A 71,587-nucleotide genomic window follows, 5' to 3' on the forward strand; every position below is an offset into this window, starting at 1 on the left:
GCGAAATATCTTTCATTTTTCGGAACAAAGAGGAAATCGACGAGACAGCGGATTGATCCGTACTCGCGCGAAGCGTGACGTATGTCATGCGAATGTCTGATCGAGATTAGGGATGGGATTAATTAAGTTCAATATGTATTTAAAATTCGAATCAAATCCAATAATCAAGTTTCATTTCCTTGGATTCAAATGATATTCGTAAGAAATAATATTTCATACATTGTACTTTGTACTTGCTATAAGTAATCGAATCCCGATTAGTTAGTTTCGAAATTTAGAATGAGTGTCTGCAGGATTCGAAACGTATTTATAAGTGTTTCCATCGTAAAGAGAATCGAATCTTTTACAATACACAGATAAAAAAGAATATTCTTGATTTGAAAATGTCTTTAGTTTCAACGTGAAAATCTTGAAATGAGATTGTATTGTGTTAAAGTCATTTTATATTATATAGTACGACCAAGAAAATAAATTGAATTAAAAAGTTGAAATTCTTATTAAGAAGATTATAGATTGTTGCGAATATATGAGTATGTAAGTTTTGACCACACCTCTTTTTTTCTGCGTAGTGTTCGAATATGTCATGTTATTATAATGCATAAGTTATATATCATGTACAATTGTAATAAAGAGATATTTATGTGCGTACAAACACACATTATGTTTCACATATTAAATTTCTAGTAAAGTACTCGTAAAAGATTCAAACATATTTGATCCAAGTTCGAGTCTACTTGGAAGTAACTTTTACTTGAAAGTAACTTGTTTTTTGAGGTACTTATAGATAGTTCGTACTCATTTCGTTCAGATTCGAGTATACTTGAAGTAACTTTGAACGAGCTTTTATTTTTCAAAGTAATTATAGAGAGTTCGAAACTACGCCAACAGACTCGAACCTAATTATGCAAGGGCCGGTTGTTCCAACCTGTTGGTAAACTAACTAATAGTTAAATCATATTATATGTCTTTGTTTTTGTTTCCTTTAAATTAGATAAAGATAAACATATGATTTAACTATTAGTTAGTTTACCAACAACCGGCCTTTACATAAGTAGGGTTCGAGTCTGTTGGCGTAGTTTCGAACTCTTTATAATTATTTCGAAAAATAAAAGCTTGTTCAAGTATACCTAAAGTATACTTCAAGTATACTTGCTTGAATCTGAACGAAATGAGTTCGGATCAGCCCTGAGATACTTAATCCCATCGCTAACTGACGTCGAGACTCGACATTGAAACAACAACAACGAGATGAGAGGATCGCGGAATCTCGTCCCGTGATTACGTCGTCGAAAGAACTCGTGCCCCGCGTATACGGTGCATGCTATTTGGAGCGTGCTCGCCGTCTCGGCGCGCTGCGCATTGTGCATGCATGCGGTCTCCGGGGTGGCGTCCTCCCCTCGCTCGCGCGCCGGGACAGTGTAGAGTCGGGGGGCAGGGGAGGGTGGAGGGGTTGAGCGCCAGGGCTGTATCCGCACCTTGCCGTCAATCAATAATCCGCGCACTTCCGCCTTCGCTTGAAGCGGAATCGGGAGGTTTTTTTCCCCTCCGACGACAACGAACGCCGTCGAGGCTCCTCGACGGTCGTGGATACATTGACACCGCGTGCGATATTACTTCCGAGTCAAAAAACGAATTGATCTCGATATCGAATTAACGACTTTCTCTTGAAATACGTAATACTTGTTTGGTTTCGTTAATCTTCTGCGAAATGTATAAAAGATACGCAATTGTAAATATCTGAGCTTTCGCCTCGCGGTTATCTCGAGCAAGTGAAATGATGAGCGTCGAGTTTCACCCATTTTTGTTCTTATTCTATTCTTTATTGAATTTTTTAGATGCGGAACACACCCATAAGACGCAAAACGCAAACAGCTCGATTATTAACTAAATTATTAGCAAAATTTCCCTTTTTGACGTAAACGAATGACATTCTGGTATTTTATTTTCACGAGAAGGGGAGGTTCTATTGCAATTTACCCAAAATTTCCCCGATTAAGGCGAAAAACGTTGTCAAACGTTTTTTGTCACCAAGACCAGTTCGAAGCCGCGATATACCTTTTATCGCGGCGCGGCAACGGAACGGGAGGCGAGGGGCGCCGTGCGCTCGCGCCCGGCCCTGGGTGGGTGCCCCCGCTCCCGTCGCGTGCAACAACGCGAGCTGAACGTTCGCCATATCGTCGGGACTTGTCGAGAGTGCTGGCTGGTGAATTACGGCGCGATACGTTGCTGCGCTCGGCGAGATCGAGCTCGCGTAGGCGCCGTTCCGTCGAGCTGACGTTCGTCGAACCTCCGGACGACCCGTTCGAGCCGTGGGGCTCGCGACACCCCGTCGCACCACGGTGAGTAGAACCGTCGACGTAGCGGGCCGTAGGGACGAAAGTTGGTGACCGAGGGGCGCGATCAGCGATTCTCGACCTTAGGGTCGCCGTCCCTCGCGGCTGCACTTTCTGCACTCCCGCGCGGACACCTCGGCCCGCCGAACTCGGCGACTCGCGGCCGACGGAAGCGCATCCGTGGAGTTTTCCTAATTCCATCTCATACTCTACTCCGATTTCTCTTCCTTGCTCCGGAATCAAGTGCACGCACTTGTCACGTCCCGGGTGCGGAAGGTGCAGCTGAACATGTGGGCGTCCGTTTCCTTTTAACGCGGCTGCACTCTCGCACACTTTCTGCATTCGGAGTGAAATAGGTGTAAATTTATTATTTAAACGTTTAAAAAGAGAAAGGAACAAAGCGCAGAGAGTGCAACTGAAATTAAAAGGAGATTAACGCTTAAAAATTATCAAAATTAAAAACTTGCAAAATATGTATTATCAATCAATTGTTTCGGAATTTATTGTCACAGAAACTTACGTGATAATTTATATTGAATAATTGTATTTATTTCATCCGTGTTATAAAATATATATTATCTTGTCATGACAGGAAACTATTGTACGAATCGAGATATAACATGGAGCTGGCTAAGGAAAAAGCGAAAGCTAGTACGCAGGCCGCTGTTGCTGATAAAAGTAAAGCAACAAAGGAGCCAGAAGTAACGGACGCGGAGAAGAAGGTAAAACTCTAAATCATTATGTTGCACCTATTTTTATATACAATTTGCATTTTTCTTTAAAAAAAAAAGTCATATAAAATTTGTTTATACACGTTGAAATTTTAATATAATAACTTACCGATGTGTACTTTAGATTTAGTAAATATTGTGTCGAACAGTTTTCTGCAATCTAAAATTGGCAATTTGCTTGACACGCGTCGATTTATTCTCATTGTAGAAACACGAGGAACGCAAGAGCGTCTCCACCGGCAAGCCAAAGAAGACAGTCGCGAAGATCAAGATGAAGAAAGCTCGGAACGTGGGCGAGACGAGTTACGATCCCACAAAACTGGAGGACAGTCCGGCCCAGGTGCTGGAACGTTTCAAGAGAGGCTGCGAATGCGTCGACGATCAGTGCTTCAAGGACCTAAATCCCGAGGTGGTTTATCGGCACAGGCTAAATATCGCGGAGCTAACTAAGGCCGAGCACGACATGTATTTGATGGGCGTGACAATGGCCTGTCTGACGGATCCCTATCAAACTGCCCGTCACACGGAGCGACGTAGATTACGCGCGCAGTACGTTTATCAGGGGCGCAGGGTCTGCCTGGACGCTTTTCTGTACTTGGAGAACTGCACGCATTATCAGATCAAGCGGATCCGGAAGCATCTGATGACGCACGGCGTGACGCCGCGCGTGCACGGCAATCACGGCAAGGTGCCGCACAACACGTTCTCGCTGGACATATACAAGATCGCGACGGAGTTCCTGAAGAGCTTCATCGAGGTGCAGGAGACGAAGCAGAAGACCAAGCTCGCCAAGAACGCGCCGTTGCACCTGCCGCCGGACGTCACGCGGAAAACGGTTCACGATCTGTACACGCAGTACTGCAAGAAAGTGTCGCCCAACGTCAAGAACATGGGCTACTCGACGTTTCGGCGCTTCATGAAGGTGCAGTTCCCGCAGGTGAAGTTCGCCAAGCTCGAGTTCGTCGTGAGAAATCAGAGCGCGCAGAATCACTGCACGGCCGAGCCTGACGCGAGAGACGATACGGGCCAACGGAAATCGCCCAAGTCGGACCTGGAGGCGAAGGGTGGCGCGATACTGCCGTTGGTGATAACCGGCGATCTAGGACAGAGCGAGACCTACGTGCTGACGCCTATCAGAAAATTGCAGGACTGCACCGTGAGTTATCAGGTCACTACGCGCGGGCTGGTAGTTAACAGTCCTGCTATCACCCTGTCGAAAACGAAAGCGGTGTAACGTGGAAGACTTGTGAAAACAAAATGTGAAAATAGTTTTGTACAGAATATATGCATGTGATATATATGTCTGCTCTGTGAGGCTCCAATCCCTTCCGGGTCTTAAACTGAGAATCCAGTAATATATATAATATGAGAAATATGTATGATAATCCCTTAATATATACGAAATTATATATACACAAGTATATAAAGAACGTAACTTATGCCTGTATTAAATACAGTTTTGTTAAAATATATCTCTTGTTATATAGCATTTTATTGAAGACAAGTAAATAACGTTTTATCAAAAACCTGCATGTAACGATAACTGCACGAAATATTCCTACGACCAATAAAAAGCATTTAGCCAAATGTTTATAGATAATATATCCACAGATAAGACTTATATCGTAATAGAAGCGACGCGAACGTTAATTACATTATATTTGTTAAAAATATATAGTCTATCTCATTTCATGTAATAAAAATTTTTTCTTTGAAACTATGAAGTATAATTTATTTTTTTATATGACCCTCCATTACTACCCTTTTGTACGAACAGTTCAATAATCTGACGCCCAAAAGTAAAGGAATTTCGATGTTTCTTCTTCCTTCCGCGAATTCCAGACATGGAAATCAAGTATATAACTATAGTAACAGCTGCAGTGCTTCTCAATTCATGCACAAACGCAAACTCCTTACAGTCACTCATTACTAACTACAAATATTATGTATGTATAATTTATACATTTTATTTGCAGCGTGTACGTGTAAAAGAATACATTTGATGTTCATTCCCATATGAAACAAAATAAATTGAGTTTAAATTAAGATCAATCACAACTGTCAGATAAAATCTAAAATTTGATTATTGCGTAGCACGTTAAATTCTAGTTGCAATTATTATAGAAATCTGTAATAAAAATAGTTTCAGAAATGTCAAAAATTACAGGCGCGTCAATATTATAATTTATAATTAATCTCGTTCCCTTCCAATGGCCTTCGCATATCTGAAGTTCAGTTTTCTATACGAGCAAGCATGGGCGTTAAACCGTTGCGGGACTAGGTGCTTTCTAGAATGTATCGGCAGTTAGAAATTAACTACCTCGTCTTTCGAGATTCTTGGCATAATTAAGGATATAGTCTCCCGTTTGAGAGCCTCTTGGTTTACAGTTATATCAGCAATATTGTGGGTACTGCAGGGAACTGTTTCAGCTCAGTGGCATCAGCAAGGTCATGTGAGTGCAACCTCTGATCGGGTACTCGCATTCAGTACACCAGCGAGACCTGAGCCGTGCGTTCACAGTAAACATTGCATAAGAGAGTGCCAACTGGAATTGTTAGGTCACTTTAGTTTTTCACTATAATTTAGCGACAACTGTGATACTCACTGAAGTGCAGTGTTCTCTCAAATAATTCGGCATGCGTTTTTTTTATTCTAATTTAAGAAGAAAATACATGGTAAAAATTTTTACCGCTGTAATTACGTTAAACATATTCAGGGGATTTATATTATAAGCGTATACCTATGTGTAATAATATCTATATGTTGCAAATATCCAAATACATGAAATAACAGAGGAAGTAATTTCTAATTAATTTCTGTGTCAAGCAATTTTGAAATTTGCCACATTTTTTATCAATCTTGATATTTATAGGAAATTAATTACGAATTATTAATTTTTTTAAGCACACACACAACACTGTAAACCTAAAATATATTCTCAAAAATATTAGTGTAATAACGGAAAGGGTAATATTTGATTCCAGAAGATGTAGAGAGTATGACAGGCGAGATAGAAAATGGAGACTTGGCAGTTCGAGACGTTGCAGACCTTCTCCAAGCACAATATGCTATTATTGCTGGTAAATATTTAATTCTCTAAGCTGCTCTGAGATTTTACTTCTGTCAAGGGATAAGTTTTTAAACAGCCTCTTTCTCGCCCGTTTTTTTTTAGGAGGAAAAACGCGAGAGGGATGTCCTATAATCACATTTCCGGACAATGGCAATTTTCATAATTTGACTGATTTGGACTATCAGCGTCTCATGTTGTATCTTACTTCTGTGCCAACGTAAGGATATAGCTGATTGATTTAACGTGATTAATTTAGGCATAAAACGTTTCATTTTTTTTACTGTACGATTAAATCACTTGAATCAAATTAAATTACATTTGTATTTTAAATTTTATCACTCAGGTTGCAGGAGGCTGATCTTGGGTTTCATTTGATAATTGACCGGAGAAACGACAAGTGGAATTCAGTGAAAACGGTGCTTCTAAAAATTTCTGTAAGTGCATTCAACGCGTTGCGTAATAATTCATACGCGTTTATCTGTCTTAAAAAAAATATAGAAAGTATATAAATTGAGATATAATTGTTCTCATCACACACATAAATTCTTGGCTTTTCTTTCCAGGCATTTTTCCCCGGCTTGGTACACGTCGCGTATGTGCTACGACCAGTCGGATTTTTACAAAAGGCCATTTCGGAAGTGTCGAATAAATTATTTCGGGAGGATTTCAAATTCAGGGTCATATTCTTAGCCAACATCACCGAGCTGCACGAATTCATAGACACGGAACAGCTCACCGAGCAACTCGGCGGTGATTTGCCGTATTGCCATCACACGTGGATACAGAACAGAATTGTAAATATGTCAAAATGAATTTATACAATACTGGAATTAACTTGTGTAATCTGTATCAATGAATGTGTTATTCTCTCTGTGCGCAGAGTTTGGAAAAGTTTTCATCGATGACGCAGGACGTGTCCCTCGCGTTAGACTCTTTCACGCGACGTTTGGCCGAGGTGGAATTTCCTAACAATACTATCGCCACGACAACGCTATTGTCGCAGCAACAAGCTGAATATAACGAGTTAAAGGAAGAGATACTTAGCGCTGCCAGACACGGAGAAGCTCTTTTGGATAGCGTACGGCAGCTAACTGGAAAAGGAACGGCCGACAGATTAGGAAATGTTGCTGCAGTAGAGAGGTAACGTGAAACATTCAATAAATTGAATAATAAAATAACTATTTTTATATAATATTCGTGAATTTCGCAAATCATTCGCGTTTCGCTCGATTTAATTAACTTAGCAAGTAAGAAACTAAAATAACAAATCTATAAATCTATTAATTAGATATATTCTTGGACTGTTGTAACATGTCGGATATACTGTAGTTTTTTTAACGTTCTAATTCAATTTTAGATTACTCGTTCAGTTGGAGGAAACCGAGCGAACCTTCGACTTGTTTTGGTCGCATCATAGCTCACGTTTGAGGCACTGTCTGGCTTTGCGGCAATTTGAACAAGATTTCCGAGAGTTGCAAGCGACGTTAGATCAGCATCTAAAGACGGCGGAAGAAATGACGGAAGTCGGCGAGACGCAAGCGAGAGTGGAGCAATTGTTGCACGACACATCGGCATTTCAGCGAATATGCAGAGTACGTGGCATTTTTTTTGTAATTAGTAATTTCTCGACGAGATACTGCAATATAATCGAATTAACGTACTTGATCGTTTTACTGGTAAAATACTTAACGAGAATCTTCGGGAGTTTTGCATCAAATAGCGTATAAAGATAAAAGTTGTCCCTACAGTATAAAATAGTTGTTTGTTGAAATATAATGTTAAAGACCCATTATATGAAGATAATGTGATTGTATGAAGTCTTAATGAAAGCAATTCAACAACATTGCTAACTTTGGACTTCAGAATGTACACATTGCACTCAAAGCACCAAAATGCACTTTTCAAACCAGTATTTTTTTATTAATTATGAAAAACCATTTCTCTTCTTACGATTTAAAAATTCCGTAACAATAAGATAGAAGTGCAATAATTATATTTGCGAATCGTGATTATGCTAGGAACGAATTTATCACTTAAATATCTGTCATCGTGTTTATATGTACCACGTAAATTCTGGTTTGAACGTGATTATCAGCAGTAAAACATATATATATATAAACGCACATCATGCACAAATGTTACTTTGCACCGCTTTCCTCATTTTGTCGATAGTCCTATTTGTTGCATACCATGTGGATTTGGGTCTTGGTAAGCAATCCACTTAACAAAATACATGTATTCTATAATAGAGTTTATACATTTTGAGACACAGTGATTTTGATATATATATTTTAGCATCTACGTATCACGTATATATCTCAATCTTATACTTATCATGTCTTGGAGTCAAATAGAAAGCGTTACGTTTCGACAAGTATTTCCGTAGGCGCTACATGAATTTAAATTTTGATTACACGTTATTTACCGTTTTAAGCTAATATATCTTACTTTCGTTTCTCTTACTTCTTTTAGTTGAAATGCACGCATAAGTGTCATCGGAAAACCGGTGGAGATTTGATTCATGTCCGATCACCGGCACGATGAACTTTTGAGAATGTGACTATCATTATGATTTCTCGATCTCTGCATTGCACGCAATATAATAGTATTCTTTTTCCTTTTACGAGAAGCTTTCTTTCTTTTTAGACGATTTAATGAGACTAAGAAACATGCCATGGTTGTGTTCGTAGCACCTTCATTTCATATATCAACATAATCGCGTTGTCGTGCATAAATATAATTATATGTGTTTATAGGGAGACATAGATCGCGCGGAGGAGGTGATATCCGCTGGTCAACAGCTATTGTCCGGCAGGCATCAGTGCCCGGCGGACGTAGTGGAGCCCAAATGCGTGGAGTTGCAGAGAGTCTGCACCATTCTCAGTCAGAGACTGGAGAGGCGACTGCACATGCTGACCAAGTGCAGGGAACTTATGGAGCGTATAGATAAGGTACGCCCAGCTCGCTTTTCAGATCTACTTGCTCTCCTTTCGATTAAAGAGTAAATCCTTTGTTTAACCGACTAGGCTAACGCATGGTGTACGCGAGGGATAGAATTGTTAGCGTCGCAGAACAGCACCACGCTACCGGATCAGGCGCTCCAAGAGCTGCAGCAGTTGATCGAAGCCGCGGAGGAATTCCACCATCCCCGATGTATCTTCCAGGATTCCGTGATGCCGGAAACTAAAGCGCTCATCACGCAGGTGCGTATATTTCCGAAATATTTCTGATTATCTGAGATGCGTGTCTCGATCCGAAATCTGTCTCGTAGGTTCTGCAAAGGATAGAAGATGTGTCCTTGATGTGCGACAAGAGGATAATGGCACTAAAACAGCAGTTGATCAAACCAGCCAGACCAGTACAAACCGTTACTCCAGAACCAGTCAAACCCTTACAATCACTGCCTCAAATCGTAAAGTCTGGCAGAATTCTCAAGAAAGCTAATACCATGCCAAAGGTAAATTTTCTTTTCTGCTTATAGGTGGTTATATGTTAGTTTTATATCATTTTATAAATTTCTGACATCATATATAACTTTTCTACTTATCTTTGTTTAAGATGGAGATGAGTCCTATAGAGGGAGAGTCTTCGTCGCCGGAGAGCGAACCACGGGACGTCGAAGCTTTGCGCTTAAAGCGCGGTCACGTCTTGGCGGAACTCGTGGAAACCGAGCGAATCTACGTCGCCGAACTTGGCTCGATCGTTAAAGGCTACAAGATGGAAATGACGAACGAGGCGATGGCTCATCTGATACCCGCGGCACTAGTTGGCAAAGCGGACGTGTTGTTTGGAAATTTAGAGGATATTTGTATTTTTCATGGGGAGACATTTCTAAGGGACTTGGAGAATTGCATTTCGAACACTGAGCTCGTCGCTTTGTGCTTTGTTCAAAGGGTGAGCGCACAGCACTTGTGTATACATGCTGTTATCTGCTTAAAATCTAATTTTACTTAATATTTTTAGCGCGAGATGTTCTTTAGATTGTACAGTTATTATTGTCAAAACATTCCGCGGTCTGAGAGATTGCGCGAACAGATACAGAGCGAGCCGCAGTTTCTCGCAGCCTGCCAGCAGAAGCTTGGCCACAAACTGCCGCTCGCCGCATACCTTCTCAAGCCCGTTCAGCGAATTACCAAGTATCAGTTGTTGTTAAAGGATTTGTTAAAGTATAGCGACGAACCTTCGTGCTGCACCGAGTTGCAGGAGGCACTGGATTGCATGCTGGTTGTGTTAAAATGCGTTAATGACAGCATGCATCAAACTGCGATAACGGGTTTTGGAGTAAGCACCTTTATTGGCTGTATTTCTTGATAGAAGATTATGGTTTATTATCTCTTATTATACTTCGTATCTCTGTATTTACAGGGCGATCTGAGTGCACAAGGTGAATTATTGTTACAAGGCTCGTTTAGTGTTTGGAGCAGCAGCAAGCGGGAGCGATTATTGCGACTAAAACCATCTCAACGACATATTTTCTTATACGAGAAGGCACTGATATTTTGTAAGCACAGCAAGCCTCAGGCCCACGACAAAGCCACGTATCATTTTAAGAGATATTTGAAGGTATCTTTCAATCTTAAAATTATCTCTCATTCTATTTAAGTGTAATTATCTAAGCGTTCTATTCATAATTCTATTTAATTGCAGATGTCGCAGATTGGTTTGACGGAATCGGTGAAAGGTGATGCTAAGCGATTCGAGATATGGTTGCAGGGTAGAGCTGAGGTGCACACGATACAAGCGCCGAGCATCGACGTGAAGCAATCCTGGGTACGTCAGATTAAAGGTGTTCTGATGTCCCAGCTAGCCGAACTTAAAGGCAAACAGAATTCGGCTCTTGGAAAATCCAATCACAAGTATGTAATTGTGTTGTTGAAAATTAATAATACTTCTATCCTTGGAATATTTCGTTATTTCTGCTTCTTCCAAAGGCCGTTGCGGCAAACTATTTCGTGGGAAGCTCAAGGCAGTATATCGGGCTCTCTGCGAACGTTATCCATCGACAGCAACAGCGTTATCTCTCACATGACCGATGTGTCGCAGTCCACGGAGGAGGATGTGGCGTGGAGTTCGGAAAACAGCAATACGGACGAGGAAGACGCCTTTGGTGACAATCCGGGACCGGCACCCGTGAGTCTTTCCTTCGTTGCAGAATTCAAGCGCCGAGACTAGATTTTACACTAGTGTAGAAACTTGAGAAATTTTTACGAACTAGGCTTCAACTTCTGTCGACTTTTCTTTTATTTTTTAAATTAATCTACGAGAATTGGAGACATCCGATCTCTTTTTGGCAATGATTTTTATAGTAATTTTATTGTGTTCTTAGCGTTTGAATCCTTTGCAGTATATCTTTTGACAGATAAATACATTTATCTTACGATCATAGGGCGGACGATACGTGGCGTTGGCCGATTACTGCGCGGTGGGACAGTCGGAAGTCACGATGCGCGAGGGTGATACCTTGGAGCTTCTCAAAGTCGGCTGTGCCGGCTGGTGGTTCGTCAAACTGATCGGCAGCGGCGTGGAGGGCTGGGCGCCCGCGGCATACCTTGAACCGATCAGTCGAAAAACGTCACGCAGCTCGCAGTCGGTGAACAGCCAAGAGACCATATGAAACAGGCGACTAACACACTAGAGAACGCGCTAGTGTGTTAGATCTTTGCTCGTCTCCGCAGATCGCCGCAGTCGCGTTGAGGGCCATTCCACCGTTCGGAACGGTAATCTCAAGGATTTTTCTAAGTGGCGGACAATTTTTTGGAAATCTTTTATAGCATTTTAAACGAGACGATGAGTTGCGTCATTTTGCGTACCTTTCTTATGCAACACACGGCGTATACAAGGTTTGTTGAGTGACGCCTTTGCGTTTGCGATACGAGGAACGTTAAGTTGAACAGGATTTTTACGTTCACGGGGATTTTATACTATAAATAATGCTTAACTGATCGCACTGCGGTCGATCGAACAAGAGTTGTCACAGTTGCATCCAGATTGGGCGAACTTGTTCGCGAGCACGAAACGGCGTTTACTGAATTGTACAAAATGTAGCGTTGAATTAAGCCGGGGTATATACGTGCACGCGCACAATGGATTACGAGACAGTCTCGTATATCGATCACTACAATTTCTATAATAACGTTGCACATGCTATGAAGAAGGAGACACGATACCGATGTTAAATCGCGCGCGTCCTCGCGTTCGGTTACTTGTAACTCGTTATAAGGAGAATCTGCATGAAGAAGTATGTAAGTATGTATTCTGTAAATGGTAGTTTCTACTTGCGACCCGAGTAATCAAATATCGGCTGTACGCGATTATTCCAAAGTTTAATATTGTTGTAAGAGAGACAGAGAGAAATGAACGCGTGACACTTTTGTCCATAGCGTTTTGTCGACGACGTCGCGTAAACTTCCTTTTGCCGATAAATGATCTTACCTTTGCTCGGTGTATTTTGCGATGTCGCGAGTAATTTAGACGTCGATCGTCGAACAAACGTTGCCGTTGTCGATCGCGTCAGTTGTGTATCATCATGTGTTGGCTTAGAGTTCTTAGAACCCTAGTTGCATCGTTCACAACCGAATAGTACAATTTAGCGCGGTCTTGCGAGCTTCGAGAGTATCCTAAGTGTTTCGTTTTTCCGAGGTCGCTTCCGGAGATTGAAATAATAGAATATTCGCAAAGATAGATCCTCCAAGCCTTCGAAGAAGGGGAGAAAAAAATGTGTGATAAAAGAAATCGAATTAGAACGATGCTTCTGCATGCTAATTACTGTAAACACATGCAGAGAACTGGAGAATGTTTAATTAATATTACGCCATTCTTAGGACGTTAGATATATTGTTGACGAGTCGTTGCGACCAAATAGGCTTGAGACGTTACTATGACTATATGTGAACCATCCGTTTCGGGGGGAGTAACGCGGTAATAGGTGGTGGGACGGAGGGGGTCCGAAAGAATCATATACACAACGTGTACACAAATTTTCTAGGAGGCTAAACGGTTAACACCAAGTAACACGCAATATCTGATACCGATAAAATCTTAACGCATAATATACTTTTAGGACTTATACAATAAGCAATCTAAGTTCTAGCGGATTTCATAACCCACCAATTTCATAAGTCTCTATTACGATATGACGATGTATAATAGTATCATTTGTACTGAAACGTTTGTACGGATACGGATAACATAATTTAAGGGCGATCACCCCGATCGCTATGATTTTCTCTCCGACGTCGCATGCGTTTGAATTGTGTCCGCTCCTATGATACGCAAAAAAAAAAGGACACGATTTTGTCGCAGCTTTTATTCATATAGCCTACATGAGTCTCTGCTTTTAGTATTTATAACCAGAGTATTATTAATTATTTGTGTACAGAGTTACTGATATTTATTAGATATTTATCAGATATATTTATTGCGTAGAGATTATTATTTATATCGCGATAAGTTACGGCGATCAGTGGTTTATACTGGCTGCTTCAGACTGATTTACAAACGATGTAACCGTAAACGCGCTGAAAGCTATTGTATAATTTATGCAATTTTGCGATTGCGTAAACTCTTCGATCACAAGTTATACGGGAATTCGTTTCTTCGTCGGGACACTGCGTTTACGAAACCTTTGCACCTCCGATCGTACAAGCACGGTATTCCTTTTGCGTCACGTCTGTTACTTTCCACGTCTCCTCGCATCTAGATTTGTAGCTACATCTACGTGTATTCATCCATTTGTACGCCGTCCTTATATATTGACCATAAAATTCCAATCAAACGAGTGACGTTAGTTTTAAAACGATGCGTTTCCTCGATCCGCGGCCGCTTTGCGTTGCGATATCGAAGGTAACGAACGTGCGGTCCGATTTCGTTTTGCAGGAGCGATTCTATGTAAAGATATAGGAGAAGACACCGGTGGCAGTTCATCTCGAACAAAACAAAGAAAAGCAGCAGTTAATAACGCCGCTCACGTCGTTATCGTCCGCGAACGTCTCCGCAAATTGTCACCTCGCCGGAAGTCCGTTCGTGGGCTTGGCGATTCCTCATCTGTGTAAAATCGCGGTTAAAAAGCGACCAAGCCCAAGGGTAATATCTAGACATGCAAGACGCGTTTTTTGTAGAATCTATAAATATATACACGTATATACATACATATACACAATACATATATACATATGCATAGACAATAATTATATACCCGCTGTTGGAGGAGTACATGACGGTGCGTTCGCAGCCGCAATAACGATAATTTCATTGATAAACGACCGAAGAAGCGATACTTCCCTCGGCGACCACCCGGGGCAAATAGAAGCAGGTTTCTGCGAGTGAATCTCTCGCCGTGGACGGAATTGTGTGGCGACATTGATAAATAAAAATCGCGTATGCGTGTGCAGTCTTTCGGGAAGAGGAAAGAAGAAGAAGAAGAGGAGGAGGAGGAAGAAACGCGGAGGAGTTCGACGTTTCGACCGCGGTTTCCTTTAACGGACGGTTCCTCTCGTCGTTCCTCGTCGGCGCAAAGGGAGGGTGATAGTAAAGTCTATTTTTGCATATAACACGTAACAAAGAGGCTGCCGAAATCTCTTCTATTTGCATTACGTATGTGTTCGCGCGATCATTTCTTCGCCGATTGTAATTAACGGCCGCTGCGCGCGCTTTTCTCTTCTTCTGGATCCGAGGAGCTGTCGGTTTACACTCGGCAAATTCGATCTTTGAGCTTTTCGTTTTTTTTTTTTAAATCTGCATGCGATTGTAAATCGTGGGTGGTTTTTAATTTTAATTCTCGCGGGATTAAAAATCCCGAGGATAATTTCTCGGCTCTCGGAAGCGATATTTTTATACAGGATGTAAAAAAAATCGCTCGAGCTTAAATGAAATTGATCAACGCTCGGAATCAATTATCTATATTTATATCGAATTCTGCGTTACGTGAAAAGCGCAAACGCGAATTCGTTCGATCGGATGAGCTTTTCGTGTTTACGAAACGGACAGGCATAAAATGCCGATTACCGAGCAGTGAGAAACTTTTTTTAATTGTCGCCCGTCTTCGTCTCCGTATCGTCTTTGAAGAAGGGAACGGAACGCCGCGATTTCTATGCGTTCGAGTGTGTCACAGGAGTTTATTGTTTCAACTCGTCCCGAGAAAACTTTGCGTGCAATCTGTTGTCAAAAAACCTGTATGAGTATCTGCAATACTAAAACGGGAACATTAAACGCAAGAATTCGAAACGGAATCTACAGCAAAAGCCTTCAGTTCTCTTAATTGTCGTTCTTAATAAAACCCTGCCGCTTTCTGAATCTTCGGCTGTTCGTTGAAGAAATGCATGCTCGAAAAGCTTACTAATCATTATTGATATTTCTTATATTCTTCACATTAAATTTGATTATTTATTATTTTAACAATAGATCTTTGCCGTATCTGAAATCGATTTTTCCTTCATAAGAAATTTTGCGAAGAGATATGTTATATCTTTTGTGATTTGCCATGTATTACTAAATATAAATAATTTTCTCTTAAATTTATTAATCAAATTAATTTTCATTTGTAATTTAATAATTTATATTCGTTAGAATATTTTTTTGTTAATATTACATATCGTGCATAATTATTAGCACGATATGTAATATTAATAATGTAATAGCAATGTAATAGCGATATGTAATAGCAATTTACAACAGTTGGAGCGTAATATGTCAATTTATTATGTAACAATAACATTACGACATTATATTTCAATAATTATAAATTCTGTATTACAATTCTATAAATAATTAATAGAATATATATCGTTATAACAATATATCGTTATTATAATATATCGTAATAACAAAGATGGTAATATTAAAATTGATTTTAACACTTGATTATAATTAATATACTAACGATATAATACCATGCATAAATATTTCTTCGCATTGTTTCATCTTGTTCGCGATAAATTGATTTTGAATCATGATTAATATTTAAACAATGTATCATGCATAAGTATTCCTTCGTGTGATTTTATCTTGCTCGTATTTCCCGCAGTAGTTCAAATCGGACGACGAGCCGGCGAGGCGAAGTCGTTTCTTGCGGTGATCGACAGATGTGAGGCGTGCTGCGTCTCGGGCAAAGGCCAGATACATCGACCGTCGATTTGCTTACGCACGCAACCTTGCGGACTCGCGTGCAGCCAGCGTGCTTCAGCGGGCAGCGGGATGTTCCAGCGATCCGTCACGCGCGATTATTACTCGTGGTGACGCGGTGTCGTCGGTCGTCGGTCGTCGGTGGCTTCGCTTCCCCTGGCAAACCCTGGCAGCAATTAGCATCCTCGCGGAGGTACCCACGCGAACTTTCGTCCCATCCCGTTAACAAGATACCGTAAAATATGCCGCCGCAAGCGAACGTGGTGCCGAAGCAGCCGAAGGAGAAGCTCGAGACACCGACGAGCGGGATTAACGCCGTTCTGTTGGGACCACCCGGTAGCGGCAAAGGCACTCAGGTATTTTGCGTCTAGAAAAAATTCGCGCCTCATATTATTTTTCAAGATGAAGAAGCTACTTGTCACTTTTTGATATGACAATGACTCTTGCACGTGGCCTGATGGATTGATTGTGCTGCTTGGTACCAATCTGCTCTCTATCGAGGATATTTATTTTATAACGATACATTTTTCTCGTCCATATTTGTATTGTAATTAGGTCTTCATAAAAACTTGGAGATATCTCCTTGAATATTTTTTAATTACAAATTGCTCTTTATGTTAATCAATCTTCAATTAAAATCAAAGACGTGTAGAAGATATCTCAAAGTCACGCTGAAACGTTTAATTACAATCTCAAGGATTAATTAAATTGAATGACGTTCCCCTTTTCCAGGCCCCGCTATTCAAAGACAGATACTGCGTATGTCATCTGTCCACGGGCGACATGCTGAGGGCCGAGGTCAGCTCTGGTTCTGCCCTCGGAGCTCGGATTAAGAAGGTAATGGACGAGGGCAAATTGGTCAGCGACGACTTGGTGGTTAGCATGATCGAGACCAATCTGGAGAAACCCGAGTGCAAGCGTGGCTTCTTGCTGGATGGCTTTCCGAGGAGCGTGCCTCAAGCGGAGAAGGTAAGCCAGAAAAAGTATACTCTGGACTGCGTTCAGAAATTCAATCTGGGTAACTCTAAGCTATAGTTTACATTACATAGACTATGGCCGGTATTCATAATCAATTCTTATATTTAAGACTGTCTTAAGTACAATCTTAAGATGTTATTAACCAATCTGACAGAGCCGTATTAGCATCTTAAGATATTACTTAAGATGGTCTTGAAATAAGATCTGATTATGGCCGGTATTCATAGTCGGTTCTTATATTTAAAACCATCTTAAGTACAATTTTAAGATGTCATTAACCAATCACAGAGCCGTATTAGTATCTTAAGATATTACTTAAGACGGTCTTGAAATAAGATCTGATTATGAATACCGGCCTATGGCATTAGAGTTACCTAGGTATGCCTAGGCACAATTCCTGAACGCACGCCTACAGAAGAAACCAAATCACTGCCTCTGACCTATCTCTTTTTGCACAGCTCGATGAAATGCTCAACAAGAGGAAAACAAAGCTTGACGCCGTGATTGAGTTTGGTATCGAGGACAAGTTACTGATCAGAAGAATCACGGGTAGGCTGATACATCCAGCTAGTGGTAGATCGTACCACGAGGAGTTTGCTCCTCCCAAAGTTCCCATGAAGGACGACGTAAGTGATAAGAAGCCTTAATAAAAAAAAATGATGAACCTTCTATATCATAATTTGGAAAAGTATTTTTTTTTACTCAATACAAATCGATGCGTTTGCAAAACGCTAATGAAAGATAAAGGTTTAGCGACATGCTGACCCTCATGATTTTGATAATATATCTCTACCGGAGATAACGCATAACAGCACGTGTTTTTTAATGACGAATACATATGATATAAGACATAATGGTTGCATAAATGAACAAATTATGGAGTTGAATTAAAGTCCAGGACGTTGAAACATAAAATCTTTATCTTGACAGATCACCGGGGAACCTTTGATCAAGAGATCTGACGACAATGAGGAAGCTTTGAAAAAGCGATTAAACACATATCACACGCAAACCGCGCCTCTCGTCGACTACTACGCTCTACAAGGGATCCATTACTACATTAATGCAGCTCAGTCCGCTGAAAAAGTCTTTAAGGATATCGATCAGGTCTTCCTGAAAACTTCCACCACGAAGAAGGGCTTCTTTAGCAGATTTTTCTAGAACACACTGCCAATAGAAGTACTTTCCAAAATGTTCTTTTTTTTTTAATTTTATTCTTTAATTCCACCTGAAAGAAACAGAGATAATTGTGAACATGTTGAAATAGCGTTTCAGTTATCTAACGCTTGTCTAATAAGAGTAATTCGCGTCTCGATATTAATCCTAGTAACATTTTAGTAACACGTCACGTTTACAAGGATCACCGTAAAGGATACGTCTCGTGACAATACGTAAAACGAAGATATGTAGCAGTATTTTATAGACACCATATTCTAGAGAGGTATAAGGTGCTACAATCGTGGATCAAATGCACACGATTTATCGAAGCTAAGAATGTAAAATAATATGCCTATCACATTAGCTTAGTAAAGAGACCGACATTTGTATATAGTCGTTAAAGAGTATTCCGATCCGTTGTTACCATATACATATATTGTGTGCGTGATATTGTCTGCTTTATAACTTTATTAAAGTTTATATTGAGACAGACTTTTATATATTACGACGTATTTTTGTTTTCTTTTACCGCGAGAGTTTATCTGATTAAAGATTGAAGTATGCGAAACAACGGCGAGGAAACGAGCACGGCGACCACGCTATCTACAAATGCGCACATTTTTTTTTAGTTCTCGATATTTTATTTGATTATTTTTAGCGTTAAACGCGATCGACCTATCTTGATTTTTTTTATCTTGGAAGATTTTGAAGATCGAGTGGCAAAATTTTCAAAATGTTGATATCTTTTTGCTCATACAATCGAACGAAAGAACGAATCATAATCATCTCAAAATAGATAAAAAATTTTGAGTTAATTATAATTCTTGGATTGATAATAATAATAACGTCTAACTGCCACGATTAATAGATAAACGTGGGATTTGTGTATGCGGACCTACGATTGCATTGCGCCTCTTCGACGTGTTAGGAGAAACAGTATCAAAAACGTGCAAGAGTAACTCTATGGATACGCGGAAGAACATTTGCGAAGTCACTCCTCGAAAACACGATTTTACGAGAGTACGGACAAAGCGCAGCGCAAATTAGAGACCTATTTTACATAGAAAAAGAAAGCAGATAGATATATTTTTTCTGGTACACTATAGGCATCCTATGTATGTATATAAAACTAAAAATTCCAATATTTTCCGAGAAAGAGAGAGACAAATGTAAATCTGTAGAAGAATAAATCACACGTGAAGTTCTTCATGTTATCTCAAAATGATATTGACAATAATTTTAATTGTACGTGTAATATCTTATCGCAGATAAGAAAGCAAATATTCTTAAACAATATATTTCTCAGGTTTAATTTTAGTTGAAATTACTATGACTAAATTTAAATTTTTTTCTGACGGATTAGGGAAAATATAGTATAATTCTTTTAATCAATAGATTTTATATAATTATGTATACATATACCTATATATTAATATATAAAAAAATATATATATAAATGATATATTACTATATTTAATGGCAATTTAATTAGCGATTAATGGCAATGCAACAGAATTGTTTAAAGTAAAATTTCTAATTGTATAATTTATTCTCTGTAATTTAATCTTTTTTTTTCATACATTGTAAAAATCGAAGGATTCATAATTTCTATCATATTCTAATAATTTCTATTCACGTCAACAAACTAGTAAATAAATCTTGATGACTGCCGATTAAATTAATTAAAATGTAGTTTGAATCATCCTCGAGGTGAATTTTCTAATTCGATTGGCCGTTCGGATCGTCACGCTAGTAGAAACTGGCGAAACCACTTTTCGACGTCGGTCGCGCATCTAGGCTCGTTTCATGCTCCGTGAAAGCGAGACGTTTCGTCCGTCCGTCCGTCATGGCGGAGAATGTTTTCGTTCCGTGATACGCCGACTCGTGATCGCATCGGCTCATCGATTCGACCGGTCGCCGACACGACGAGGACGACGAAGACGAAGACGACGACGTTGACGTTGACGTTGGTTCACGCTCGACCCGGTGGAACTCCAGCGATCATCCCACGATCATGGACACGCGCGGCATCGAGGTCACGAATCAGCTTCGGGTGAGTTTTTCTCGGAATGTCCAGGTGACGGTGCGACATTCGTCCGATCGTCCGGCTGCACGAGGACCCGGACGTGACGTTTGATATCCAACACATCCCGATTATCATATAATCGTCCGGTTCCTTCGGTAAGACGCGGGACGCACGCTGGAGCCGTTTCTTGAAAATTCGGGCGCACCCCAGCTTCGAGTTTACTCTTTTATTTACTCAGCGTTGATCTCTGTTTCTCTGTTCACGCAGAAGTCTAAATATTGGAAGCTATACTTTTGTCTTCTTTCTGGAAAATGATAGAAGACTGTCCTTGAGAAGCGATTGTATAGTTACGTACTTCTTAACAATAAGAAAGATATACTTGACGAATGGTATTATTCAGATTGAATCGCAAAGTGTACAAAAACTCAAACCTCGTAAGCCAATCGCAATATTTAATTTTCTTGCGAGGAATGTTTTCAGAGAAACAGATTGGACGCTGTTCAAGGGGCTTACCGAGGTGTCTAGAATTGTTTCCTGTGAGGCAACCTCAAATCAGTGGCTTATGAATTGATTCGGAATGATAAACAAGTTAAAAGAGGCCGTTGGAATGCATAAACGTCAGAGATAGTGTTAGCGTATTTAGCAATGTTAATTAGAATTTGCAAAACATTATGGAAAATGTCACTGCACTTGGGAATATTCAAGTCATGCATTAAATGAGTGAGGAAGTGTTAAAAAAAAGCAATTCAAACATTTAGTATAATTTATGTAATAAATTGTTTTTTACGAGGTCTGATTTTTGCTATTTTTATTTAACTGCGAATACGTTCTACAGTTTTTCCCTAAATAAATTTTGCCGCCTGATTTCTTTCAGAGCGCCATCCGCGCCAAGCTTATGGAATTGGGGGTTCGTTACGACGAGGAGCTACCCGATTACATACTGGTAATGGTGGTGAACAAGAAATCCCGTCAACAAATGCACGACGACCTAAATCTGTTCCTGGAGGACTGCACGACCGTGTTCGTCGACTGGCTGCACGATCAGGTGCTGAAGAAATTGCAGAAAGTCACCGTGGCCAAGAAGAAATCGTCCCGCGAGTTCGTGCCTACTGTGGTGGTGAAACAGGAGGAGGAGAGAAAGAAGAAGAAGATAATCGCGACCTCCTTCCTGGAGGACCAGGCGGCGGAGCAGTCCACCACGGCCGTCGACAAGTTCGCGGACAAAAGTGCGAAGAGCGAGAAGCAGCAGTTGCCGGCGCAGAAGCAACAGACTTCGATCAAATCTTCTGCGCCTAATCAAAACCCTGATGAACGAAGTCACAGCAGGAGCGCGGAGAGAAACGTCAAGGGGGTGCAGAGCAAAAGTAAAACGGACGAAGCATCGTCGACGCACAGCGGTGGATCTTATCAGGATTCCGCCTCCTCGAGGAGGTCGCAGCAGAGTTCCGGACGCGACGAGACCGCGAAGGATGTCGCCGCGCCGGAAAATCCCGCTGCGAAGACCACGGACACGCATCGCGATCCGAAAGCGAGCGAGGCGCCGGATAAGAGTCTGAAGAGATCGCTGGAGCCGTCGGGTAATCGTCACGACAGCGCGGAGAAACGGAGCAACGAGGCGAAGCGGCCGAAGCCGTCCGAGGAGGAGAAGGAAGACGATGCTTCGTCGTCCTCCCCGGACACGGCCACGAGGCGGCTCAAGTCTTGCGTGAACAAACCGAGGATCACGTCGGTCGTGTCGGTAAAGACCCGGCTCGGCATAAACTCGCCGCGAAAGAAGTTCGAGAACTACCGGGAGAAGGAGGGCAACGGCCGCTACCGCCCGTCGGAGAAGCGGTTCGAGAAGTCGCATCGGTACGACAACGGACGCGGCGGCGGCGGCGGGAAGGGCAGGAACTTTGAGCCGGACGATCGGAGCTTCAGGCGGAGTCGCGACGGCGACTCGTCGTCGCGGCATCACGAGGCCGCGAGCAGAGTCAACGACGTGAGGAGCCGAATAGAGAGCAGCAAGAACGAGAGACTGCACAGAAACGCGGAGTCGAGAGAGCGGATCCCGAATTCGGGCTCCAAAACGGACGTGTCTGCGAAAAAGTCCGCGTGCACTATCAAGGATCGTCTGGGCACCGTGAGTGCCAACAGTAAAGCCCAAAGACAGTCCGGCAAGTCGCAGGAGGCGTCAGATTATAGGAATAACCCGAAGAGCTTCGAGCAAGCGGGAAACAACAATAAGAACATCAAAGACAGACTCGGCCCGTTGAAAAATAATTTCAGGCCGGTGCACAAGCAGAGGCAGCTGAGGACGGCAACGGAGGACGACGAGTCTTTAGCTTCCCTGAATCCCGGCGCCGAGGGAAACGAGGAAAGGGTGGAGAAAGAGGAGGAGGACGAAGCAGACAACGACGAGCAGTCGCTGACCGGACCCGTTAAGTCGCACATAGTTGCCGTGAACAGATCCGCGGCCTTCGCCGGCGCGAGGACCGAGAGGAAACGTACGAAGGCTTCGAACGAAGTGCCGTTCAGCGCGACTCAGAGTACCGGTTATCCGGGGGGACACGGGGGCACAAAATCGCAACTGGACAAGATGAACAAAGGAACGTCCAGCGACGTGGATGAGGATACCGTGGATGACACGAGGTTACCGAGTAAAGTGATTGTCACACCGAGACCTTTGAAGCCGCTGCAACCGACGCAGAAGCGCGCCACGCAGTCGCTCTTGCTGCGAGCGGTCGCGGAGGCGAATCAGTCGGTCGTCAAGCAGAAGAACCCGGAACCGTCTCTATTCGTAAGTTTCGCTAACACATTGTAAATAATCCTGTAAATCCAAGCAACGACTCTCTGTAACATTGTAATACCGAGATTGTCGATAAAATGTCTGCGATATGTTTCTGGAAAAAAAAAAATATTACACGTCGGAGAGGGAAGAATGAATTTTTTTCATCGAAGGCTCAATTTTGTTAGGACAAGAAGCCGGTCTTAAAGCGTCTTAAGCCTGCCCCGGCTCGTGATGTAAGTCAAAACTTGTCGGTACATTTTAATTCTAGTAAGAGACTGGTCATGGAAAAGATTCAAGTCGAATTAAATACGATAGATCATCTGGATGTGGAAGACGTCGAGCACGAACCGTGTAAGTCCCATCTCCGCGGAGACGCGTTTTTCGCGTTCAGAGTTTGAAAGAGTTACAGGATCTTATTTCGTATCCTACTTTTACCCTTTCGTCGGAATCTTTATTTATCGATTTTCCTATTATTATTATTTTAAGACCTGGGTATCATTAATCTCATATATCCTTCATTAGACAGAGACCAACTATCATCCCATCAATCTTCCACTAATAACACCTATACTAACAGCTTCCAAATATTCACAAACTGTAAGAAGTACAGTAAATGACTTTGGCCTAAAATAATAAATATTTCAGAGAAACGATGATGATATGTTTAAGATAAATAAAGATTCCAATACGAATCCCTTTTGCGATACAAAGACTAACTCTTTCATCCCTCCACCCTGGATTTTAATTTCTCGCTTATTATCGCCTAATCCGTAGATGTACCTCAACCGGTAACGGACGAGCATATGGGAGTGGTCATGTCGTTGTTCCAAAGGAGCGACGACAATCAGAAATTCTTAGTCACTCTGAACGGTTACAACAACAATCTCATGAAAGAGAAAATCAGCTCCGAGGATGACGAGGAGCGGCTGGAGATGGAGGTAATTTCTTCTTCCGCCACCTGTAAAGCATTCCCTCCTTCCCTTCCCCCCTCTGAATTTTAATTCCTCGCGCGCATTCTAGACGCACGATGTTCCTCCTCATGCTCGCAGGTGAACGAGGACGACGAGCTTGCACTATTGACGACGCACAGTGAGGCAACGACGGCGACGACGGCAACGTCGGCGATAGCGCAGAACGACTTGGAGATAAGTACATTTAGAATAACGGAAGATAACGAAGCGGAAGATAACGCGGATGCCAGTCCGAAGGAGGCGAGCGGAGAGGAGAACAACGAGAACTGCAACACAGAGAACGTGGATAAGATTGACGAGATGCCGCGTAAACGGAGAAAATTGAGTCCTATCGTGTACAACAGATCTCACTCTCCGAGTCCCGCACGACTAAAATCTAACGCGTCGCTACCGCCGACGTTGGCCGCCAAACGTATGCATCAAAATTTCTTTCACGTTTGTTCACGACGACATATAGCGATATAAAGTGTATCGCTATAACGTGTTGCCTCCTTTCAGCTCCGGATAAAAAACCATTGGTGGAGAACACGGTCCCGACCGTTTTAGACAAATCCAGGGAGAAGTGTAGATATTGGCCAAATTGTACGTTAGGGAACAAATGCGCGTACCTTCACCCACCTGTTATGTGCAGGTAGTGTATCTTTCGAGAGACTTATTGCATCAGAATATATAAACGATACTTTTCTCTTTATAAATACATGCCAGAAAGCATTCAACTTTTTTTTAAATTTTATTATTTTACCTAATATTTATTGATTTTTGTAAATTTTCATTATTTTTCGCAGTGCTTTCCCGGCATGTAAGTTCGGTGACAAGTGCGCCTACAAGCATCCCAAGTGCAAGTTCGGTTTGTCCTGCACGAAGCTGGGCTGCGTGTTCTCGCATCCGGCCCAGCAGTGTAAGTATCATCCGTTCTGCACGAAACCAGCGTGCCCGTATTCTCACCCGGCCAGTACCGCTCCGGCGGCGGAAACGACGAGCCAGCGGGCGAAATTCACTTGGCGGCGACGAGACTGAACGTATGTACCGCGGATGTACAAACCTGGATATGTTCTGATCGGATCGAGGTTCTGATCCACGTAAAATTACCTTGTACACGTCAACGATAAGACTGTACAAGCTTAAAGTAGCGTAAGTTGACACAAAGTTACCGCAGCGGAGTTAACTTCGCGATTGAAGAATGCGTCTAAGAAGGAAAAAGAACAGAAGCTTCGTCAGTAGAATCGTGATTTTACTACATCAGATAGTAATTTTATTTTCTCTTAAATCGAGAATCCCAGCAAGATGTAAAGGAACTTTTGCAGAACTTTAAACAGTGAAAATTAATCGTTTAATCTCAATTAAGCCAGATTTAAAGTAATCGTTAAAGCTTTAATTTAATTTAGGATGTGTGTTAGATCGCAGATTTATATATATTTCCCCGTTGATTGTCTATCGCCTTAGATTCTAAGACCGCGTGCACCGTCAGTCCGAACTGATCAATATTTGCTGCCATTCTTAGATTATATAATCTACTTACAATATGAAAGGGAAGGATTTTAGTTTAGTAAACCAGGGCTAATGAACTTGGCCTTGGGGTGATCGTAAAACTCGTTCTCCTTTTTAGGATCGACCTCGCTGATGCAATCTTGTCTCAATTTATGTACATGAATATGTTCGAAAATATGTATTGCCAAACGTGCGATTCTACTATCGTTAGTATATACATATTACTGGTGTGTAATTAAGTCAGAAGAATGATAATTAGATCTGCTCTTTTTAGCCGCACTTTTTGTAAAATCTGCATTTTTATTTCTTAATCGTCTTTCCTTTCGCTTCCACTGAAGTCCGCCGAAGTGCGCGCTTCGTTTCATGCAAAAGGGTATAGTTAAGAGGAGCAGATCTCTATCGTACCGTTTCACGTCGAGAGCGATATAACGACCGTCTCAAACGAGAACGTTTGTGTTGGCGTTATAGATTAACTCAGTGCTCGTTTTAAGATTACCGGCGAGGTCTCTTCGCTGAGAGTATCTACTCGTATAAGCGCGAATTAAACATCCTCGTCCAGTGACTTATAATCCGGTTTCGAGTGGGGTAAACGCGGTTGTTATAATCGCGTGCCGTACACTCGGCGCCGCCTCCGCGGTCGAGGCAATCGTAAAAAGTCAGGTACTTCGTTGCTCGACCACCATTTATGTAATTTAACACGAATTGTATAGGATCTTAAGTATAGGAAAGATGGTTCCGCATTATTTTACCTAGTGCTAGTGAACGGTCGCGCATGAGATGTACAATATTATTGAGACTTGTCATTATCAGAAACAAATATACGATGATTTCTGTAAAACGCAGTTTCGTTCTCGAGATATTCTCTCGTCCCCACCCGTCTTCTTCTTCGATAAAGGGGCGCCGCGGGAACCTGTCTCTAAGAGAGAGGAATTAAAACGACGGGATAAGTGTGTAAACCAGCGGATCGCGATTATCGCGGAAAACAATCATGATAATTATTATAATTTAAATACACATATGTCGAACACACACATATCGTAGTCACGGTCGGAGGAAGGCAAGAATCGATCGAGACGTACTGCGGTACGCAAGCTTAGCTGCGTGATTTATTGCGTTTGTTTTTATTTATATTCGTTTAAAATTGATCTCCAAATGAAACTTTTACGTCGGCGTAATTAGCGTGTCAGCGTACTATAACATCACCCTCGTTTCGTTCGAGGGAATGAGACGCGTGTTTGGATTCTGTGAAACATTATCGCGATCGTATCCTAAGATCGACAGATCAACACGGTTTCTTTCATGCACACAATCGTATATACTCGCACACAACTCCGCGCTAATATATATATACGTATAAATCTATGTATATGCTCTCTATCATACTGTGGGGCACTTAGAAAACTCGTTAATTCGTTCTCCTTCTCATTCTCGCGTCGACTCTATCGACCGGAAATCCGGGCGGGCCACGGATGCGTTTGTGAGACATTTTAAAGTAGCATATATATTATATACATAATATATATAGATTTGTTTCTTTCTTTGTTATTCGAGGATTGCTTTGTCTCGAAGGGGAAAAATAAGAAAATAGTGCGCGCGCGAACGTATCTCTCACCCCCTTCTAACATTTTTAATCTACTTTCGACAAGCGGAGCTGGAATCCTCTTCAGCGAAAGAGAGTAAGCTCGGTAGATCTACTGTAGAGAGAGAAAATGAATTAAATCGTGATCGAAAGGGGATTCGCTTCTGCGAAACTGAAACGTTTCTTCCCTACTTTATGTAATCGCTGAGGTGTACATTTTGTAATCCTAAGCAAGATATTCTTCTCCTTCTAAATCTTCGAATACAGACAGGAACATTCGGATTTCTTCAGTCGCGACTCGAAGACCTCGCGAGAAGAGAAAGAGAAGTGCGAAACGCTCCGTGTCTCTTTCTTTATTTTTTTTTACAAATCCATCAACCGTTAATAAAGCTTTCGCGGATAACACCCTGTTTCCTGTTCCTCGATACCCTTGCATCGCCGTATACTGTACGACGCGCCGTCTTCTAAACTAAAAGAAAAGAAGGGGATGGGAATTAAAAAAAAAAAATGGGAGAAAAAAGAATAATATGTTATATGTATACGGTACGTACATACAATACATACATACATACATATACAATATATATATGTATAAAAAGTGTGCGCAACGTTTTTCGCGAGATAATTTGGCAAGGATTAAAAATATCATTAATTATGTCTGCATACAAATGCCTATGTATGTGTGCATACCGTGTATCTGTGGGTATGTGTGAGTGTGGCAAACATGCGTGTACAATGTACATATGTCTTCTTCATGTGTATATATCGCGGGGAACAACGAATTCACGACATCGCGAAATTCGCTTCTCGCACGTACGACTCTCAAAACACGCGCACGCACAAGACACTCGAACCGTGGAGCGCTACAATTTTTTTTTTATATTAATTTCATTTCATATATATATATAACATATAATAATAATAAAAATAATAATAATATTACAATAATATAATTACAAATAATTAGTTTTATCCGTGATATACTATTTTAATATTTCACTAGATTTTTTTTCTTAATGTCCCTCGCGGTCTCCTCGACGCACGGCGAGCCGCTAAAAGAAAGTGCGGATGTGCGGAGGGCGGTCGTCTAATGCTCGATCTATTTGATTTTATCACAGAAGTCCGCCTCTGACCGCCGTTCTCTCGCATCGCCTCGACACCATTGCCTCCGAATTAATAATTCCTACACGAACAACGATACGGCAAAGTGGCGGATAAGACGAGCCGTTGGGCACAATGGTATAAGCCATATTTTTGCAAAACAAAAGAGGCCCTCTATAAGACTACTTAAATAAAAAATATTAAATACATAAAATATACTTGCATTATTACGAAATCATTTTCTACATACGTAAAGAAACAAATTGCAAATTTTATATCTTTACATCAAATAAACAATAAACTGTTTAACCGAGCCTGATATATTTTTTTGCATTCTTTTGATTAGATTGTAAAATAATCTAAAGCGAAAAAGCCCGAAGTCTGATTAAGAAGAACAAGAAATAATGATTAATCCGTTATACTACTGACTTGTACCATTATTTCATTCGATGACTCATAACGCTCGACAAACGCGGAATTCACGTAATCGGAGAACCAAACTGATTCCGTTCCTGTTTTCGTAACTGTACTTTCTATAGTCTTTCCGTAGTTATTTTCTTTCTCTCGTCGTATAAAGTCTGACGCATACACATATACTTCATTTTAAACGCCGAAAGCGTAAGCGTCACGTCGCATTCTTATCACACTCCCTTATCCTTATCGCCCCTATCCTTATTTACACCTTACATCGCAACAAACGTTCCTTCGCATCTTCCACGCTATTAATTCTACTGCAGATTAATGTTACAATGCTCTACGGCTCGGTTTCGCGATAACGTAACACCCTCCGGTACCCGTTCAGGCCGTTATTATCCGTTAATTGCTATTTCCATTTGATTATATCGTGTTACACGTTGCACCAAAGGGATCGTATTCGCTGTCGGCGAAACCGAGCGACGGAAACACCGGTCTTCGTTAATATATCTCACACACAACGTGAGCCAAGTTGAATCCTTGCCTGATGGACTTACGGAATCGCCGCTGATCCCTTCGCGACTCTTCTGACGACTATCAAAAAATAATAATATAACATCAGTAAATGCCGTTCGACGCGCTAAACGCGCAGTCAATTACACGTTAAAATCTTCGATTTTAATTAAAGCCGTGGGCGTTACGTATGGGGCTGCGGCTTGTCTGCAAATCCATCCGCGACAGTGAAACGTCAACGGGGACAAGGATCCTGATTGTTCTCGTGCCTCCTGCCGCGCACTCAGGACTCGCGCATCCGAGATGCTCATCTCGAATACTCCCCGAGACGCTCATGATGAACACTTAATAAATACTCAGTCCTGCTCGTATACTCCGTTCGGTCCATCTTACGTATTTCGGGTGTATATAATTAACGTCTCTCTCTCTCTCTTTCTCTTCGCACGATCATTTAGGGTTTGCACGTAATCACCATGATGCACCAATGACGTACGATTACATTATGTTTCTCAATCACTCGCCGAGCGATTAATGGCACGCAATGCGGCAATCGCGCCTGATTGACGATCTCATCTTTGGCAGCTTATCAAAGGATGCGTGCCAAAAGAAAACGGACGAACTAGGATAACTTTGCGTATTGTATTAGATATTCGAATAGAAAGAACGAGAACATTTTTCAATACCCTCAGAGTTGGCAGTAGGATTCTTATAAGAGAGTGAGTTTAAAGTCCGGAAATGTTTGACCCGATTGGAACGAGCCATCTTTCTGTCGCGATAATGTGCCCATTTAAATTCATATTCAGTAGAATAAGCTCGCGTATCTAAAATTCGGAAAGACTCGGTTCAGACTGGAATAACCGCCGTTATCCTACCACCGGTGATAATCTACTTACGCAGAAACTCGAATCTCGACAATTGGCAGTAAGAGTCTGATATAACGTTAACGGTACATCTCTAAAATTCGGAAAGTCCGTAAAATGGCGCAGTGATCCGTAACAGCGTACTATACAACAGTATTACACTCGTAATATCTATCCAGCTCACGTAAAAATTCCTTCCCGAGACATCTCTCGAAAATCTCGAAAGCAATCTCGTGTTCGTATCTTTAAAAGAGTCCGTGGATGCGTTTATGTACTTCGAAAGAAAACCCCGCTGCGAGATGACCACGCACGTCACGAGCGGTGAAAGAATACACCTGCGTGATTCGTCTCGAGAGAGCGAGGTGGAAGAATGAAAGTGAAATCGCTCTCAGATGTTCATTGAAGTTTCAGCTCGGCGGTCTATCTTCTCGATGGAATTATTTTCTTAGTTCTAAATAACATTCGAAATGTCGAAGTTCCAAGCGCCGTTTCGGCCCATCTCTGACGAAAGCTAGTGTTGTAAGAGTTCAGTGAAATAGGTCTCGCCGAGTGCCTACAGTCTCTCATTCGAATAGCAGCGTAGATAACGAATCTCTCGCACGATTTCTCCCGCTCTTGCCCATTTGTGGCAGGAGCGAGTAGCTATGGCCACGAATATCCATGTACTCGCTAAGACGATCACCTAACGCGATTTCGGTACTCGCTAAATCGATTTCATGCACGCAGTCGATTTGAACCGGAGGGTCCGAGGAATTGGACCGGAGGACGTTCCGTTCGCGAAAACGTCCTCCTTAAACTTCTCGAAGCGTTTTTGCGGAAATCCGCGAGATTCGCGGGACGATCTGATGCGCGATTTACGCGATCTGAGAGTCCGTCGAGTGATCTCCTCCTTCCTTCATTCGTCGCCGTCGAGATCGCGGCTCGCAATCGGGCAATATTTACACAGCGCTATGCTTAGAGTCACAAGGTTCACACGATCACAGCAAGTCGTTGAAGCAACCGCCGAACCACATCACCACTATCGGCATCAGGTACGTCGTCAGCGCCCTAAACAGCGACATTTTCGGCCTGCTGTCTTCTCCGCTGTTCACGGAGATGGTCTGGTTGCTGCTGCTTGTACCCGTGTTGCTCGTACCCGTGCCTTTGTGCGGCTCGATGTCTACTCGCGGCGGTATCTCAACCTCGTGGACGACCGGGGGCGACGGCTGTTTCGGGGGTTCCGGCTCCAATTCCTCACGTGGTCCCTCGTAGCCGGAGCCCTCCTTAAAGCCGTCCTCGTCGTCGGTGAACGTACCGTCGCCCGAACCGCTCCCGGAACCGTACCACGTTTCGTCTGTGAAGTCATAAGGATAATTATTATCATATAGACAAAGAGAATTGTTATAGCATGCTATTAATAACCGTCAGATAATTACCAGTATCGATCCAGTCGACATCTTGCCCGTTGAATGCCAATTTCAACCTATTCGTGATGGTGGTCAGTGCGAAAACCTGATCCCTCACGATGGTCGGTCTTGGTCCCGTACTGCGTACTTCCGGGTTCATCATCTGAGACTCGCCATCGGACGACACCGGATATAAGTACCTGAAAGAATAACAAGCGAATATTGTCGCGTACAGACTTGTTATGATACAAAGGCAACGTTATTATGCATTTAAAACATGTAGATAACTGAATTGTTAATTTATCTACAATGAAATTTCTTATAGCTGAGTGCCAACAAGTGAAACTGATTACAAATGGAATTTTAATTGTTCTCACTTGTCTACGTGCGTGCCGTTCCAACATTCTTTCGTATTGCTGGGTGGCGCAACCAGACCCTCGTTGCACATCCGGTAAGGCAAGTAGACCCAGAATTGTCGGAGATCGCGCACCCGCTGGCGTATTTCCTTCACGAGCTTGTCCAGAATCGCGGCAGTCGAGGCGCGATCCTCCGTTAACGTTTCCTGATCGAAATTCAGGGACTCCTCTAGTTCCAGTTCGCGATTGTCCCTGCGTCTACGTCTACCCAGCATCGGCCGGCCGCAACCGGTAAACACGCGTTGCGACACGTCAGAACTGCTCTCCTGGAAGTTCATGATCGCTTCGGAAATCTTCAGATTGATTGGACGCACTAGCACCTCGATGTTAAACGGTCCAAGCAGCCGATCGGCGATCTTGTCCACAGCCTCTGTGTTTGGAAATCAAAAAGCGGATCAAGCCCGAGATCGTTCCTAGCGAAACGAAAGAAAGAAGAAATTTCGCGCGGAATGTCTCGTGAGAAATATTTCTTCTATTTCTTCAACTTCTATGAAAAAGTTTAAATTAGGAAAATATAATATCGATATTATTATTGTCTCGGTTTTCGAAATATTTTCTTTTCAATCAAAGATTCGTTATTCGTATCTATAATGCGAGCGAAGAGCGATCATTTCCACACAAAAATCCTATGTAGCTTCTGAGAAAGAAGACTTTCGACGCGTATATACAACAGATAACAGATTGTGCGCGTCGATGATCCATGTTCTCTCGAGATATAATAACCGATATACTCGGGCGAGAAGGAAAGAGAGCGAGAGAGAAAGAGAGCGAGGAGAAATTGCTTACCGACGAACTGATTCCAGTCGGTGTCGAGTGCCGCGTGTTGCGCTAAGCAACCCTTCATCGTGTTGGTACACATATAGCTGCACGCCAGCACGTTGTCCGATATACCGCTGCAAGCCGGACAGGCTGTCATCCTGGTCAAGGCAGCTGCGCAATCCGCCGATGGCTTCAGCTACGGCCAACAAAGAGTTTGTTTTAGAATCTATGCGCGGTTGCGGTTGCGAAATAATGGCGTAAGATCCATAAACATACAAAGAAATTTAAAGAAGAACAGAAGTAGAATAGAACAAAGTGAGAAAGAATCGGAATAAAGAAGCAGAATAAAAACCAAGGTAAACATAAAATAGACATATATTCTATAAATTGTTGTCATTATGTCATAAATATTTTATAAATTACAATTTAATAATTTTAATTACTTCAAGCGAGTGTAAAATAAACAAAGAAATATCATCGAATCGATTTGCATCAATTTTCTTCGTTCAAAGTTTCTTTAAAAATTTGGAAGACCCAGTTTTTCTTAGATTTAAGCCTGAATTTCAATTTTTAGCATACAAAATTCAATATACAAATATTTGCTTGAAGAGTGATTGGATATCGCGTGGTTTGAATCGCGTAAAATCGAGCTACATTGATTTGGACTGTCTCGATGTTGTCACAGTGTATTCTCTTACCGATTGCATATTTTTCAGCACGTTCGCGGCGACGGTTAAGGCCTGGCTGAATGCTCTCGTGGCCACGAACGAACGTTTAATCTGCACGCCCAATTTCTGTGGCACGTCCCCGAACGGTCGCATCTCCTTCATGTGTTCGCCCACGCACTCCAAATATTTATTGTCAAAGTTGTACTGACTGTTGAGCACGGTGAACATCTTCTGATAGAGGGTGTTGAAGAAATTGTCCATGGCATCGTTGAGATCCACCTAAAACAAATAATAGAATTTTAAATTATATAATAAGTTCTTCATTATAAGGATGAATTTGGAATCCATAGAAGAAATACGTATGTACGTTATATAAATATACGCATATATTACAATAACATATATCCATATATTTGAATTATCTGCATCATATAAACATCAATCTTCTTCCCAAAAATTAATTTTAGTAAGAAACTCGAAACAAAATTATAAGTCTTCTACAGAAAACACAATTTTAATGTATTGAGAAAAATATTACAAATAAAATTATAAATTACACTTTTACATTATACATTTAATTCTGATACATGCGTATATAATCATATCGTGTTAATTCGATTTATTTGATCAACGATTATTCGGAGGACAGCACGCGCTTTTTCGATTTACCACGGCAATCAGCCGTCGCAGCCTCAGACAAATTGCGCTGGATCCGATCATAATTCGGATTAATCGAAAGCCGACAACCGAGACACCGAGCCCGCCGGCTCAATGGAATATTAATGACTCCCAGCGATTATTCGCGCAATTAGAATACAAGAGCGCCCGCTAAGAACTCTGTTTCGATCTTGTATACTGCGAGGGAACGAATGAAAGGAAGAGGAAAGTGACTTGAAGGACAAGTCGCGAAATACGCCTTTAACGTCACCATGGCAGTTAATCTAATTACACACTCATTCCTTGAATCTTGGAACTAAATATGAATCATGCTCATTTGGAGCATTTAGTGGATGTTCTCTTGCGCTTTTAAATATCAACAGTCTGAGAACTTTCTTCGTGATTTTAAACTGTCGTTGTACAGAGATGTACAAGATGTTTCACAAAATTCTAGAGTTTCAGAGACACGATAAACACAATAATGTTGCACGATATAATAGCAACATAAAATATTTTCAATATACAATATATATTATATTTTATTTACTGAAAAAAAGCTGTTAACTCGACTAAATATTTTCAATTAATTATTAGTTTTTTAATTGAAATATTTATGTGTTTAAATTAAATACGATATATTAAATCTAACATGACGTAATTTGACTCAAATACAGATATATTATTATGTATGAAATATATATATAATAAATTAGAAAAGCCGAAACGCCGTTTTTCTTTCGGAGCTTCCCGGGAGCGTTGAAAATGGCGCGATTCGCGGCAGATTAATATTCGCGATAAATTTATCAGTGACAGGAGCGTTGCAACGATAATGCATTCACGCGATCGGGCCCTTCGCCTTCCGTCGTGTGCATGCGGAACAGGTTCCGAGCGGCGCCGGTGAATAATTCGAGGGACGATTTGAATGACAATCGACAAAGCGTCTCGTCTCGATCGACGTCTTCCCTCCTCCGTATCCTCCTCCTCCTCCTTTTGACACCGCGTGACGAATTGTACAACCGTGTACCTGTCACTTACGTCCCTTCCAGCCAGAAGCCATTCTCAGCCCTGCAGCGCAAGTGTTGGATGTGTGAAACTCTGAAGAGTCCACTTCGCTTCTTTTATCTCGCGCACGGAATTGTAATCCGATAGTCCGATAGTTTGCATTCTTAAACATCCTTTCCGTTCGCGACGGTCTCTTCGACGGTCATTCGGAGTTTCGAAGAAAAAAAATCGCCTGAAAAGAAAAGCAACGCGACGCGACATTCATTCTTAAACCCGTTGCTTTTTTCAGGCGATTTTTTTCCCTCCTGTCCGGTAGGTACTGCATCACGGTGGGTACTAATCCCCACAGTTGCTTCGCATTTCCGCGCCTTATTTTCATCAGTTACCTCGCTGCAACTGGTGCCCGGTGTTGCGTTCCATCCCCGTGGGGGATGGATCGCGCTCTCCTCGTCGATCGTGACTTTATTACATCTCGCGCTCGCTTCGGAGTCTTCTCTCGTTCGTCCGCTTAATAACGCGCTTCCTGACGCGAAACAACACAACCCAGGGCGATCGTGTTTCCAAGTAAAATTAAATTCCATCCCGGAGCACAGTCCGAAAGCGGCTCCGCGCGCGCGAAAGGGAAGGAGGAGGGGGCGGTGGCGAGCTCGAGTAAATTCAATAGATCGCGGTGTAATTGCGGAAGCCCTTCGATAGGTATAGGTAGGGACAGGTACACGGGGCGAACGCGTATACGGGACCCTTCCGGCGACGGGATATTTTCGCTTTGGCGGCGGCGGGTCCCTTTAGCGGGACAACGCCGGGGCGATGTCAAAAGCACATTGATTAAATCCGCCTTCGCACGTGATTCCACCCTCCACCCCGACTTTCGAGCTTCGGCGGCGCGAACCGGACATCGTGGACAAGGGGTTGTTCCTGCTGCAGACCCCAATAGAAGTTTAAAAGCGTTAAAGGGCGGAGCTGAAAGTCGACTCACGTCGCGCGATTATCCTTCGATCGCACCTCGAGGAATTCAAGGACTCGATACAAAAACGAATTAACTTTGTTGGGCCTACTAAAAAAAATAAATTCATAAAAAAGCTTAACTCTTTTCTTAAAAAAATGTTCTTTTCTCGAAATTTTCAATTCTTTTTTTCGTAAAATTAATGTCGAGCGAATAATTCCGAACTCCTAAGACTCTCGGATTAAGAAATGATAATTAAACGATGTCGAGCACGTTTAGATTTTCCTATAAAAAAGATTTCTTTCTTTTTAAATGGTCTTGATACGATTTTGCGATACCTTTGTCGCGACGCTGACGCTAAGAAAAATTGAATGGAACGTGACGCGTTGCGTCACGTCACGTCGTTGTGTCCCGTACGAATCGATCAGAGGGATATTCGAGTGAGCCGAACGTGTGTGGAAAGGGATATAAATTTTTTCCTTTGAAGATATACGGATACCGTGACATCTGTCGAATTACAGGAAGTTCCGATAGCGGCACCGCCTTTTACGTCGCTCCGTTTCAATCGGCAAGATACAGAGAGAAAGAGATTACCGTTGCCCTTCACGTAACCCACGTACATACCGCTCGCGATACTGTCTCGAAGGATATATCGCGCACTTGTATCTCTTACTTCGCCTCGTACTCCCTTACATTTCTCGCTCGCTGATATTCCGAGAGAGGAAGGTGTCGTCGAGCGTAATTGCGCGGAAAACGGCTTGTAATAAACTTTAGATCCCGAGACACGGCCCGGCAGCTCCAGAAATTTTCCTCACGGCTCGTCGTCTTATTTATTCGCGCTTAATACACCAGGGCGAAGGGTGTCTGCTGGGGGAGCGAAGGGGGGCCGAGAGAGAAGACGGGGAAATTAAGGCGCGATTGCAATTTTCACCGGGGGGCATCACCCCGCGCGACATCAAACGAGAGGTAAATGAATGGCTCAACGTTACAGGTACCATAATTCCAAATTTGCCGGTAATATGGGAAGGACTGTTCTCTGTTCGGAAGTGCTCCAAAGAGAGACCGAACAACGCAGACGCTGTTCTAACATAAATTGATCGGGATCCGGCCTTATATAGACGGAATTCTCGGCAAAGAGTGAAATAAATCGTAGCCGCGCCATTTTAACGTCGAGATAATCAAATTCCAAGGGGAGGAAAGCGAGGGAGAGGGAAAGGTACTCACCGTTCCTTTCGCGTAATAATTCTCCAGCTCGTTGAAAAAGTCCGTGAAGACGTACGCGTTCTGCTCGTAAAGGATACCGTAGGTCTTCTTGAACATCTCGTGAAAACCTCGTTTGCTGCCCGCCAAAAGGTCCTTGAAAAAACCTGCAAACAACAAGAAACATGAGTCCACGTAATTCTGCTTAATTCTGTGAATCGCAGCTTGTAAATAATTTTATAAAGTAACACTTTAAAAATGCCATTAATCGCCGTTCTATACAGCTTCCGCTCGTACAGCTCGGTCATTTAATTAAATTGTCAATTTTTATTATTCATTATATATAGTTTTGTGATAATTAATATTATTATATATTAAATGATATGACGTAAAGAAGGAAGATCCGCGAAAGAAATCCCGAGATAACTTATCGCGACGAGTTTCTCGGCGCTTTGACGCCTCTCCCGGCGGAAAATCGCGGTCGAGCGCAAAACGGGAAATTAGTCGAGATTTCAGGGTGCGAGTCGTCGTCGTCGTCGTGAGACGAGAGGGTGGTTCGTATTGCGAATTAAAAGCCCAACGAAGTTGCGGCAACTACCCAACAGTTCTCGCTGCCTCTTCGTTCCTCTCGTTCCTCAACGTGGATCGACGTCTGTGCTTTTTACACCTCTGGTAAACTTGCGACAGAAAAGGGAGCCGGATTCGTCGCTAAAAGGAATTTTAATCACATTCCCCCCCCCTCCCCCGGGCGGAAGTGACGATAAGGAGGTTGTTCGTCGGTGAGCGAGGACGAGGAACGGGGGTGGCGGCGGATCGAGGTCGGAAAAACGCTGCTTCTCTCGTTGCATTGCAAGCGCACCGCGCCGCGCCGCGCTGCGCTTTGTTCATCGGGGGCTGCGGCCCCGTTTCAGCCGCGAGATTGAGTCAACGGTAGTTTATTTATTGACCTGACATTTCAATATCAGTACGCCAACGTGACATTTTATACAGTGCCAGCGGAATTTTATTATTAAATTATTTAAGTCTTTTGTATAGTCCGTTAGGAGAGCAAATTTTCCGATTGACAGGCCACTCGATCGCTGACAGATGCAGATAAATGCAGTTAAGTCGGACGTTAAATGTTACATTATATACCTTTTAGCGTACGAGTTAAAATGTAACGACATAACAGTTTTACAATTAGCATCGAATATAATTAAATCCCGTTGAATTTAAGATTGAAGCGTTATCGACATGATTCGTAAATGAGAATGCAACATTAAATTAGGAATCGTTTAACATTTCCTTAAATATTGGTGTTATTTAATTAGGGAGAAATAAATTTTGTACTCAACGAAATTGAGTGAGCATAAAAAAATTAATATTACAAGCTGTTTTTTTTTCTGTAGCAAAGAATTCCAATTGGAATTCCGTTTGATTTTAAAATCATCATAATTTCTGAGAGCCTTTCTAAATCAATGTCCGTCACGCGGGAACGATATCCTTGATCGATATCTTTGATCTTACTCGCGAGACCGGAGTGTCAGCAATTAGCGCGGAAATTGGAACACGTTCCAGCTCGGGAAGCATATCCACGGGTGTCTAACGGTCTCCCCCGTTGACGAAATTATTCGAAGGCCGCACCTTCTCGTCGGTCTTTCATCTTTTCCGCTGCACGTCGGCTTTTACAACCGAAGCCTCTTTGAGGTGCCACCGTCCAACTTTAGCACCTGGTACCCACTTTAGTCGGCACTCCGCTAGATAGAAGTTCGTAAGGCCTTTACGAGAAGCACGAGTCCTTCATCGTTTATACAGAATGTACGTCCGCGACAGGATATATGTATCTTATATGTTCTTGAAATATTTTTAACACTTTTATTCTTAAATTTTAAAAAGAAAACACAGAAGAGATATATTTAACAATAAATAATTTTATATTAATATGCATTTTTCGACATTGTATATGAACATAAAATTGTTTAAAAATGTTCCCTTTTTATTAATTTTATTAATGTAAAACTCTTTTTCTCTCTGTTTCACTTATTTCTTGCTTCCATTTTTCCAACGTCAATTTTTCATTTCATAAATTATCTCGTCACACAAATAATATTTCTTTTACGAGTTAGAAGATTTATAAATATTCTGAGGATACTCTGAGTGCCATTCAATTTTCCCTGATTTTCACCGATGTTCTACAAATATAACGAGGACAATCTCACGAAAGTCAACAGTGTAACTTGTGCATTTATAGGTTTTTTACGACGCGATGACACGGTTTTTCGCGATCAAAGCTAAACCTGCCGATTAAATCCCTCGATTTTTATCGACCAAATGAGATAACGTAGTCAAGTTCGGATATTTTACAGCGATCTCATTTTTAATTTCGTCCGAAGATATCTTGGTTCCCAGCTTCCTTAATAGAATAAAGGTATAATTTAATGCTCGCTTCGATGAAAATTGCTTTGTCAAATAAAGCTGAGAAATAGCAAAGGGCATTTTGTGTAAAATCATTTAAATGCATAAAAGACCGCGCGTTCTATTATATACGCGATAATATCCCCGAAGAAGTTCTCTCTCGGAGTGGTTGCTCTTCGAGACACGCAGCTGGCGTTCAGGGTAACGGATAGTGTTCGAAACGGCTTCAAGAGAGCCCGAATAATTATCGTTCTCGACACAGGCATTCCGAGGGTATTCGGGTATTGTGCGAATTGTTAACGCTACCTACCTACGCTAATTACGATGGCGCGCTCGTGTTCAACATTCAACTATTAATTGCAGCGGTGCAGACGGCGTTCTAAATGCAATCGCATCTGTTTGCAGCGCACAAAGATATATAGACGTCCCCGATGTTGCTTTTATCGTTATCGAGACTTACAAACGTTTGATGGATATCGAAGCGACGAGAGATAACGGGGACGCGAACAAACGGCTAAGTCAATACAAGTGAAACGCAACTTAAACATAAAAAGTTTTAACGCTACTTTGAGAAAAAACAAATAAAAGCTCTACATAGCTGTACAAATAATTTTTACAAATACTTTTCATAAGAAAGTAAAAAAGAAATGAAGAAAGTATGGATAAATGACGACCTAGTTGCGCGACATAAATATGTATAATACTTGTATACCGTTTCGTTATTGAGTTGCGTGTATTCGCAAACGTCGTGCAAACTCGGGCAAATCAAATTTCAGGCATCCCGACCCGGGGATTCGGATATCTAAAAGGTGCATGCAAATGCGAATATGCAGACACACTTTGGGGAGGGTGGATACCGTACCGGCAGCCGTACGAATACGGAGGAAACGAGAGGAAACGGCGGATATCCTGATGATCCCCCGCGCAATTTACATGAGCGAAGGCGTGACAGATTCTCCCTATAAATCGCCGAATAACAAATCAATAAGGACGCTTTTATTTGCGGCGCGGCCGTGGCGCGGCGGCTTCCATCCTTGCCATATGAATTCGGTAAAATTGGGTAAAATATACGAGATATTCCTCGCCGCTCTTTTTCCCCAGCCGCACATTCCCTTGTAACTAATATCTTTGCGGCAAAAATATATCGTTTTCTCTCTTCCAATGCTTTCAAAAAATTCCGTTCCGCAGTGATTAATACGAAATGTATGATGCTCGAAAATATTTTCGACGATAGAATGCCGTTATTACGTGAAAAAAATATCACTTCTATTTTATTTAACACACTTTTTCAGTCCCTCGTTCGGAAAAAATGTCAAATTTTGCCCCATTTTTGCACGCGCCATTATTTTCTTCCTCCGTATGTTGACGTAATCGAGTCGAATAGTCGAAAACGCTCAACAACGGTCCGCATGCAGATGCCCTCTTCGAGGCGCGCACACAAGACAGTATCCGCATCAAGAGCACGCGCCCCTTCGTACGACTCTTGTAAAACCCTCGTCGATGCAGCCCGCGCGCGGTTCCCCTTTAATTAGAAAAAAAACCCTCGCGAGCCGACCTCGCGCTCTCGGCTTGGAGAAGCGCGGCCGCGGCGAGAGGTCGTCAACATCCACTTTCGCGCCGAGCCGCGGCTGTGCCGTTATCTCTCAAATCTCCTTTCATCCCCGCTCTTCATCCCTCCACTCAGGTGGGCTCACGCTTAAGATGAGAGTGTGCGTTCGATCGAGCATTGTGTTTCGAGCATGTCCGTTAAAAAAGTTCGCCCGAAGGATTGACTAGACTGTTCACCGAGGGTGATCTTCCGAGTGACGTCCGGCCGATTAAACTGCTCGGCGAGGATAAAAAGACACTTAACCGCGGAAGGGGAGAAAGAGAGAGAGAGATTTTACTTTCATTTTACTGTTGTAAAATTTGTTTTAGTTACTACTTTCTGATTCTTCGCGTTTCTGCAAATTTACATTTTCTATATAAAAGCTTGCTCCGCTCTGCAAAAGTTTCTCTTAGTAATCTCTGAGTTCCTTTTCTTATATACTTAAACTTATTTTGCAATCTTACATCTCGTTCTTACAGAAACATTACAATCTTTCGAAAGACTTCTTCGGACGTGCAAAACGAAGAGTCACTTTCCCGCTTCGCTTTTCCGACTGCTGGAAACTCGAGTCTCTTACTATGAAATATTGGCTTTACTTCCGGTTAGTTCCTGAATCCTACGAGCACAGCGCGTTACTTTCGAATAAGTGGATTAAAAGGATTTGAATAAGGCGATTAAAGAGTTTCGCCGGTGTAAAGCGAACAAAATGTTGCGACGAGCGTGGAAAGCAGAGGGGCGGTTTACGCTGAAATTTGTATCGGGGGACACGAGGGGGTTGTTAATCGCCAACGCTGAATACGCTGAATTTAATTTCTGCTTACTTTATCCTAAAAGACTTCCATCGGAGACAAAATACTTTGTTGTATCTAAAATATAGGGATCTACGTTTTGATAAAAATACTTTCCAAGGTACGAGTAATAATTTTTTAACATTTAACTGCGTGTTTTGCGGTTCTTAAAGTTTCTTCGACACTGACGGCGATAAGCGACAAAGGATAGCTTTGTTTTCTCTCTTTCTCTCTCGCTGCCCTTCGTCCATTCACTCAACTCCCCGATCTAGTGAGAAAAAGAGGGAACACATGCCGCGATATTCCCATCGGGCATTGCCACGCGCCACGGGTTTTCCCTTATCGACGAAATCGGAAAAAGACGGTGCTATACTCACTGTGGAACCTGTTTCCCCGCATAGACAGGACCTGATGCATTCTCTGGAGAGTTTCTTTGGTGGCCTTCTCGTGCTTGTCGCGTGCCCGCGCCTGCAATCTCACTTCCATGTCGGCCGAGCAGCACACCTCGCCGCCGCTCCTCGCGCTGCCGCATACTTTAAGCTCCTTCGCTATATGAACAGAAGAAAAAAAACTTAGGTTAGTGAAAAATATCCTAACGAGACAGTGAAGCGATCGGCACGTTCGACAGGATCCAGAAATTCTACCGCCTGTGGCAAATTAAAATTATATGTATATACATCTTTCTTCTTCTTATTTTCTTAAGACCCTGTTAAACTGCCGACGTATCTTTCATTACCCGCGTAAATTATATTATGTTTCTAATTTCGTCGAAAAATTTATGGAAATATTTTCTCTTTTATTATGAAAGTATCTAGTATCCTTAATGTTTATTCTTAGCTCGCAAAAATCTTAGAAGAAGTTTGCCGACCTCTGTTCTAACATCATAGGTGAGAAAGAATAACTAAATAATAAGTGTTATAATAATAAAATATTATAACTTGAACTGTTAATCAGAATATATAAACAAACTAATTTTTTTTTATACAAAGTCAAAATAAGATTGCAACTGAATACAATAAAAGCTTTAAATGAACGCAATGAAAGAAAAATTGCGCAAGTAATCTCGCTTCTACATTCCTCAATCGGCATTTCCGTCGATGGAAAAACTAAAAACGAAAGGAAAGACAACAGCGAACGAAATGTTTTCAGGCTAAACACCGTGACTGGAGTGTGTTTGAAGAGGAAGGAAAGTCTCGGTGTGAAAAGCTCGTTGAGACTTTCGGTAAATGCAATTTAGTTTTAAGAATCTGAGGGTATCTACGTCTACGTAAGTACACAAAACGCTCAGACTTGAGGAGGACGGAAGACATTGTTTTCCCTCCCGCACGTGTGAGGAGGAGCACACTATTCTGCACACATTCGCATCAACGAGTGTCAAGTCGTAAATTAAGCACAGAAATTACTGTTCCTGTTGGAAGTGGCTCCAGTTTGCCGCTACACTCAGAGAAAAAATCATTGTCATGGCAACTATAAAGTGACAAATATGCAAGTTGTATTCATAGAATTATTTTATATAGTTAAATGAACTATTTTATAGTTATTGCAACTAAATTAATGGTTAAGAAAACTAATATATAATTGTTGCATAAACTTTATTAGAAGAATAACATGGACTATATAATTATAATTCCACGAACTATTTAATAATTAGTGCAACTAAAGTAAGTGGTTAAGAGAACTAATAAATTGTCGCATAAATTTGTTGCATAATTATTGCTGTAACTATATAAATGTGAACAAATAGCACGTCAACTTTTTTTTTATGGTTTATAGAAATCGAAATACTATAGTGATTTGAAATATGTAAATATTGTTAGGTTTACGATCGGCGTAGCCCAACAACGTTCACAATAACGCCACTAGGTAGCGTATGGCGAGAAGAGCTTTCTCGCATTTAAAATACATCCAGCCGTATATATAAGCAGATCTCCCTGCAAAGCAAAAGGCATCTCCTATAGCTAATCATGGTTTGTTGTAATAACGTTTGCTGCTGTAACTAACAAATTTGCTGTTGTTACTAATGTTTTGATGTGGTAGCTATGCATATCTGTCACAAACATTTTATTTAGCAACATACAGTTAGCTATCCCAGCTAATATGTTTCACTCAGCACTAACATGTAAATATTTGTACGAATTGGTATGTGAGCTATACATTTAGGTATGGCACACAAGCGTTTGTTACTGTCGATCGAAATGTGCGCGCTTTATAAAAAAGAAGAACGTCGACGGCTCGGCGGCGGAGGCGCGCGTGGTTCTCGTCCAGCTATGAAGGACCGGTGATAAGGTGCGATTTCATTGACGCTAGAAACCAGCGGCAGCGTCAAGAAAATGTAGTGGGGGAAGAAGTTCAGACCGTCTCAACTTTTTAACGTACCGCAAAATTCAACGAAACTTCTACCGCCACTACATTTTCTTGATGCTGCCGCTGGTTTCTAGCGTCAACGAAATCGCACCTATAAAGTGATACATCACAGTGATACGTGCGTGCGGTACTGCGGAGGCATATCGTTGTGGCAGTTGTTCCATTCTGTTGTTACTCATATAAATATAGTAATTACTGCTTATTGCTCTTTTGCGTACGCGTATTTACACTTACGGTTGCAACATATTGTTGTCATAGCTATTTATTGCGATGTGTACAGTAGCTAAACGTTTGTGTGTTACAGTCATAAGCTTTCAGCTAATTAAAATAGATCTTGCAGCTAAAATTTTAAGTGTCCCTATATTACACCGCAAATTTAGCTACCATACCTTAATTTTAGCTATGGTGGCTAATCTTTTTTTACTGTTTACTCAAAATGCAGTAATTTTAATTCGCTCCGGGCGAGAAGTCTCAGTATCTTTTTTCCTTAATTCTTAATAACATCTTATTTGTCAAGAACTATGTTATATTGCCGATCTTTTAATAACAATACTGCAATTCTGAGTAATTGTGACAGCGGTTACGGCGAAAATCCGCGACGCCAATTCGCAGCCAATCTATCGCGTCGGCGATGCGATAAATCGCGCGGATAAATCGCCGTGTTTATCGTCGAAGCATAAAGCAACGGGAAGGGCGTTAATCGAGCGTGTCGAAACGTTCTAAAATTCATCGGTAGATTCCGCGGGTGGGGTGAAAATCGCTTCTGTAGGCGCGATAGAAATCGTTCGGAGATAAGTGCCATTGTTAGGCACAAAACAGGAAACATTCCACGGGATTCTCCCCATCCGCCTCGTCTACCGCTTCTTCGGTGTTTCGGGGGGGAGGCGAGTAACGCGTGCATTTTTGGGGATGAAACGATCCGTCCAATGAAAGAGAGGGTGTCCTCGCTTCCTCGAGGGCACTCGGAAACGCGGAGGGTAAATTTGGAGGCGTCCGCGCTCTCGGATGTTCAAAACGCACACACACGCGCACCTTCGCACGCGCCGCAGAATTATACAGCTCGTAATCCTTTGCAACGCCTCGCGGAGTAATTACCGGATTCGCGTCGTCGCTTTAATCCTCTTAGCGCGCTGAAGGGCGCCCGCTACTCGTGGTTAAAAAAAAAGTTATACGCGCACGGTGGAAATAAGATTTTAATATTTTTTAAATTAAATATTATAATTATTTTTTACACCACAATTCTTGGCATTAATCACCAATATATGACAAATGATAAAGAATTCACTCGTGATGAACATCAATGCAATTTCAAGTCCACGTTTGCCGAAGCAATTTCGAGCGAACGAGCGGTGAACAAATACGAATGAGCAACTTGCCCCGATGTGCTCTCGACGTTATTCGTCCTCACTGAAGCGAACTGTTCATTTGTGTTTGTTCACGCTCGTTTGCTCGATCCAGCCTTACGGGATAAGCCTGTGTAACGATCGCGGAGTCGTCGTTTAAACGACAACGATCGGCCATTTCGCTCGTCGCGACGAGCGCACAGCTGATCGAATCGTCGGAATCGCGTTTCGAGAGGCGCGTAATTGAGTTAAGCTCCCTGGCGAGACTGAGTCGCGAAAACGACGTTTGCACACACGCGGCACACAGATTCGCGCGCAATTTTCCCATGGGTGTTGCGAATAAACCGGTAAGACGCAGCGGCTACCGAGGCCTGACTTTGCCGCCGGAGTTCCTTCCCGCGAGATTGCTTTTCCTTCGTAAGTTCCTTCCATTATGGAATAGAGCGCGACGAATGTGTGTTTTCGTACGTGTGTACAAGAACGTCGAGTCAATAGACGGTAATGTTCGTCTTAATTTTCCATTAAACAAAATGTTAAGTATACTAAACTAAAATATTTCCAATTGCATAAAAGGCGTACATACACGTCAGATTACTTTTAAATAGCATAACAATATTTTGACTGTAATGAGATTATAAAGTTAATTTTGGAAATAAATAATTTGCAATTTGATTGTAATTAATTGATTGATAAGTGTAATGAAAAATTATTTAGCAAGTAAAGTATGGCTATCAAGGCTGTGTGTGATGCGTATAATAATAAAATTAAATTTATGTTAATGACAAGCAAGTTCTATAATAAAAGATGTAAGTTATTATGTACTTAATAATTTATTTGATGTCTCTAATTCAGGAAGTAGATACAAGAGCTTCATACTGATAGTGAGTATGATGCTCTTGTATCTGCTTCTTAAATTGGAGACATCAAATAAATTATATTAAGTAACGTAAATCAATGCGCGGTTCGTGACACTCATCGAGCGCGTCTTCGCCCACAACAGAAATGCTGCCACGATATGAGACAACCGCGCGTCCCGATCGGGTTACTCCGTTGCTGGACCAAAATTGGATTACTTTTCTCGTTAACTTTTCGCATCGGTGGAGGGCAAGTTGGATAGGAGTGACGGGGAACGCGGGGAACGCGCGGAGCCCGGAGGAGAGGGCGATAGAGAAAAGAATGACACGGGCAATCCCGCGGAAATGAATCGGGATTACTTTTACGACGTGTCTCCAAGTTCCCAATGAGCGTGGCAGCGCGAATGGGGGAGGTTTTTGTGAGGAACGCGCGTAAAGGAAGGGTTGAGTGTAAAATTAGCTTAGACTTTGCGGCATTGGCGAGCAGCTATATAAGAGCTGATAAAAGCGATCGAGGGTAACGGTCGCCGAGTTCCGGCCAAATCGTCCGGATCGATAGGCAAGCAAGCGGTTTATTCGCAGCGACACCGAATAGACGGGCGACATTCGGGAAGGAGCGATTTATGACGTTGGATCCTATTTCTTCTTCGCTTCTCTATATCCGCAGCTATTTCGCCGGTCAATAAAAAAACTTGCCGAATAGTTCAGTGCTCCAACAAATAACACAAGACTTCCATACTTCTCGTCGCCCGCGAAAAATCCAGACAAGTCGTACATGTCAGAAACAAGTTCGTTTTGTCTCCATTGTACGTTTATTTTTACATTAAAAGTTCGCATCGAAGAGTTTCGCGGCATTTTTTCGAGACGCACCTTTTTCCTCAGACGCAAATATCCGTCTCTATATCTCCAGGAATCTAATATCCTTAATATTCCGTTCGAGGAGCACGCGGCTTCCGCGAACAAAGTTGGGAAAAGCTACGCGGGAGCCTCGCACGTCGCGGCTTTCACGAGCGATTAAGAGGCCTCGCAATATACAGGTGCGATAAATCTCTTGGCGCATCGTCGCCGTCCGCGCACGGGTCGGGGTATTAAAAGGGTTTAGAGGACTCAGAGAGGAGGGAGGGAGAGGTCGGCTCGGCTGCTAAAAGCTCGCGGGAAAGGTAAAAGCTTCGGCGGGGCGCGCGGTAAAAGCTCAAGGCGTAACAGGACTCCGCACGTCGCTCGCGCTGTTCGTTTGTTAGTGGCGTCGCGACGCCGCCGAGACGCCGAGGGTTTCCGTCGCGTCGCGCTTCCGGAATGAGTGGCTGCGACGAACGAACGAACGAACTGCGCGGTCAGAAATTAGCGACTGCACGTTTCTTGACCGTGCTTACGCATTTCTAAATTTTATTTTGTTTCTATTGCTTTATCAATCTGCGAATAACTTATCCAACTTAATGTAATCAGTAGATATGATTATGAATACAAAGAATATGAATTAATATAAGAAAAAGAGAGAATAATGTATGATTTATTCATCCGTTGATTTTTATTTAGCCATTTTATTAGTCGCGTCTAGAATTCAAGGATTATTAATGCTTTGCTAATTGAAAACTGAAAACTATAAATATGCAATATGCGCAGCTTCTAAATAAAAAGTGAAGTAATACTGCCACGATATAATTATAGATATATAAAAGTTTAATAAGAAGAGAACTTTTTTAAAAGTTTAATGAGAGAACTTTAGCTTAGTCCTGCTCCAACAGACTCCGGTGTATCGAAATATACATTTTAATACGAAATTAGACAGCTGCACGCGTAATTTGGTCGGGATGCTTGATCTATTGGCCTCTTTATCCTCAGCGAACGGGGAGGGTCGCTAAACTTAGGTCAGTTCCAGGATCGATTCGTCCCGAGAACGTATGCGACGTTGCACACGTGCCGATGCACCACCGCCGCCGCGTTCCACCGGACAGGCTTAACGGCCGATTAACCCCGGGTTAATTCGAGCGAGGCGACACGGCCGTTTTCTCGCTCTCCCGCTTTATTTATTTACTTTTTTTTTTACAATTTTTTTGTACACGAAAGGTCAGCCTTTGCACACGTTCGTCTTCGCTACCGTCACGTCACCGTTATCGATTGGCGTTTGCAATTTACGCGATCGTGTGTTTGGTAAAAAGAGGGAAGGACATCATGCGGTGGAGGGTCAAGGGGGTCAATACACACCCCGATTGGCGAAAAGTTTCGTACAGTAGAGCGGACACGTTTAGAGAGCACGCACATTAAGTAAAATCAATAAACGAGAAATCCCGCTTTAATAAGTAAATAATGACCGATGATGGTCGTATATTTTAAGTAAAGTACAATATAAAAAAATATTAACATTTTCGGTCGTTAGACGAGATCTTCTAATAATTTTTGTGAATTTTATACATTTCGTATGATGCTTTTAGCATCAGTAATATTAATTATTAATATTTATTTATTATTAATTTTATTATTAGTGATTACTTAATATTAAATTGATCATCAATTTAATAATATGATATTGGATTTCAGCTTTGGTAAAGAACCAAGTTTCAAGATCAAATAGTAATCCGCGCGTGGTTAAAAAAAATAAAGGCAAAATATATAAAATTCACAAAAATGATTATTAAGTAGCAATGAGATCTTGCCTGACGATCAGAAATGTCGAGAAGTAGCGTTCACGAAAAAGAAAACCTAAATCAAAGCTTCAATTACGGCGTTACTGATGGCGTATTACAAATAAAAGATATAAGTGTGAGAATGATAAAATTAAAAATTAGTTGAATAATGAGCGCGCACAGATATCTGTCGCTCGTTCTTACGAGCTCGAAAAGCCGGCAGTAGCCAGCAATCACGGCGATCGCGTATAAGTACTATCGACGATTTATAACTTTATACTACGCACATATATCCGCAGGTTTCATGTACAATTGGCTGCGCACGCGATCAAATCCAATCCGCCCCGCATTTTCCTGTCTCCTCTCCGGAAAATTGGCGCATCCGCCGCGTGTCATCGCTGACGTTCTCCCGCCCGAAGGGTTGGCTCTTAGACATGTCGCTTTTCCAACCCTTTCCAACTTTACGAGACATCTTTTTTCCCTCCGCACGTCAACGGGAAGCCACGTCTTTTTACGCGTCTCTCAACCGCGGGATATGAAAGACATTTGTACGTTTAAAGCCCGCATTTGTTAGCTCGAAAGGTTTTATCACGCCCGTAAATCTCTTTATTCGGACGTTTAATTAATATTCGACAAACGCTCGACGCGGCATTGATTTAAGGCTCTTCATTAAACGCTATTGTCGTATATCGTGAAATTTCAACAATAATAATTCGCACCTCTCATCGTATTTTCGACGTGCGTTGGCCCTCTAATTTTTAATAGGAGATATTTTTAACGCTTTTAATAATTTTTAATTGCGCTTTTACAGCACTTGCAGAATAAATTATCGTCAACGCAAATTCTGCGGGATCAATCCGCGTGTACATACACGTATATTTAAACAATTACACTCGGTCCCGTTTGAAGAGCGCGTCGATGGTCGGCGGGACAAATCAAAAACGTTTTCGTTTAAATATCTCATTCGAGTTTTTATGCCGAAAAGCCGATTGCACTCGTAAATGTCTGCAAAGACCTGTTCATACCGCTGTTATTTTGAATATCGATTGCCATCCCGTTTAAAATACTTCTTTAAATAAAAAGTCGAATTATATATTGCATTTTATTGCAATAAATAAAATAAAAGCAAGTAAAATAAATCCGAAAGAAAATCATCAAAACTGAATTAAATAAAGTTCTAAAAATGTGACAATTTAATTAAAAAAGTCGATAGAATCGAAGAATCCCGAGAAAAATATCCTTAAAGTGATTAATCCTTCTCACACGATAATCAATTTGAATGATATACTATCTCATAGGAAATATATGAAACTCCTTCCGCTCTAATTTTGCGGTAATTTTTGCACGAATGAAATTAACAGGTCGCTTACGTAAAAAGGCGGATCAATGGCAGAGTAGTAACAATAGATGTATTTGCTCTACAATTGGGCGAGAGAGTACGGTGCTAACTCAAGGTAACTCCGCTAATGGAATCGGAATATTGACGTGCCAATAAATATTTATAGGCGAGAGGAAGAGAAAGAGAGAGAGATAGCGGTCGCGTGTTTGCCCGACGATAATTGTCAATATCGAGGTATCGGGACTTGCGAGCTTTCCCCGCGCGCGGCGCATGCAAAACGCCACGCCGGGAAATGGAGAAATTTCCATTGTAAGTGGATTCCCTCTCCCCCGCCCCAAATGGCGTCCGCGAAATCCGATCCTGCGATCCAATGTATCTCGCGTATCGTCGTGCGTATCGCTCACGATCATCCGACATTGCTGTAAAAGCGAGACAGAATATACCGCGAGTAATACATCCGAAAAACATCATAAAATAATCCACCCGACTTTGCGCGAGAGGCGAAAAATATCAAGTCCGATTTCGCGCGAATAAATTTTTCATGTCACCCACTTTAATATTCACTTTAATATGTAACAGGCTTGTCGCGACTTGACCTGTTATCGTTTTCCGCGCTGCTAAAAAAAAATAATCGCATACTTACGTGAAATTTCTCATATATTTATAAAATCCGTCTGCGACCCACTTCAAGCCGATTAAATTTTACAGCTGTTATGCAATATTTAAACGTTTACGTCTCCCGAAAGTGAAGCATATACGCCGCAGTTTCGCGAGAGGAACGTTCGTTTATACTTTTATAGCAAAAGAATCTCGCACGCCGCAAAGGAAAAATCACGTACGAAAGACTTCGGAGACAATATCAATAATAACCGTAGTTACAGATTTAGCGGCGATGGCGTCGTCATCCATCCTCGGTATCCGTGGACGAGAAGAGGAAGGGGGAAAAAATGCGAACGCTAAGTGCGTCGATAAGGGTGACTAATTGCGAGTAAATTCCGCGGTGCGTAGCTAAATCATGCCGGCCGCACGCGCGGGGCGCACGCACGGGAGTCTCGAGGCGTGTTTAACGTCCCTATACGATGCATTGCGCGTTCCCTTTAATAAAAAACAATGCCCGCGCCCGCGCGCTCGCGGCCGGATCACGCGAATGCAAATTAATTGCGCGCCGGCCGAAACAATATACAGCGGTATCCTGAGATTAATTTCGCGACGTCACGGCGGATGTGTGGAAGCTCAGGGATTAATGCTAAAGTACCTCCGCACACAAAAACGCATGCACTCGCACATACACGTATGTGGACGCGATACGTATTTCGTGAAGCTAAAAAATGCGGCGATAAGGATGACGAATCGGGAGGAAGCGGCGTGTCGTGAATTTACACGACGTTCCCTGCACGCCTAACGATATCGTGAGTCTCTCATTTACGGACCGGCTGTATTAATTCAATTAACCGCAAGAGCGGCGAATAAAAATATCCGAGTAGCGGTAAGCTTTTTCTTTGAAATATATATCAAAATGATAAAATTTTATATTTATGTGTAGAGTTTCGTTAAGAAATTATTATTATTAATAATTTGTGAAAATGTACCATTGAGCTTAAAGTGTGAATCGCGAATATTTCTCCGATTTAAATTATTTCTCCCCTGTATATGTAACCTATAATTCGAGCTTAATTAAGAAAATTAATGAATTAATAAATGGAAAAAGTGTATTATATTACTTGAAGTATCATGAATATTCCTCTCACATTAATTGCGCTCCGGGGGCCAACACATGCAGTCATATGTACATTTATAATCCCCTCGCAATGTTTAAAACAGCTAACAGGATTAACCGTCGCGGAGTTTTTTTCGCATCCTATCCGCGACAATTGCATTTTAAAGTTAAATTATGGTCGTCGGTATGGTACACGCGATATTTCAGGAAACGCTAAATACAAGCACAGCTGCATTTAATTTTATTTTATATATTAAAGCCTTTTTTTCAAATTTTTCTTTCAAATTCTGTATCTCGACAGCTAATCTCAATTAAGATTCTAAGGCAAAATTCCCCTGGAGTTAATGGAGGAATAAGATCTCGTTATTTCTCGCCATCTTTTAAGCCTGTTTCGCCGAGACTCTTAAAGCTTCTTATAATTCTGAGACCATTGACGTCTCGACATTTTTGTCGAGTAGAAGTTCACTTGAGATCGCACAAAGAGCGCTCGCGGATGAAAAGATACCCCGTGTAAGTACGGCCGTCGTCGCGGAATACAAATGGCAACAGCATCGAGTGAGCGCCGTCGCGAGCATTCACCGTGGAGAACGAGCGGCGAAGCTCCCCCGGAGTTTACAACCCCTAAATGTTTGCGGATCCCCAAAGAAGACGGAGAAGAGGATGGGGACACGGCGAAAACGACGTGATTGGCGGCGACGGGCTGTTTCGCGCGGCGAAGTAAAGCGTCTTGGCTGAAATTGAAAATAGGGCGGAAATTAATGGAGAAGACTCTCGGTCTCGCAAACGCCAAATATTTGCGTGGCAAAGCGACACGACAGGAATTTCCACGCAGTCCACCGGGATTCGCATCCGAGATCTTCCTCTTCTCTCCGCCCTTTCGTCTTCGATTTCAAGAGAGAGAGAGAGAGAGAGAGAGAGTAAGGGATGGCGGGCCTTTAAATCACTTCCTTCGGGAAAACTGGAATTTCCGACAGGAAAAAAAAGCCAGGGATACGATCGAGACATGGTGGCAGTCATGGATGCCAAAAGCGGCTGCGTTCGAGCTCTTTGTTCGTTTTTCTTCGGGACTCGTCTGGATGTTCATCTCCCAATGAAGACAAGAAAGATATTGCAGTTGTAGTTACAGTAATAAATAAGTGTAATTTAAAAAAAATCGAGGAAAAAAGCAGATTTTAACGAGAAAGTTGCATTATATGTTGCTTTGCTAAATTAAAAAAAAATTTTGTTCTTACGCGGAACACTAAGCAATCCGTTCTTCTTTTTCTTACTGCTTGCTTGCATTGGCATGCAGTACGCCAATTTAAGGGAGGATTACACGTAACGTTAATATTGTATCGTGTATTATTTCTCGCGAGATTGATCGCTGGCGACAAATGCGGATCGTTTGGCGGGCTCGCCGACTAAACGGAACAATGTATCCCCGGGGAATCCTTTCGCGCTTGCCATTACGAGGGCACGAAGGGCTATATCTGCGCTCGAAGGGGCGTATGCCTCTGAGCATTCGCCATGATGTCATCCCGCAGCGAAATGGCCGTTAAATATTTACTGGCAGCCATCAAAAATCCACCCTCGTGATAACGTGGTCCTTCCTTAGTCGCTCCACGCGAAAAAAAATGAGCAAAAAGCTGCTTCTTGCGACGCGCCTTAAATGTGCGACCGACAAATCAGCCAAATTCGCATACTACTTACTCGCGAAACAATCAGCCGACGCGTTTCGCGATTCGTAAATGGAAGTGTGACCGACAAACTCAACAACTAACGATCGACCGCGACACATTGTGAGGGCACGTGGGTAAATGTGGGGTCCGCTCATCCCGGACATGTTCGATTCTGTGTATTCGACCCCTCGGCACGCGCGCCTTCAATAGCGACGTGTGTACACGTGGCAGCGCGAAAGAAAGGCGCGTCTGTGAAGTTTCACGTGGCACCCCACGGCCGCTGAAAATCGAAACTCGTTTGCTACGCTCGATAATCGAAGGCGGGCCTGCGGGCCGGTCGGCGGCCGAGGCACCGCGTGCGAACGGAACGACGTCGTGGGCGCGCACGTTATACACGCACGCACGTATAAACGCACACACGTGTAGACGCGTGTAGACACAAACGCGCCGGAACCCTTCAGGATCGATGCCATCAACGGGATGGTTCATGCGTGAGGGTCACTTCGATTGCGAGGTCGACGGGAAAATGTTTCCGAGTCGGCTCCACCACGTTGCCGTTCCGTGTGGCATATTTTCGAATAGAATTTCAACGAAATTCCGCACAATTGGGAACAGTACGTCGATAAGAATGCGATAAGTAGCCGGAAGAGTGACTCGATAATTATTCTATCGTAAGATCGATCGACAATGTCGACGAATTTGGCTGGTAACATTTATAAAATGTCGAAACAAATATAATAAAAGCAACGAAAAATGTACTATTTATCTATTTTTAAATATACATCCTTTTCTTTCTATACCTTACGGCTTACGGTGTCACGAACGTTCACGAAAAGTTTGGCTTGTTTCGTTTATGGAACGTCGAAAGATGTAATATTACAACTTCGTTACAACCAAAAGATGTACAATTCAATTATTAAATATATATCGTTTTTCTTCCACGTCTATTTTACTTCATATACTATTTACCTCTATCATTCCTATCTATATTTATAGTATAGTATACGCCAGACACTTCTTATCGCATCAATTAATGTAAAGCGATCTCTTTTGCAGAGCAGCTCGGTAATCCCGTCTTAAGGGCTTCGCTCTTACTGCATTCGTAAGCGCAATTTCACGCGAATTGAAATATTTAAACCGTTCGGATAGCCATCGATCCATATCCGACCGGCGACTACCGGGTGCGCCGATACAAACCGATGTAAGTCCGCGTGACTATACGGATATAGCGCCGACGAGCGATAAAAGTTGCATATTCCACTTTGGAGATCGCGACGGGGATCGATTCACGTTCCACATCAACTATCAGTTCAGTATCCGCTGACAATTCAATTCAATATCCGTTATCCAGCGGAGAAGCAATGACTAAACAAGCAGGTAGTAAATTTACCACGACTAAGTAATAATAAATGTAAATTTTCCTACAATTCAATTTTAATGGAAGACTCGAGTGTTATTCTTTTTATTTCAATATTTATTGTTAGCGATCATCGGTGGCTAAAGCTCAAAGCCGATTGTGAACGCACACGCAAATGTCCACTTAAAAGTTTTATCGAGTATCAATCTTGCGAGCTATAGAAGTTATAGACGGATCTAACAAATTATTAAAGTTCGAGGAAAATTACTCAAAATAGAACTGACAGAGTTCTTATTAAAAGTTAACATTCACGAATGTAGTTTCTCTCGAGTATCTCGCATTATCTTTGAAAATAAAAGTAGTATAAAAAACATGTTAATAAATTAAAATTTAATAAAATTAATTTCGGAGTATATCCGCGCAATTGAAGTATTTCTTAGTGGAATAAGGGTAACGATGATCATGAAAATCCATGCATCTTCGCAGGGATGCTCCCTCAGCCTCCACATTCCTGGTGCAACGTTCTCCAACCGGTGCAAGTTCCGAAACTGCGAAAGTCCGGTGAAATCGGATCGCGTACGTAGATACGCACCTGCGACAACGCGACGAGCGAAACTTTCCTGCGCGCCCTGTCGCGGCGTGTGCAGGATTTAGGGTGTTTTAGGGCGAAGCTTAGAGGACGAGGAAAGCGGGGAGGAAGGCAGCAGGGCGGTTTCGGATACAGAGAGAGAGAGAGAGTGTGTGTTGTGTGTGAGAGAGAAAGAGAGACAGAACGCGGGGTGAGAAGACACAGGGTTGCTAGGAGACACCCTCTTCCACGTGTTATATTGCATTACCCTATGCGACTTGTAGGGGGACACGTCGAATTGGTTGCACGAGAGGATCGTCGCCGGTTTCCGCCGTTGTCGTCTAGACGGAGGAAAATGACGCGGCGGTCAGGACGCGGCGTGTATACACGAGGACGAAGCCGAGCTTCCTGACCTTATCCACCTGGAAGGCAAGCAGCGCGCATCCAAGCTGGGCGTGTGTCGCCCCGATGTCCACCGTTCTCAGACATCGTTAATCTTCGCTGCCGGAAGACACTCGCGCGACCTTTCCGAGACCTCGTGACAGTAGGGGGAAGGATCTTAAAGGATCATCGTTCCGTCTAGAGGGTGTCTCAAAAGTCCAATGGCAGGAGACATGGTTGCTCAATATCAACTTCTTCAGACATAATAGAAAAAGACGATTTTTCTTCAGCAAGAATGTCCACTTCTCAAATTTTTTCTCTATCTGATTAAAACTTGGTTAAAATTTCGTTGCAGTAATATTCATTTGAAATTAAATTCAAGAGTAGTATGACTTATTTTCAATTGTTAATTACTCCTAAAGAATTACGTAAACATTTATATGGGGGACATTTTTACTGAAGAAAAGTCGGATTAAATCGGCCGAAGAATCCATAGCGATAAGATATCAGCTCGACTGTCCCGACGATCTCATCCGGACAATATTTTCTATTTTGTTAGGTCTACCGGAGGACTGTTGAACCTTAGGATATTTATAGGACATCGCAACGGCGCACGATCTGATATCCTTTTAAATTCCATTTACACGTGTCTCGAACGCTTATTCAAGCCGGTTGAATGATCCTTCAGGCGAGGATTGCCGACGAGGACGAGACAGCGAAACGGTAAAGAGCGCTCGTTCTAACAGGTGGCCCATAAAATAACCAAACCGTCGAATAAGTTTCGCGTGAGTCGACTCATTCGCGGCACTAAGGAGAAAATTTTTGAAGGGAGCTAATTAAACGGTCGAGTTTTATTTTTCCTATTAGGAAGCTCGCTCTCTCTCAAGATGCTGTCGTTGAACACTCTAGAACTTTTCTAGCATTCGAAGCTTATCACTTTTCTAATTAAGCTTATAATAATTGTGTCAAAAAATGAAGACTTTTTACGAAGCACAGATCGTGCAAGATTACTGCGTCATTTAAGGAAATCAATATCAGCAATTAATCAAACTCGATATTCGGTACACTGTCTGAATATTTTAAGGGCTTCGTCTTTTCTACTTGTTAGGCATAACTGAAGCGAGTATTCGTACGAGGAACTCGTAAATCTATCGAAGACAGTTAAAAGAGAAAAATGCGTAGCTCGCATTCATTCGTATTCGTCGCGCGTGAATCTACTAAAAACTGCCCACCTAAGACTTCGTGTTCGAGATTCAAATCGGTTTGGTTGAAGCCGCGAGTACTGAGAACATTATAATTTAGTTAGATGCACGATCATCATATGTACGTTTTTAGGCGTATATACACGTTGTATTCCTTGACATTAGGAAGTCTGAATTCATCATAAGCTCGTGCTCGAGTAAGTATAAGACTAGGTCTACTAAGTATAAGACAGGTTTTATCTCGTCCAAAGATGCTAATCTGTGCCCAAGTATTTCAACTTTTCTCAAGAATGGTCAGTCAGTTTTAAATAAGAAAACCATCTTGAATTTAAATCGTATTAAATGCCACATACAGGTTTTTAGGTCTTACGCAAGCGCGGAGGTTTATCGATAATTCGACAACTCTGTAAAAATATTTGTCTCTATTAAGGCAACGTTTTCCTATTAAAAAAAAAAAAAAGATTCTCGTAGAGATAATTACTCTAAAAAAACTAAAATAATTTAAAGCATTTCTGGAATAAAATAAATTCGAAGGGGTTTATTTTAAGCGTGTGCAATGAAAATTCAATCGTAACTCCGAATTTGTGGTAATAAGACGAGAGTTGATAGAGAGAGAATCTTAGACACGAGGTAAAGGCATCTGTGATAAAGAACGAAGATCCGCAATTCCGCGTAATGATTTATGTGAGTTGAAGTTCACCCCTATCTTTCGTCGGCAGATATGACGGCAATTGATACCGAGTAAAAAATTCCAACCCCATTCTCGCCGCCATCCTATATCGGGAATCCCACTTTACCGCCCTTAATTCCCTCACGACCGAACCTTGTATCTCCTCACCTGCCGCGTCGCATACGAATGCGCTCCGCCGACGGGCTCCTTCGGAGACCGACGACCGCTTGGGGTAAAGAAGGGTGAAGAAGGGGAGCGGAAATAAAGAGGGAAAGCGAGTCGGATTACGTCCCATCGACGGGCGCACGTAAGTTCGTGGTTACCTCGAAATGGCGTGCTGGTAGCAGGGGAAAAATGTTTTCAGACAAAGCCCATGGAATATCTTTTCGAGTGTTTCCGACTGTGCCGAATCTTTCATGCGGCATCTGCTTTATTCCGTAACACGTAGCAACCTTCTCCTAAACTGTCGCAAATAAATCTGAAAGAATTTTAGGAGACTTTACAAGGCTCCGTAGATAGAAACACAAGAAACACACGTATACGACGTGAAGAAAAAATATTTCGCTGGATATTTCGTAAGAAATAAAATAAATTAAAATATAGTATATATTATGTATAAAAACGTGGAATAAAAAAGTGTGCAAAGATATGCCCATATTTCGCAGTTTGAAGCCCATTTCCTTTCGACGGGAAATTTTCAGCGACAGTCATGCATTTAGGAAATTTCGTTTTTCTCCCTTGGGAAGGTTTAGGCTGACATAACGATATCAACCCTCTTATTCCCTCCGTGTATGCCACTGACACCTCATAGACGGGCGATTCGCGATCCTCGGGGAATACCAATACGGGGCGAAAAAGGAGCCGTATGGTTTTACGAGCAATTCTCTCGCGGCGACAATACGGCGCGTCACGAGATGCACTGGCGCGTGCATTTGCATTTCGTGCACGCACGACAGCCCGGCGCCGCCGCATCGGACCTACGTTCCTCCCCCTCACTCATTATCGCAGACGGCGCTCTTTTGGATAATTGATTGCACGCAGATATACGATGTTACGAAACGCGGGCTTAACCGCATCGCGACGCCGAATATTTTTGCGGTCTGTCGACGGCACTCCGGGTGCGCGACTACCGACGTTCGTTCATTATTTATCGCCTCGATTATTGTTATCATCGTTCGACGCGATTACGCGCGAAATGAGATTTCGATCGTCATCATGGAAAAATGATGCGGCATCACTCGCTGCGGGATTTTATGAAAGAGAGAGAAAGAGGGGGAGGGAGAGTTTTCCTCTGTACGCATGCCAGCATTCACGTGAGCGAAATTGAATTGGAATTAAAAGAGCCGGCAAAATGAGAAACCGCGGAATTAAACGGACGCTGTAAACGGACAAACGTGACAAACATGGGAGATTCGCGAAACTAATGCCGATAATTATTCTCGTTTGCAAACCTCGGACAAATGCAGATAAATGCGGCTAGAATTTTTTCACGAATTAATTTGGCGTACACAATTTAATTTAAAAGCTGTAAATACATCTACAAAACCTAATGATTCGCCAAGGTACTCCTTATAATTATATAGTAATGGAATAAAGAAAGGAATTACATGATGGATGAATGTAAATAGATGGAAATGTATAAGCTCGCGTCTTTCGCTCGAAATTCCCGATTCGTTCGAGTCACCCGGCGCGTTACCGTCCGCATCTTTTCAACGACCGTTCCGGCTCGCGAGGAGACGATGCAATTAGGGAACTAATCCAGCGTTCGCCGTCGGGACGACGGCCCCGGCGTGACTTCGCGGCCAGCTCTCGGAACAATGGTCCAGCGCGGGATCGCGATCGGGCATCGCCGCCCACGCTGGAGATGAAGGCCCCTCCTCCGGGTGGCGTGGGCTCCGACCGACGGCGGGTTTACAAAGCGGAAGGTACGATATACCCGTTCGTTGTTTATACGTTCCGAGTTTAGATCGGCGCCTGGTCGACGTGGGTGCACCGGCCAAGGGACAACAACGTCCGGCGCGTTTTCTAAACATAGGCGAAACACGTGGTCGGGCGAACCGACTCGCGCGATACACCGTCCGACCGCGGTATACATTTCGACATGGACCTCGAAATACGGCGCTTCTGTGTTTCCTTTACTCCCGCCAAACGCACACAGCGATTCGATTCAGCTCGAGAAGAAAGGAGGCGCAACAACGAGGCCTGGCAACGCGCGATCGAAGTTTCGGGATCGAGTTTTATTCGATTTTGTCGGTCTACGAGACTCCAGAGATGTTTAAATAAAAATAAAGATCGAATATATTTGAAAGTACCGATCAATAGTTTCTCCTCTATCTGATTACAACAAATTACCTGTGCCAATTAATTGAAACTGAGCGTATCAAAATGTTTAGAAACTGTCTATATTAAAACTGCGATCAGTCCTTTGTCACGATTTGCGAATTTAATTGAATCGTTAACCACAATAAACGAAAATGTATGCGAGCGTTACTGCTTCCATTATGTATTTCCGCGCGTTCAAACATTCAAATACCCGCGCGTGTAGTTCCACGCCAGTCTAATGACAAGTGGCGTCAAAGCGCGCCTGATCGTATAATCCAGAAATCGTATAACCACGTGGCCCACGTCAGTTGGTTTATGCAGAAAGCCCTGTCATTGATAGCATTCTAATTACAGAACGCGAGTCGGCTCGCTGTCGCTTAAATTCACCGTTCAAATTAAACAAGCTACGCTCCGTTCAACGCTGGGGTATCGGATTCCGCGAACGCGCCCGTAATTTACTTCGAAACGGATTTGCAGCGGTTTAACACGTCGGATACGTGAAGTCTCGTGTGTTCCGTGGAACTGGGCGCGCGGGACAGCGCGACGACGAAGTCCGGGCACGGTCCGCGCCGAGGTCTCCACTTCCGGTCGAGTGGTTCCGGTCGGACGACCGAACACGGCGAACACGACGCGTCGCGACTTTTCGTCCACGTCGATCTCGTGCCACGAAGGGCACCCAACGACGCGAGCGCCGGCCCTCCGCCACTGTGCAGGGGTGTGGACGAATCGCGGTTAAATCGCGCATGAAATGGTCCTGGAAACGGCTCCCGCCATCCGGGAGATCGTATCTATTCCGCCTGTCGCGTTCGCCGGTCATAAGCGCACGCGAGATTTGTCTCCGTGAACTTATACCTACGTAGGCGCGTGGTCTGTCGCGAGTATGCGCATCCAGGAATAAAGCGGCGTTTTTTTTCGCTTGCATGCCGATAATGGTGCGCAGGATGTCGCAGAAAGACCGGATATCCTTTCGACCACAGGCAACTTTTGTAGACTTCATTCGTGTCTTATATTCTATCTTCTACCGGAGATCCGTCATTCAAGACAAGTTTCCAACCTTTTCGACATTGCACGCCTTTCGCTAGTTTAGCCTTAAAATTTATGGAAGAGTTTCCGGCAATTATTATAATATAGATAGTGTGTTTGATATTTAACATTTACGTGTATTAATGTTAATTATTGCTACCAAAGCATGATAGTATATACATATTTAAATGGCATTAAATATTAGGGCGGGGAAATGAAGGAAGGAATTATTAATTTTTAATGAAAGACAGGTGTTGTGTCTCTTGAAAAAAAGTACGTTTTAAAAATATCTATTGTCCATAATAAGCGAAATGTTCGTGAGATCACAAATAATAATTACTCCTGCCAAAGTAAAAAATGCTCGCTATAATTGAAAGTCTATTAAATGGATACCGTGAAATATTTACGACAGAAAGCTTTCACTTTATTGTATCAGATCTATCTCGTCCACGTTTTTCTTTCTTCAATGTTTAACTTCTTGTAAAAAAAGACTTCCTTGCTACTCCGACGCTCTTAGAGTTTAATTAAAAGTTAATATCCCCGCCCGGAGCACTCTAATTATTGTGCTCAGATAAGACATTGGGTTAATTACGTAAAAATGTTCGCGCCGCGGAAATGTAGCGGAAAGCAATACGCCCAGCCATTTTCTGATCGGAGATAAAAATGCATCCGATTTTTACGGAAGGGAAGTCTCGGCGAAGAAGCAAAAAATGACGAGGAAAAAAGATAGATGGTTGTGTTGTATTGGTTACATACCTATTTCGTACAAATTTACGAATTGACGTTTAACATAATTAACTTCCATCAATCAAACCGCCTTTTTCCGAGATGTCGGCGTTCAATACTCGTCGCGTGCTTCTGTTCATTCGAGAAATTTGTGATTTATTAGGTTTAACGCATAAAGCAGGGTCATTTCGTGAAACACGCGTGTTACGAAGTTCGAGAATGAGCTTTAGCAGACCGATAGGGTCGCGCGGAGGGTTAATATTTCATCTCCTATCTCGGATTCGTAACCACATCGAGACGAACGCACGCGCAACCAGAAAAGCTTCGTATTTATTTCATTCGACCGTCATACATCAGCCACAGGTGTGTGGGTCGTAAGTAAAAAAAAATACATGTATATACCTGTATAAAAGCACAGATTTATGGATACGAATTTCCGAAAGACATTTAGCGCCTCTCGATATATTACGTTATGCATACCGCGTTCCGCGGATAAAGAAAACACGGCCATCAATATTAAGCATCTCTCACGTTTCACATTACTTGCTCTTATCATGGAACATTTTAGAAAAGCGCATGGATGGCTGTGAGATGGATATTTGAGATGACGACAAGATAAAGTGCTTTTTTTTTTAAATAACATGAATTATTTTCTAAAACACGACTTTAAGTGTTACAAAATTTTGGAATGCAATAAATTTCAAGTCCTATTCTGTAGTCTCGGAATTTACCTCACGATGTTTTTTCGAAAAAGCGTTTTGACGAAAAAGTGCAGCTTTTCTGTCTGAAAAATATATACCATATGAGTTAGATAACATTTTGTTATTTTTAACTACCCATGTGCATCAAAATTTGTTAGTTTGAAACAAAATAGGATTACTTTAACTCCATTGGTTTAGTCAAATTAACATTATTTTAGTTAAAATAACTACATATTGAGTAGGAGCAGTGGCGACCTATAATAGAATGGTTAAAAATTACTCGAAATTGAGTTTAACCCTATAAATTTAATAGTGTTGTATTGTTATAGAAATACTCGTCTCGAAACATTGACGAGACATTGACATCCGTTGTTATGAAAAATATAAAAATAAATATCCGATACGGTATGGGTACAATACAACGTTTTCAACAGAAAATAAGAAGCGTAGGCGGAAAAACAAAGCGAATCCAACTCGTTAAGATCAACAGACTGTGTCAATCGATAACGAAGCGCCATTCGACATTTTTCGCCTTATCAACTCTCGAAGGCGATCATAAATTCGCATAAATTTCAGCCAGACAAACAGGAGGACACGCTTTATCATCCAGAACGCGCGTAAATGCATATCGAGAGACGTCGAGATCACCGGTCCGCGAGATGCTGCGGCCGACGCGATGATGATCGATTAAAGTGGAGCGAGAATAAACTGCGGAAGTGTGGCGCGCGCAATGAGATTAGATTCGTTCGTTCGTATTAAAGTTCGCGTCCAGGCAGCATCTCCGCTTCGGTCCGAGGTCATTAATCAGACGATAAACTCGCAGCAGACCTCTGATCGAGTCCTATCGTCTCGTCCTGTCGAGAGAAATAACACCCGCGGGTGTTTAATAAAAATGGCAGACGATTCGACACATTGCGATAATCGCCGATCGGCGAAGCAGCCGCCGACGATTTGCCGTTCCGACAGCGCAATTAAACGCGAATAGGGTTATCGAACCAATAAATAAAAATGATAGTCTCGGAAGTCGGTAAACGAGCCTCGACGCGTATCCGCATCTGCGGGCATACGTCAGCGATATATAATGCAATACTGACAATTAATTTCATGTGTAGCTCGTCTCCCCATGTGTGAGTGGTTCTCTGATTAAGAGATTGCAGAAAACGTATAATTAATGATATCTATAATAAGACGTCATATCTGTAAAAAAATTTAACATTCAATAATAAATTATCAATAAAATGAAGATGCTGTGGAATCTTCGTAATTCTTTTGCAATGGTCTCATTAAGAAAGACGATCATCAAGCTATTTTAATTTAATTCTTCTCAAATTAATTCTAAATTTCTTGCACTTCATCATCGTGATTTAACGGCGCGCGATTTTTGTAGCACGCCTAACTTGACGCAGTTAAAAAGCTCTGACGGTTGTGAAGATGAGATAGGAAAGACGATTCGATGCCGATGGAAATGTCAATGCGTACGCCAGATGGTATCGCGAGTGCATCTCGCGAACTCCGCTTTGCCAATTGCGTCGCAGAAGAAATGCCATTCGCTGAGTAAGAAATTCTGAGCGCACTCGATCTGACTGACGGAGTGCGACTTAATTGCCTAACGAGTCGTATTATGCAAATGACGCGTCACTCAGCCGTGGGTAATTGCGCAAATGCAATTCACCGGCCGTTCCGCGAACGCGAGCTTACCCCGTCGCACCGTACATATACATATGTAGCTCTGAATGCGAGCGTCACCGCGGAGAAGAGGAGGTCCATTTACGAGGGCTATATTTTTCGTCGAATGAAAAATACGGCTGCAGTAAACACGTCATATTTTTCCTTCCCGCGCCACGTAAAATTCTTTCAAAATATCCGATGACCGAGAAGAGGCTAAGAGAAAAGGCTTTTCATGGAACATTCTCCAACGCGAGTGTCGCTTACTCAATGTTCGACTGAATCTCCAACGTTAACGCGGAGTAGAACTTCGTCGGGCAAATGAAACGGGACAAATTAGCGGGAGGAATATCAAGCAATTCGTTTATAATATTCTGCCAAAGAAGGGAATTTGTTCGCGCGTCCGTCTAGCGGATTTCTTCAACCCGTGTCGGAATAAAAACGCGTGTAAGAATGAATTCTATGATGAATTTAAATGACGGATATTTTAGAGCGCTTTAAGTGTATGATACTTATATACGTTTTTTGAGAATACATGTACCTTGCATTATTAATATTAGCGACCGAAATCGTGCACGGAGACTCGGTTAACGACCGTTACATGACCCACGGCAATTTTAACCCGGTATTATCGTTCGCCTTCTGAAATATGAACTTCATAATCTCGACGGAGAAATTTATGAGAGCCGAGACAAAAGTAGTCTTTGCCTTGATAAGACAAAATGTTGAAAGTGAACGGGTGAATGAATAAAGCGAAACGCAAGTCGGAAAATGTCGAATATCGATACGTGGGATCTGCCATCACACACACACAAAGTTATTCGATCAAATTGCATTTTTGATTAAACGAATAATGTTACGTTGGACAGTCGAGTGCGATAGAAACGCGAAACTTGGGCGCGAGAGGATACAACGGAGTAAAAAACGCGTTTCATGTTTCTTAAGGGATAGGAAGACAGGGAGAGATAACAAAGGAGACTGAATCGCGGGAAAGTTGAGTAAACTCTCATTGGGAAGCGAAATGTTTGAGCTCGCGCGCTCGATTGAGGGAGGATCCGAGAGAAACGTCTCTCGTTCTCCTCGTTCACCGATGATTCAGTCGGGCGAATCGAGATAAATACAGTTATATTCGGACAAAGAAGGGGCCGAGTCACTTTTGCCTCGTAGTCGTGCGGGTAACCCGAGTTCAATTCCCGGGGGCGGTGGTTTCTCGTATCGCCTCGACGTCTCTCTGTGTTCCCTTTCCTCTTCCTTCTTTCTTTCGTCCCCTTCCCCCTCCGTCCCGCGAGCCGCATGTTTGTCGCATTTTCGACGATGTCAGAGGAGAGATAGAACGAGACACGATCGCGTATACGGCAGGAGAGCGCTTCCGCGACGGAGATCCTCGGGATAGATAAATTCGTCGGGGGGCAGCGCACTGTGCGTTAATACCGTCGCGGCGTCGTCTCCGGGAGACAAATATTTGTCTTATCTCGAGTTTTCAACTCCCGTCGTGTTTCCCGAGAGCGAAATGAATGAATGGAAGTTATAGAATCTGATAAACGAGCACCCGGCGTGTAATTTCTTTATTCAACAGAAGCGCATAGTGATATATCGAGAATAACATATAGTCAGTGTCTTCATAGCGTTAAAGTGATGTATCTTACAAGCGATCTGTAACTTCAAAATGTCTTATAAACTTGCGACTACCACACACCGTTGAGCAATTAGCTCGACTTTTGCAGTACAGCTGAAAGAATAATAATCTGAAGAATTTAAAACTCACGAAGAAGTCTCCTGATAATTAAAGCGAATCTCCTAGAAGTCTCTTATCTTCGTAAAAACACGTAACGTTTATATTTGCATAAATTTGTCCGCACTCAGACGAATTGATTGATCCTGAGACCGTCAGTCAATCACCTCGGTTTCTTAAGTAGCAAACAAGCACACAGGGCTCGCTCGCCTATTTGCGCAAGAGGGAGGACCTCTGAGGAAATCGATGCCTCTCAAGTTAACGAAAACGTAATGTAGAAGGTGTTTCTGAAACACTTGAACAAATGTCAGAAGTAAATTTGCTAAAGCCAAAAGAAAGTTCGTGTGTCTTTCAGTTCCCAGATAGCTACCAAAAACAAAGCCTAATTTAAAAGGCACAGCTTATAATAAAGGTACTTCTCATTAATTTTTTATTACAATTTTTTCAAAATAACCATTTCCGGATGCACGTTTAAATCTTTCTCTTTTTTACATTTCGATGCAGGAAACTTGCTCCGGAAATTTGTCCAAATATTTCACAGGCACCCCGTGCAAGGTCCCTTCTTGCGAGGGGAGCGGAATTTGATCTGCCAGGCAGAAGCTCCCCTTCCCCTCCCGCATCTCTCGTCCACGCAATCCCGGGCCAACGGGAGCCGAATCAAAGTCCAATTTATATTTATGAATACTTTCGAGAGCGTGCGCGCTCGCCCGCCCGGAAGCCGGGAGTTTACTCTGGCATCCGGCGCACACATCGCGCATTGTTGGTCGCGCCTTCGTCTTGTACTTCTTCTACCGCGCCGCGCGCGGTATGACGAAAACGGTGAGATCACTGGCGTTTACTTTTGTGAATCATCCTGGATTCTCTCGTGACCTTACTTCGCCGCGTCCGCCCGTTTGCGTGTTCGCCATGGTAATCACGGATGGAGAGAAGAACGGAGAGCCCGAGGGATAAAGGAAAAAAAAAACGGAGATCCTCGAAATTCGAACGGGCGCGTTAGATCGTTACGCTAAATTATTACATTTCGGTATTGCCGGCTTGAAAATCAGATACATGTACGTGATGCTATTACAAGAACATATGAAATTCGAATATTTAAATATAATCAAAGACGAATTTTTTCCTCTGTCGTCTTTGCAATATTTAATTCACGGGCAAGCGTATTCATATTAAAATTAAAAAATATATATATATATAAGTTCATGATGTATATCAATTCCCACGTATGTACAAAGTATTTGGCGTAATACCAGAATCGATTATCGTCATTTCGCGCTGACAATAATTCTGTCGCCGTTCCAGGCAGTTTTTTCTCGATAGGCGAGATATACCTCGAGAGTACCGTAGTGGCCCTTAGCAAGAAGTTTTCTGTGCGAAAGTGGGTCGTAAATGCAAATGCGAGAGCGCCGATGGCGCAGCGATTCTCGCGCAATATGCGTCGGCGGAAGTTCGCTTCACCGGGGGCGAACTGCATCGCGAAGATATCGGTTATTTTTGCACATTGTACTGATAGTTCGTGCATCGCTTTGCCGCTAACACACTAGCAAACTAGACTCGACTCGATTCCAGTGCGCCGCGTTGCACCGCGCGGAAAAACGATTGCGCAAACGTTCCTATACATTTCTCGGCTGCACGTTTTTTTATTTACACAAATTTTGTACACGTTACATTTGACATGTAGAATATGCTTCGCTGGCACTTCGCTAACGATTGCGAGATCGTAATGATGTAACGTTGGATAAAAATAAAGAACTCTCGAAACGTACACTAATGTGAAATCGATACATTGTCTCCTCGCGGTTCCTTCCCGTTCACGGTTTTCGAGGGTATATGCGTGATTAATAGTTATCATACTTTGGAGCGTCGTCCCGGTAATTCTATGTTATTTCGACACTCCAAGAATGGCAGCCTTGGGCCACGAATCGCGTTTAATTTAAATGTAGCACCGTGGGCGGCGTTCGCCGCGCACGTTCGCAGTGCGTGCGAATGATTGGGCTTCTCACGTCTCGGCGGTTCGGGGCACATTGGGAAATTCCGGATATACGATTTCGTGGATTGAGTATAATAAGGCGGGATAATAAGGTAGCCGGCGTGATAGGCAGGCCGGCAATCTTTCAATTTTGCTGGTAAACGCAATTGGCAATGAGACAATGAGATCCCATGTCGCGTCCCGTCTAATGTCGCGCGATTATGACGCGCGAAGGCGATCGATTATCATGCGTCCTTAGCGCGAGTAGCACAAAACGGGAGCATATAAATGTCGTAGTTAGCGCGATGCTTATCTCAATACGATCCACGCGAATTGTCACGATATTGCATAGATATCTGCATCTTTGCCGACAAGGGTCGAAATAAATTTAAATAAATTATACTTTCAATATCGTTAGATAATGCCATTAAAGACGCACGTTACTATCTTGTGCTTTTTTTGTTATATAAAATATATTAGTTCAACTATATATAGATAATATATCTATAGGACTGTCTGAAAAGTCTATGTAATTATATCTGAATTATAGTTATAAATTTTAGAAGATAATGCGCCCCTTAAAATTCGCGCTCACGGATATCGGCGATCGTTTGCGTGCAGGAGTTCCGCAGCGAGAATAGGAATGCGAAGTAAAATTTATTGTTACGTTTCCCGTTGCACCGTTATCATCACCCATAAAGAAGGTACCGGGGGAAGCTAAACGCGGCGAGGAAACGTCATTTACACGCCGCGAGCGCGAATCCCGCGTGCCCGCCGGCAATTCCGGGCGTTTCGCAATTGTCTTCCTTATATCCCCGCGGAAAGAGGAGTTTCGCCGCCTGAAAAAGAGAAGATGCACCGGTCGCGGCGCATTCCCGGTACAATTGCGGAGCAAAAGGGAAGGACCCGAGAGAACGGTCCTCGGGAGAAGCGCGAATCATCAAGTATTCAATCGCTATTATTTTCGCGATCGTCGCCGCATCGTGCTCCAAGATTCCGCGGATGAGAATCGGAAAGTGCTGGCTTGAGAATAGAAATCTCATTCTTTCAGTTTACCTAAAATCGATTTCTCTCTGTCAATTATATTACAGAAGTTCCGTTTCTGGAAAAGATTTGTTTTTGCAGAAACCCGATGCGCATATAAAAACCTCGTTGATTTTGTCGTTTCCTTTAAAATTGCCACCTCAAGTTACACGTCGAGTTGTATACGACTCCTATACATTACGATATTAAAAGTTTCACGATGGTAGAGACTATAGAGTTGATAGCGAACCTACGAATCCAATACGGTACCGGGTGTGAGGTGTGGATGCCAGCCCCGTTAGAAATCTCATTCTTTCATTTTACCTAACATCGATTTCTCTGTGTTAATTATTTACACAAGTCCCGTTTCTGCAAAAGATTTGTTTTTGCAGAAACCCGATGCGCCATATAAAAACCTCGTTGATTTTGTCGTTTCCTTTGAAATTGCAACCTCGAGTTATACGCCGAGTTGTATACGACTCCTATACATTACGATATTAAAAGTTTCACGATGGTGGACTATAGGGTTAATAGCGAACCTACGAATCCAATACGATACCGAGTGTGGGTGTCGGCCCCGAGTGCGAGTCTGCTATCGCGCGCCGTCCCGAAACAGCCCTTCGGGGCGATACACGCGTATACGACTGTATCGATTATCATACTGCCCTACCGGACAGAACGATACGAGGAAGCAACGTCGGCCCTACGACGAGCAAAAAGTGGCGGAAGGGAGAGCGAGTAGCATAATTCAAAATCCCTCGGAATTTCATGCGGTCGGCGTGGAGGGTTAAATGAAAAGGTTGAAGGGAAACGCGGGGGGGAAAACGAAAAGGGGATAGAGGTGGACGAACTGTCAGGAGGGGGCTCGAGAGGGAAGCATACCGCGGCGAGGGAACAGGGGGTAGGGATGCAGAAGTAGAGAAAACAACCACCGCCGTCGCGCTCCTATACTTCGCGGCGATTATTGAACGCGCGAGCGGTATCTCGAAGGTAAAGATAAAAATAAAAATGCGATGCCGCGGCTAAAACGATAATAGCGGACGTTAATAAAGCCTGGAGATTCCCGAGAGGCCGATGGAGCAAAGGAAAAGGGGATGGAGGCGGGAGGGAGGCAGACAGAGAGGGAGAGAGAGACAGAGAGAGACGGTGATGTGTACATGCATTTACACAGGAGAAAGAGAGAGAGAGAGAGAGAGAGAGAAGCGTACTCTGCGAAACTTCTTCGCGGAACTTATCTCACTAATGAGGCCTGACCATCTGACCGGGGTGACTCTTTTTTTTTTATTCTTTCTTTCTTCCCCTGGATTGCTCGCGCATGCATTCAACTGCATGTATGTATGCATCGCGACATTCTGAGAGCTTTTTCTTCTCCTGCATATGCACGGATGTATGCAGTTCTTAAACCCGGAAAGACACGAAAGAGACCGACATTGAATGCGAGGGATACATCAGTGTCACATGTACCTAGGTGGAACCACTGAAGATAAACTAGAGAGAAGAGATATGCATCCTCTTCTCTTCAATATTACTCGGGACAATAAATTATTGCGAACTGTATCAAGACAGTTGCATTAAATTTGGAAGCGAAACTAGACTTAATTAAGATAATCACACGGAAAAAACGATATGGTTGCCACAGCTAGAAAATAGTAACATTTAGCGCAGCCTTATCTGTGGTTGTCACATCCACATTGGTGGATCACTATACACCTATATATGGTTGGGAAAACCATAGAGAATTGATACCAGCGCTGGCGCGGTGGTGCGGCAACTATAATAAAGTTAAGACACCACATCAATGTGGGTGTGACAATCACCAGATATGACTGCGCCAAATGTTATTACTATTTATTTGGCTGTGGCAACCATATCGTTTTTTCCGTGCAACTTCACGATAACTCGATTTTAGATCAATACACACAATAATATCAATCGCGCTTATAGCTTCTGCGATTTATAGAGTCGCTTGAAAAGATCCCCAGAATCTGCGATAACTGTAACTGTATCGTCCTGGCTAGATAAGGCCCATATGGTTGCGTGGGCATCGAGCGGCGCAATCGGAAGGAGAGAAGAGAAAGAGAGGCTAGTCAATAGGTATCCTTATCGAGGTCCGATCGGCCAGGAAGGAAAGGGAAGACCTGTTGCAGGGCATTCAGAGCCCGGAAGCGACGGTTAACCTCTGAGCCAGCGTTACTCGTAACGATCTGCGCGCGGTGGGTAAAGAGATGCTCGCGAAAAGGATAGACATTTATTAGCCCCTTGAGTGAAAGAGGGAATAAACGTACGACACATGATCGACGACGTTCGTAGACGTTTGACGAAACGTCACGAGGAGAAAATGACACGAGAGAGATTATTCATAGCGAGAGAACGATCAAAGCCGCTTGGAACTCGAAAAAGATATTTAGCAGCTTTGATTCCATGTATGATCGTTAATTGG

At 42.6% G+C, this 71,587-nt stretch overlaps 5 protein-coding genes across 5 annotated transcripts; 4 read left to right on the plus strand and 1 right to left on the minus strand.

Moving 5' to 3' along the window:
• Positions 1-2,152: 2,152 nt before the first annotated feature.
• LOC112461648 lies at positions 2,153-4,784 on the plus strand. The gene is made up of 3 exons (XM_025026967.1): positions 2,153-2,339; positions 2,926-3,055; positions 3,273-4,784. The coding sequence occupies exons 2-3, from the start codon at positions 2,954-2,956 to the stop codon at positions 4,296-4,298; spliced, it is 1,128 nt and encodes a 375-aa protein (XP_024882735.1). The 5' UTR covers positions 2,153-2,339; positions 2,926-2,953; the 3' UTR covers positions 4,299-4,784.
• Positions 4,785-6,063: 1,279 nt separating this feature from the next.
• LOC112461647 (guanine nucleotide exchange factor DBS-like) lies at positions 6,064-15,362 on the plus strand. The gene is made up of 15 exons (XM_025026966.1): positions 6,064-6,145; positions 6,238-6,352; positions 6,479-6,569; positions 6,699-6,929; positions 7,016-7,275; positions 7,493-7,727; positions 8,892-9,086; positions 9,162-9,338; positions 9,407-9,592; positions 9,694-10,029; positions 10,099-10,416; positions 10,501-10,698; positions 10,783-10,991; positions 11,067-11,265; positions 11,522-15,362. The coding sequence occupies exons 1-15, from the start codon at positions 6,064-6,066 to the stop codon at positions 11,747-11,749; spliced, it is 3,060 nt and encodes a 1,019-aa protein (XP_024882734.1). The 3' UTR covers positions 11,750-15,362.
• A 1,025-nt stretch (positions 15,363-16,387) lies between these two features.
• Positions 16,388-19,615, plus strand: LOC112461649 (adenylate kinase-like). The gene is made up of 4 exons (XM_025026969.1): positions 16,388-16,610; positions 16,987-17,223; positions 17,691-17,858; positions 18,163-19,615. Exons 1-4 carry the CDS (start codon positions 16,497-16,499, stop codon positions 18,391-18,393), a joined length of 750 nt encoding a protein of 249 aa, XP_024882737.1. The 5' UTR covers positions 16,388-16,496; the 3' UTR covers positions 18,394-19,615.
• A 416-nt stretch (positions 19,616-20,031) lies between these two features.
• LOC112461645 (zinc finger CCCH domain-containing protein 14) lies at positions 20,032-26,487 on the plus strand. The gene is made up of 7 exons (XM_025026964.1): positions 20,032-20,443; positions 21,291-23,195; positions 23,372-23,537; positions 23,961-24,124; positions 24,236-24,569; positions 24,656-24,788; positions 24,943-26,487. Exons 1-7 carry the CDS (start codon positions 20,405-20,407, stop codon positions 25,172-25,174), a joined length of 2,973 nt encoding a protein of 990 aa, XP_024882732.1. The 5' UTR covers positions 20,032-20,404; the 3' UTR covers positions 25,175-26,487.
• Positions 26,488-28,883: 2,396 nt separating this feature from the next.
• LOC112461646 (glypican-6) lies at positions 28,884-42,398 on the minus strand. The gene is made up of 7 exons (XM_025026965.1): positions 42,290-42,398; positions 37,167-37,309; positions 33,371-33,619; positions 32,700-32,868; positions 31,875-32,283; positions 31,528-31,697; positions 28,884-31,445 (listed from the first exon to the last, which is right to left on the minus strand). Exons 1-7 carry the CDS (start codon positions 42,396-42,398, stop codon positions 31,090-31,092), a joined length of 1,605 nt encoding a protein of 534 aa, XP_024882733.1. The 3' UTR covers positions 28,884-31,089.
• Positions 42,399-71,587: the final 29,189 nt, after the last annotated feature.

This window comes from Temnothorax curvispinosus, unplaced genomic scaffold, assembly GCF_003070985.1.
Source record: "Temnothorax curvispinosus isolate PA1 unplaced genomic scaffold, ASM307098v1 QBEX01011537.1, whole genome shotgun sequence".
In the NCBI taxonomy this organism is placed as follows: domain Eukaryota; kingdom Metazoa; phylum Arthropoda; class Insecta; order Hymenoptera; family Formicidae; genus Temnothorax; species Temnothorax curvispinosus.

Excerpts from the sequence above, each read along its gene's own strand:
- LOC112461648 (XM_025026967.1), top strand. The coding sequence starts at position 2,954 with ATGGAGCTGGCTAAGGAAAAAGCGAAAGCTAGTACGCAGGCCGCTGTT. Across the intron at positions 3,056-3,272 it reads TAACGGACGCGGAGAAGAAG|AAACACGAGGAACGCAAGAG; the intron begins GTAAAACTCTAA and ends TTCTCATTGTAG.
- LOC112461647 (XM_025026966.1), top strand. The coding sequence starts at position 6,064 with ATGACAGGCGAGATAGAAAATGGAGACTTGGCAGTTCGAGACGTTGCA. Across the intron at positions 6,146-6,237 it reads ACAATATGCTATTATTGCTG|GAGGAAAAACGCGAGAGGGA; the intron begins GTAAATATTTAA and ends GTTTTTTTTTAG. Across the intron at positions 7,728-8,891 it reads CATTTCAGCGAATATGCAGA|GGAGACATAGATCGCGCGGA; the intron begins GTACGTGGCATT and ends ATGTGTTTATAG.
- LOC112461649 (XM_025026969.1), top strand. The coding sequence starts at position 16,497 with ATGCCGCCGCAAGCGAACGTGGTGCCGAAGCAGCCGAAGGAGAAGCTC. Across the intron at positions 17,224-17,690 it reads GCGTGCCTCAAGCGGAGAAG|CTCGATGAAATGCTCAACAA; the intron begins GTAAGCCAGAAA and ends CTTTTTGCACAG. Across the intron at positions 17,859-18,162 it reads AAGTTCCCATGAAGGACGAC|ATCACCGGGGAACCTTTGAT; the intron begins GTAAGTGATAAG and ends TTATCTTGACAG.
- LOC112461645 (XM_025026964.1), top strand. The coding sequence starts at position 20,405 with ATGGACACGCGCGGCATCGAGGTCACGAATCAGCTTCGG. Across the intron at positions 20,444-21,290 it reads AGGTCACGAATCAGCTTCGG|AGCGCCATCCGCGCCAAGCT; the intron begins GTGAGTTTTTCT and ends GATTTCTTTCAG. Across the intron at positions 23,538-23,960 it reads AGACGTCGAGCACGAACCGT|ATGTACCTCAACCGGTAACG; the intron begins GTAAGTCCCATC and ends CCTAATCCGTAG.
- LOC112461646 (XM_025026965.1), bottom strand. The coding sequence starts at position 42,398 with ATGGAAGTGAGATTGCAGGCGCGGGCACGCGACAAGCACGAGAAGGCC. Across the intron at positions 33,620-37,166 it reads ATTATTACGCGAAAGGAACG|GTGGATCTCAACGATGCCAT; the intron begins GTGAGTACCTTT and ends TATTTGTTTTAG. Across the intron at positions 32,869-33,370 it reads TGCTGAAAAATATGCAATCG|CTGAAGCCATCGGCGGATTG; the intron begins GTAAGAGAATAC and ends TGTTGGCCGTAG.